This window comes from Hermetia illucens, chromosome 3, assembly GCF_905115235.1.
Source record: "Hermetia illucens chromosome 3, iHerIll2.2.curated.20191125, whole genome shotgun sequence".
NCBI lineage: Eukaryota > Metazoa > Arthropoda > Insecta > Diptera > Stratiomyidae > Hermetia > Hermetia illucens.
The window spans coordinates 53,910,349-53,982,437 of record NC_051851.1 but is presented as its reverse complement, the minus strand read 5'-3'; the positions used below and the strand labels follow the sequence as shown (position 1 = coordinate 53,982,437).

Genomic DNA, 72,089 nt, shown 5'->3' with positions numbered 1-72,089 from the left:
ACTGTGTGAATATTCCTTTCAAATCAATCGAAAATTTTCTCCTTGAAATTATCTGCAGATTTCATCTCTAATGCCTTCCACGATTTCATTATGCAAACAAATCGCAATCAACCCGATTTGCATACAAATGGACTGTCACTGAATATAATTAGTAAAATTAATGAAGGACGCTTTTATTTCACATATGTTCGGATGGAATATGCAAATCAATGTCCTCTTATGCTGCTCGTATGGTTTCCTTCGATAGGTGACTGGGAACACAGACAAAAATCTGAGTGTGAGATGTTCCCGTCCTTTCCTTTGCGTTTTTTTCTTTAATTTTTGCTGTGCATATCAAGGCGGCATTTTCCTTAAAATCAATGAAATAAAAGTGATCTTGTCGTATTTTAGATGGAAGAACAAATTCGGTTGGTCAATGTTCAATTTTATTGATACGTGCTTTATCGACGGCTACGAGTCGTCCCGCTGCTTATTCTCCTGAAATTAAGGTGGTTTATGATCTTATTTTGCTGAATTTTTCATCGGAATGTAGGCAACTATCTTTTTAGATATTTGAAAACCGGAAGGATTTTGAGTTTTTGTCAAATGGTTTATGAGTTCGACAAGGGTAAAACTGACAATTCTTAAAGTTTGCAATCTTAAATAAGCATTTTAGAGAAATATATTTTGCAAACATTATAGGTCCCCTTAATGTCATTTAGGCATGGGACATATTCGACGAGCGTCGTTTGAGTCGACAATGTTTCCAGAAGTTCGTTCAATAGTCGAAGTTGGCCAGAACGAACTCTAGAAGATAAATCGCGAGATGAAGGATAATGATATAATTAATGCTGTTGGTTTGTACAATTTCTAGTTGGAAGCTCTTTGTCCTGAAACGAAACGCCGACAATATAGTGGATATTGGAGTGAAATTATCTGATTAAGAACGAATCTGGTTGCTTGCTTGAATCGTTGGTTTTGCAAAAAGAGATGGTTACTTGTCCCGGTTTGTGTTAAATCTAAAACTGCAGCATATATGCGTTCGCTAGTAACCGTTTCAGCCATTTCACGGGTACGTTGTCGACGCCGTCGTTCACATTTCTTATTATAAAATCTACTGAAGGAAAGATATTTGTGTATAGATGTGTACAATTCTTGTATACCGACATGGAACCTCGCTTCTTAGTTGCAGCAAAACAAGGATGTGTGTCTGGCTTCCAGTTCGCTCTCGTAATGTTCCTTTTCTTAACTTCCACTTAGTTTTTCATGTTTTTATTTTTGCACGTCGATGTGTGTCGCTTATGCTGGAATACACCAAACCAAGAACGGGCAAATGACAAGTGCAGGTTACGATCAGAGTTCTCCTAATTTGCTACTTCTTGTTATCAGATTATTTCTTCCCTTTTTAGTGCCTACGCCACTTGTTACCTTTCTACCGTTCGTGTTAGTTATCTTGTTCCCATGTCCTGTAGCTTACTGTTTTGAAAAAAGTCTGATGTAAAATGATTTATGATGAATGACGATTTTCATTTTCTTTTAGATGGTCTGCAAATTTCATATCTCTTCGGTTATAAAAATAATCAATAATACATGTTCCATTTTTTGTTCAAAAATTGTTTTAGAAAAAACTGGAACTCAAAAAAAGGTGGCAGTATTCCAACGTCTTATTCAGAAATGAAAAGTTGAATCTTTGGAATGGTTATGTGTGTGTACAAAATTATATAAAATTCCGTGAATTCTGAAAAGTTCACTTTACCATGAACATATTTCAGTACAAAGTGCAGAGTCCAGCCTCCGGGAAATGCAGGAAAATGAAAAGTTTGGCTTGGTGCTTACGAGTCGAATGTTATCCAATGCTGACAAGACCAAGTTTTGCATATACAGCCGTCACTCAATGGACAACATAAGCGTTCAGTGGTCATTGTTTCATGTTGGATGTTGAAATTTGAATAATAATGACAGGTTCACGTATTTAAATCGAATAGAAAAGAACAGAGTATAATTCAACATGAATTTGGCGACACAGTGATGCCAATCGAAGAATTGTCCATTGTCCACTTTCAAAATTGGAAACCCAATGCATTGGCGGTTCGAAGCACAGAAAAAAACATTAAATATGGAGACATGATGCCACCACGTGAGTTTTCCTCCTTTGAAGATTGAAATCAACGGTATCATATTCAGCGGTTACCTGAATCTGTTTGTTTGTATGTATGTTTGATTGCTTATCTGTTTATATGCAAATAGAGCAAATACAGGATGCAGGAGAATAGTTTCAACATTTTGTTATTCATTCCTTATTTGGAGATCTGCTCTGGACTACATACATATTTCTGTTGAAGTGGATATCATGTGACTTCATATGGTACAATTCCCTTTACTTCTTCCGCTGAGCTGAAATGACACAGCCAATATTACGGAAACGATATCGTTTGTATATGTACATACTCGTATGTGTCTGCATGTATGTGCATAAATTATTTATGTTAAAGATAGAAGTTGGTAATATTTTGTAACTATGAAATGTTCATAGTATACAGACGTGCAAAGCTTCTTAATCGAGTTGAAAATTTCACCCTTAAGATAAGGAAAAAGATCACCGATATGAGTAGATTCGCTTTTGCCTTTGATTTGTTTTCTGCGAACTATCTGTCAACGGCAACTAATTACTATTTACCCTATCAAACCCGACCAGCATCGTAATGCCACCAAATGTGCAATGGGTTTGGCGAAAGTTCGGGTAAATTGAAAATGATTCTTTTCCATGTGAATAGCATATCATTATTTTTTCAATTTTAATTTTCGATTGTACTATTGGTCATCCCATCATTTTCTCATCCAAAGGAGACGATGAACGCCTAAGGCGAATTTTGGTCATCGCTGGGAGTTATTCCTTAGCAAAAAACTCAGACGAAGAAAGATGAAGGCTAATCTACCGTACCTAAAAACAGCACATACTGTGACAACCGATACTAAGGGTTGCATGTCAGATAAGGCCAAGGAGATTATATACAGGAGATTCAACTCGAAGCGTATATTCGACCACATGGGAATTGCACGGCCAAAATTCCATCCATAAGGGCTGATGCTAGTGGTTTGTGCTAATACTGTGTTGGTATGTGCCCACATGGTTGCGAGCAAATAGCTGCGAGTTCGTGGCAGCATCTGCCGTAACAATCGAAGCAAGCGAAGTGAGAAGTTCTATTAAATTAACATTTTGGCTACTCAAATGGAGAAAAAGTTTGCCGGCAGAAATGTATGTACTTGTCTACAACTAATATCCCTTCTACCTACTAATATCATGCTAATTTGTCTATGGGTTGCCACATCCCAACGGGAACCAAAGGTAGAGCTTCCTTAAACATAGATTCATTTCGGATTAATGGTAATGGATCTTAACCGCTGGGACAGGATGGAGAAACATAAATATGGCACTGACGCACCAATGCATTAACCACATGGATCACGAGCCACTGCCCGTGCCCCTTTACCATATATATTTATATAGTTTTCTTAGATGGGGCTTATAACAATGGTGGATAGATTTTGAGAACGAGACCTATTACACTTTTTGATGGTCATATTTTGAACCCTCACTCCTCTACATTTCACCCGGTATCAAATATGAGACCAGCTTCAAAAAGTATTAATTGAGCCAATTTATTTAACATCCCACATGGCCACATTCTGTGAGAAAAAATGTTGCACCCTCCATCGATATATATGGGGAGCTCCCCCCTTAAACTTAATCCAAAATGGTGCCACTTACTGTATGTAAAAGGAACAACCGATCACATGCTCTTACCAATTTTCGTGACAATCGGTCCAGCCGTTTCCGAATAAATCGGGTGTGGCAGACAGACAGATGTGGACTCAATTCTAATAAGGTTTTCTTTTACACAACAACAGTGTCCGGATGGCTGAAGTGGTTAGAGCAAAAGGCTGAGGTGTGGAAGGTCGCGGTTCAAAATCTTACTGGTTGCAGTGGAATACGTATCGTGATTTGACGTCGGATACCAGTCGACTCAGCTATGGTGAATTAGTACCTAAGTCAAATCAGGGCAATAATCTCGGGCGAGCACAATGCTGACCATATTGCCTCCTTCAATGCACGGTAGTGTACGGTCCCAAAATCGAGTGAAGCTCTCTAACACACTTTAAATCCCTGATCCAAATGGATTGTTGCGCCAACGATTATTATTATTAGATATCGGAATGGAAGTACATTCCAGGAAGGGCAGAAAAATAGGATCAGCATGGAAAAGCACTACTACTACTAACACTTTCGTTTGATAAAGCCCACATGACCATATTCTGTGAAAAAAAAAATTGTACATTTCACTTTCGCATGTACGCGAAGCCCTTCTTAAATCCAACAGAAAAAAGCGCCCTTTTCCGAGTAAATCGAACTAGACGCACCAACCAATGACACCAGGTTCTTCCTCAAATCAAACTAAATGTTTATGGACAAAGAATCGATGCCTGATGATTGGCAATGAGGCATAACCTGCTCTATAAACAGAAAAGGAAACATCACTGAATGCAGCATTTATAGGTACCGTTTGAAATATATTCTCGGCAAGGTTGGTAGGCCGGGTAGCCCCATATGACAGGGATATTCTTGGCCCATACCAAAGAGTATTTACCTCATGTAAATTAGCAACAAATCAGATGGACTATGAACATCAGTTGCACAATCTTTTTATCAACTTCAAGGGCGCTCCAACTGTTTACGGTCATGAAAGAATTCGGTACTCTAACTAAGTTAGCAATCCTGACTAGCTGCTTCTATCTGGCTTCGCACATTGGCCAAGGTCACCAATGTGCGAAGCCAGATAGAAGCAGCTGGACCACTCTGGGGAAATTTCAGCATCAACACCGATTTACAAGAAAACTGTTCCGCTCGAAACTTCCCATCTTAGAATCAGAGCTCACGTAAGTCCTCAAGCAGTCTCCGATGATTTTGTTTCTTAGCAAAGACAATTACGAAAAGAGAATCCTGCCATCCTTTTTGGTACGTGGAAAGAAAGTTCATTAACTAACGTGTATATGGAGTCACTAATGATTTCCGGAAAAACGTTTCGCTAATCATTTCCTTTATAGTGGATGGCTGTACAATTATCACAAGAGTAACGTTATTCCCTTGTGAAGAGGTGTAGATTAGAGGTGCAATCAAATAAGAAACCCGAAACTCAAAAGTCTTTGGCTTTCTCTAGTTGAGACTCCTGATGAAGACAAAAACGATGGAAGAGCTTCAACGAGAGATCGATCTCCGAGCCCTCAAACAACAAATCGCAACGACTCTGAATTAGTATCGAGTAAGGTAGCGAAATTACAGCGCGGAAGCTAACCTGTGTTTTACCGATGAAGTTTTCAAGGTGTTGTCATGAAGAAATTTATTACTGAATTCAATTTAGTGGCTAGCGGGTTTCCATATAACATCGACTTAGTGATAGTGAGTGTGATAATGATAGTGAGGTTCAACACGGTTTACAAATGTCGACAGTTATCATTGGTGTCAACCAAAGAATAATGGTCAATAGTAGGGTTACTATAAGAAGGGCTGACGACGAATTGGAAAGAATCTTGAGTACATCATTCCATAATACAGTATTTCTGCTTCGAAAGACAGTGCTCTGGGTGTAGAGTTTTTACCCACTAAAATGAACACCGATTCGCTCCATGCCACGTGGAATCAACATAGGGAGGCGGAGTCAGCTCACTCTAGCTTGATCACCTTTTTTCTTTTGCGGTGTACGCAACTGCTTTATTTTTGTCTCATCTACCTTTCGTAGTTTGGTCTGTATAAATGCGACTATGGATTGCACCCTCCTAACATGCTATCATTCTCCGAACGAAATTGTCTGGTATCAGCACCTCTTTTAGAATTTTCTCTAGGTTCTTCTTTTCTTCTCATCGTGTCGTTTCTCCAACTGCTCCTTAATGGCAGGGATGAGCCGGTATATCCACAGACCCTTGCCGGGCGCTCCTAACGCTCTTGCTATTTACTTACAGATCACCCTCTTTTGGTGTTCTTTAAGTGTGATTGGCTTCGCATTGTATATGTTCGTCTTTTTATTTGCCTAGATGTCAGTTGGCATCATTCCCGAGATACGAGTGCTGCATTATTTGAGACAGTCCTGAAGGAGGAGCACACTCTTAGCGCTGCCCTTCTATAGACTGAACTAAGTTTATAAGCATTAAATGTGATCTGCAATGCCTTTTGCTTGGAGGCTATATAAAGCAAGATCAAGTTCACCACCCTAGCCATAAGCAACATAGAAGTACGCCGTGATCTCCGCACCTGCAGAATCATTCTGGCCAGAGCCAGATTTGCAGTGCATGCCTTGTGCTAAATATACTGCCTGTATTTGACGGCTTTAAAGTGAGGACACAACCAACAATTTGAATGCGGACTCAATTTCTTTTACAGCGCTTAGTGATGGGGACCGCTTCCGATTTTCTCTAGGCAAGTATCAGACCCGAGCTATCTAGCCAACCCATAATAGCACTGATCGCTTCAGTATAAATCAGCATCCTCGATATGCTTTGGGACTACGACCAGAGCTACATCGCCAGCGCAACCGACCACCTTCACTTCCACCGAAATCGTAAGGTTAAACACAACTTATTACATAATGTCCCATAGCCGCGGCCAACTACGGAACCCTATGGGACACCCGGGGAGACAACGTACTGTTGGGGTCCGCCATCGGTGTCACACCAGAGTCTCCGTCCTGGAATCTCGATAATTTGTACATCGATTATTCGCATTTTCGTCTAATTCGTACAAATTTCTCGGTCCTCAGAGTTAATTTTCTTCATTTTGCACTCCCGATATTCGAATTATCTTGATTCTATTGTATTTACTGGTACTTCCTTTTTCATGAATTGCATCTTCGCTAAACTAGCCAATCGATGGCATCAATGGTTGATCTAGCCCCACGGAACTCATACTGTCGATCTGAAATGTCCTGGCCCTCGTCAATTGCTAGCAATCTATTGTATGGCAGATAGCCCGCTCAAGCATTTTCTTCGCAGTACCCAGGAGAGATTTGGGTCCGTACGATTGAGGCTCATCCGGAGATGAAGCAGCCTTAGGCAGAAATATCAACTTCTACCGGTTCCATGCTACAGGATATACGCCCTCGGATATGCACGCTCGGAACAAATCAGCGAACATGTCCGGTCTAGATTTTACGAAAACCATAAGGCCTCATTCTGTATGCCACCCACATCTGGGCTTTTACTGCCGCCGATTCTATCGCAGATCTTCAGCAGCTCCTTTCTAGTAATTGCTGGTATCGCCATCACATTAAGAGATCGTTTGGAGTTGTCCCTGTCCCGCTCTTGGTTAAGAAATAAACCCTGGATTATTTTTAACAAGAGGGTAGGGGACGTAATCTGCAGAGATGAACGACCTCTGGATCATCTTATCGCGATTGTTTAGGCCCTACCTTATGGATTTATAGTCCGCCTCTGAGCCGAATTCCTTCTCTCTTGCTCCGTTGGATGGCCAGCTTGAGGCTCTTTGTAGGTATGCTCTTTTCTGAACGATCCTATCTACTGCCCTCTGAGTCGCTCTTCTGGCTCGGTGGCAGGCTTATCGAAGATTGACAATTTAATTATTCCACCATTACTCGGAAATATGCATCTTCTAGGCACGGACGCGTCATATGCTTTAGCGTTGGATTTTGTCGGTATGGGGGCCTACTTCATTAAGTTCATCTAGCTACACCTTAAGTGTTTGCAGACAAGCTATGCATCACTTATTTTCGCCCACACAATGCCACCTAGCTCTAGTAACATAGCAGCTTGTCGACAAGACACCCTGCCCGACCCTAAATTCATGACCCATACTATATGGTGCACTTGTAATGGCAATCTGCTCAAATAACTCCTGACTAACCTTGCGAAGATTGAGATTAATTTGAATAAACCTGATATTCTCATTGTAGTCAGCGGTTGCTTGAATTCCGGGCATTTACCACTTCAGCAATATGCCGGCTATTCCGTCCCTCATTTACTTCGGACAATAGGTAATTTGAGGTCCCTATTGCACTCTTTGGCAATAGGACCTTTCTCCCCATACTTTCCGTATCGATCAATGACATCATGAGCATTTAAAAAACCCCGTTTAGAAGTTATGTTCTTTTAAACGGGAGACTACCCATCCAATCTTAACTTTTCCGGACGCCAACAACTTCTGTGCTGCTTCCACTGTTAATCGTATTGTGTTTGTTTGAGTTCCTTCATAGGCTTTTCACAAAGAAGGAGAAGCAGGAGTGCCAAGTACGCATGGTATCGAATCAGAAGAAATCGAGGGTAACTTACTCCAGCTTTTCATTTTCACGGACTCCTCTTTTTGGGCTTAACAATCAACGTTCAAAAATTAAAAGGGGACGAAGACGACTTATGGTTTCATACCAGAGCAGATACAACTCATCAGACGCTGCCTCACCTCTGCCCTGGAAGCAGCATGATCGAAGCAGTCCGTAGGTGTTATACGCTTCTTTTTGTAATTCGCAAAACACAATATGGCTGCGAATTATATCGAACGAAAATCCGACCACACTTCAGATTCAAACTTGTTCGGAGCTAGAACATTTTTGTTTAAGGATTGTGGAGTTCTAAGTCCGCATCCACTTGATGAGTTTTGACAATTGCTGAAAAGGTGGTTATAGCCAAAAAGTTTTTCTTATCTTCATGCCTGGGACTTCATAAAACAGTTAGAAAAACTGCCAGCTCAATATTGAACAAAGGTACAGAAAAATATAAAAATGCTATTAAAATTTGGCCAATACTTGAGAAGCTAACGTTTCAATGGCTTATTTATCGTCAAAACAATCGCTCCGCACAAACGAAAGATCTTGCATTTCTCAGGGATCATTAGCATTCTGGAACAATCTAATTAGATTGAGAGGACAATCTTGATTTTCTCTTGAAAAAGATCATTGTTAAAAACACTTCGAAATATGCAAATCTGACCAAATGCATTTCACAGACTGATCGAATGAAGATACTTTTTTCAAGATCCCGAAATTTAAATCCTCTATTTCTGCATTACCTCGCAACATACATTGCAGTCTCGCAATGTATGCATGTATGTAAAAATCGGGCAAATATACCCCTGAACGTGTCCAATTGATTTACGTTCCCGGTCTCGTTATTTATTATCGACGGTGATCTTCAAGAGGACGACATGCAGATCATCGGCTTCTTGTATTTATCTTTCATGTTACCATTTCTTTTGAGAACGTTCCGTTCTTTCAAGGAACAAAAGTAGAAGAAAACAGTGCGCCCATTTTGGACCTCATTTACGAGTTACGAGTTCGCATGTTCAAAGGATTCTTTTGCGCAATTTCCGATGTTTTTTGCCGAGAGACGGCTAGCAGCAGGAGAACTCAAGTCAAAGTGGCATTGACAAAGAACAATAGTCATGTGGACATGTTTTTCTCGTAATTTACTGATCACTACTCAAGATCGCAGAGTATACACACGATGCCAGGATATTTTTGGGTTTGATTTCCATACAGGCTAGAAAATTACCTTCACTCACGGCCTCCAAAAAACCAAGATGACGAATTTTCTACTGTTTGTTTATACAGTGTGATACCTTAGGAGATAAAGCAAGTGAAAGCAAGAACATTAGTGCTTTGAATGGATGTGCGGATATCCCTCGTCTCACCCTTAGAACTCGATTGGTATTAATTGTTGGGATGCTCATGCTGCGTGAAAATCAATATTTTTCATTGAAAAAGTGTAGCTAATTCATGACTTTCTTTCAAGTGTATAAACGAAACACCCAGTCTCAAGTATTTGGATATGCTCGCCATATATGAACGCATATTATGTAACAAGATCTCTTCAGATCGGATATAAACAACGCCTGTGTGGTCCGAAAGAATAGAGAAGTAATGTGGAGAAATTTATGATCTACAAGTGTCCATGCACTACCAACATTTCTCTTCTGTTCAAGTAATTTGAAAACTTGAATACGATTCAAGAAAATGCCGAATGTATCTTATTACATGAAACGTATCTTTGGTTGAATTGACTATCATAGATAAATGACAGATACAATGACCTGAGTGCTGAATTAAAAAATTCACACGCTTTAATGCGATCAATTTGCACTGCTATTTCTCCATGTGTTAGTTTGAATTTAGTGCATGTTATGTGTTCGACAAGTCAAACGTAATTTTCACGGGTTTGTTTTGCGTAAGGAAGATTTAAAATTTGGACCACCAATTTTAACTTCCCTCTGATAGTACTATTATAAATTTGCACTTTCTCCTTAAGGTCCTACGTAGAAGCGTACATATTTTTAAGAACAGATTGATGCAGTTGCTTCCTTTTAACCTAGGTTGTTTGTAAAGGATAAAAAAAGAAGCAAAAAGAAGAAGCATTAGTAAAACGTTATCCATGCTCTGGCTATGAAATAGAAACTGTAAAAAGTCTCCCGCGCAGGATTTTGAAAATCCCATACCAGAAGTCCCTGGGAATTGGTAAGGGGATTTGTAGCAGGAAATTCGGTGGTTAAATGTAGATTGGAATTTTAAATCTGGGCCTTTTTTGAAGGTTGTACGATAATTACCGTGGTGGTTTTTGAATGTCAAGACACACTGTACCATTGAAAATGAAATTCAACAGTTCCCCGGCCCGCATTAATACAAGGAATGTACAGGGCGAGGAAAGAAGGGAAAGTTATATTTCTCTCGTTTAGCAGAAAGATAAATAAATTGAAGTGAGCCCATCCAGGAGCGTCTAAACTTCTATGAGCTATCCAGGAATTACAATGTTTGCTTCATCTTAATATTTCTGCCTAGCGGCGAATATTAAATATTTTCCTAGGTCCAGCAATTTACTTGGCAAAGGTACTGGACACTGTCCTAGGATATTATGTATGGCGATTTCATTATTCTCCCATAAAATCCGCACGCGGTGTCGGCAAGTATCCCCATCTTCCCTAGGTGGCAACTTAGCCTGCAATGGACATTAGTATTTCCACTATGATCCTACGGCTATTTTTCATCCTCACAACATTTCCCGACGCAACAACCGGTATCCGGTATAGGTGTGACTCAGCAAGGAACTCTCGACATCCTGGTTTTGCGCTGACGTCTCAACTCGATATCCCTAAAAGCTGCCTGGCAGTTGAGGCAGGGTTTGCCACGTCTTCTTTTTCTACCATAGGATCACCCCCACCCATATGGATTAAATCACCCGTCCACCGCAACTTATTCGCCCAGATTATGTCCACAAACAGGCGGTCGTGGTATCGCTCATAAATTTGGTCTTCAAATATGCTACGGAATCGTTCATCCTCATGTAGGGGGCCGCAAATCCTTCGGAGGATTCCTCTCTCGATCACGGCTAAGGGCTTGTAATTTTTCTTGTTAAGAACTCAAGTCTCCGAGGACTACATGAAGACCGACAAGATCATTGTCTTGCACAATAAGGGCTTCGATCCCCTGGGGACAGATTCCGAGCGGAATAGTATTCGCAAGCAGGGAGTGCTGACGTTGCCATCATATATTTCGTCCTGCCTTCATGAATGCGCAACGTGAGATCTTGCGCCTGCTGGATCTGGATGAAGGTTGACTAGTCTTTAGTGTTCTTCCTATAATGTCAATATCGCTAGCCAAGGGTAGTAGTTGTAGAGTAGTTGAAGAGAATTGTGTCTCTTGCATTTACATCAGCATCGAGGATCAATTTCTCCAGGGCCATGTTTAAAAGGGCGATAGTACACTCTCTTGTTTTAGACCGTTGTTGATGTTAAATAGCCTCAAGAATGATGCTGCTGCTTTTATTTGACTTCGCACATTGATCAGGGACAGCCCAGTTTATCAATTTAGTCGGGATATCGAATTCTCTCATGGTCGTGTTCAGTTCCTCCCGGGTTATGCTATCATAATAATATAATATAAGAGCGAGATGGTTGCCACAATAACTGCAGTCATCAGAGATCCTGGAGATGAAGCATCAACAAATGATTTTCACAACCACCTGAAGAACGTTATCATTGACATGGCCACAAAGATACTTGCCACGCCGGCAAGAAAAGTCGAAACCGCTGGTTTGACGATGATACATACCAAGTAATGTTGCATTCTCAAAGAACGCGCAGAGACTCATCACGAACTCCAGCGACCGGAGAAGCGACTTTACAGATGAAAATAGGAAGTCTGAGAGAACCAACAAGTCTGTGAACTAGAAAATTACAGGCAGCAACCGCACCAGACGCGGAAGTTTTACCAACAAGTCAGCAGGATGAAGCCTTATACACCTCGATGCTCATCCTGCCGAGACAAAGAGGGAAATCTGATTTCCGACAGAATGGGCATATTAGAGCGATGGGTTGATTACTTTGATGAGCTACTGAATAACCAGAACATCGGCGAGTTGGAGGTCCCGCCAACTGAAGACGACGGACAAATACTGCCACCACCAAGTTTAGGAGAAATAGTCCGTGCAATTCATCGGTTAAAAAATTATAAGTCGCCAGGAGCCAATGGAATTACAGCCGAATTGGCTAAATATGGAGGCGACCAATTACACCAAGTGGTTCATCAACTGATGCTTAAAGTATGGGACAGCGAATCAATGCCTGACGACAGGCGAAGAGGCATTATCTGTCTCATACATCGCTCACGAAGTGTAGCAATTATAGAGGTATCACGTTGCTACGCCGTATAGCTCCATACGCCCAGAACATCATTGGCCCATACCAAAGAGGCTTCACTTCAGCCAAATCAGCAACAGATCAGATTTTGTCTCTGCGGCCAGCGATGGAAAAACTGTTGGAATATGGATATCAGTTGCACCATCTTTTCATCAATTTGAAAGCCGCCTGGACAGCATAGCCAGAGTAAAACTTTACACGGTCATGAGAGAATTCTGTATCCCAACGAAATTGATAAGATTGATTAGGCTGCCCCTGACCCAATATACGAGGCCAGATAAAAGCAGCAGTATTACTCTCAAGACCATTCGACATCAACAACGGTCTAAGACAAGGGGATGCCCTATCATGCGTCCTCTTTAACCTGGCCCAGGAGAAGGTGATTCGCAATGCCAACGTAAATGCGAGAAGCACCATCCTCTTCAAGTCCACCCAACTACTGGCCTACGCTGACGATATCGACATCATGGGAAGAAGAACCCGAGATGTACAGTCTACCTTCATCTAGATCGAGCAGGCAGCGCGAGATCTTGGGCTGCACTTTAATGAAGGCAAGACGAAGTACGTGATGGCAACGCAAAACGAAAAGAACAAACAACATTGAATGCACTGGTTAAACGAAAACAATGAAGATAGGAGACTACAACTTTGAAACCATTGAAAATTTCTCCTACCTAAGGTCGAAAATCACATGCGATAACAGCTACGACGATGAAATCCGCGCACGGTTGTTGGCAGCCAACAGAGCCTATTTCAGCTTACAAAAACCATTGATAATGATGATGATTTTATAAACATGTGGGGACCGTAAAATGTTGAATTGAAGTTGAACGGAGACTCCCTGTATAAGCTAAAAACCAACGTAAAGTACAAGGCCTTTATAAATACTTTCTAATAAAGGTTTTAATTTTGATATTGATTGGAAAGTAGGGGTGTGAAGGCTACTAAACTATATATACGCTTTAAAAGAGACGATGCTCCAACTTAAAAAAATTTAACCAAAAAATTGGAATTGCTGTGGTGCATCTACATAAAGTCTAGGAGTTAGAACACAACCCATCTGATCAAAGAAAGTTAATAATTTTGTATTCTATTTAAATATTTTATAAATTGGTAAATGGAATCCTTTTCACGTTTCACGCGGTACAAAATTGTGCATATATATTAGGTTGTTGCACATGAAATGGCCGGTTTCGCAATCAAGTGAAGGTAGTTGCGATTTTGCTGTATTAAACCACCACCAGTTGGCACTGTTGGTGTCGGATAATGAAGTATAAGTACTCCTACATTTAATCAAGGAATCATTTCAGTTTTGACCATCGTTGTGATAATAGTGAATAGAAAGGAAAAAGGATGGAAAAGAGCCAAGAACGTATACTTTTTCTGTATGAGTTCAAACTCGGTCATAAAGCAACGGAGGCGACCAATAACATTAACAGCGCATTTGGAGCTGATACGGTAAGTGAACGAACCACACGACGGTGGTTCGAAAAATTCCGGTCAGGCGACGTAAACCTTTAAAGGGAGTCACGTGGACATCCAGGACCATCGATTGACAACGACGAGGTGCGTTTGCTAATCGAAACCGACACACGTAAGTCTGTGAGAGACATTGCAGAGAAACTGGGAGTACACTTTTCGACAGTTTCCCGGCACTTGCAACAACATGGAAAGGTCAAAAGCTCGGGTTCCGCGTGCCCTTACGGAGCAAAACATGGCGCTTCGAATGGAAATTTGCAGTTCTTTACTCACTCGCAACAGAAGCGATCCCTTTTTGCACAGAATAGTGGCATGTGATGAAAAGTGGATATTATACGACAATCGTCGCCGATCAGCACAATGGCTAGATGCTGATGAGCCACCGAAGCTTATGCCGAAAACGAGCCTACATCCAACACAGGTAATGGAGATTGTTTGGTGGTTTACAGCTTGAGTTATCCACTATTCTTTTATGGCACCTGGAGAAACGATAAATGCACAGAAATACTGTGCCCAACTCGAGGAAATGCACCAAAAATTGAGTATTCAACGGCCGAGATTAGTCAACAGAGATGGTGTAATACTCCTTCACGACAATGCACGATCTCAGGTTTCCAGAACAACGGTTCAAAAGTTGAACGAATTCCAGTATGAGACTCTGCTTCATCCATCATATTCACCGGACCTTTCGCCAACCGACTACCACTTTTTTAAGCATTTGGATCATTTTTTGGCGGAAAAATAATTTAGGAACGAAAAGGCTGTCAAAATTGCCTTCGACGAATTTATCAACACCTGACAGTTGGACTTCTACGAAACTGGCACACATGCTCTTGAACCTCGCTCGGAGAAATGTTTTGAATCGGCTGGCACCTATTTTGATTAAATAAATAAATAAGCTTTATAGTCGTTTCAAATTTTTGTACCAAAACGGCCATTTCATTTGCAACAACATAATTAATGTCATAATTTAGGCCACATTGCTGAAAAGTTTCTTACGAATCTTGTTATGTTTAACAAAATTCTTGCAGGCGTAAGCCCAAGTTTGAATTCATTGCATCGTAAATGATCAAATATGTGGTATGGGAGTTGCTAATTTTTCAATTAAATGCAAAAAGCACAAATTTTTAATAGATAAACTTTTCTATAGATATCATTTACTACACATTTCATATGTAAGTAATAAATTCTACTAACCCTAGAAGAATTTCCAAGTTATACGCTTTTAGTATCTCAGTCATTCGATTGATTAGATTTATTATCATAGCTAGTGGCTGAAAAATCTAAAATTCCTATTTAACTTTTTCGTGTTTACTACTGTGATTGCTGCATCAGTTTGGGAACTTATTTCAATTCCATTAAAAAGACTTGGAGACAAAACACCACAGATAACTTTGCGAATCTTATCCTTTAGTTCACCATTCTTTAGGACAAGGACTGCTAAACAGGAAGGCCTGCATTTTCATACGCAATTTCACAGTTATGAGTGCATATTGGATTTGTGAATAACGCCAATTAAATATTCTGGAGTTTTAAAATTAAAGCAGTTTAAAATTGGATTGTAGTCTGAAACTACACACTTTGCTTTCGATTCCCGTCTCTTTATTGCATGCAATAGCACGCAATTAAATCAAATACATTCCATTATGACATCAATTATATTTGAATTGGATTTTTTCAACAATACAAAAAAGCTCCTTTCACTGTTACACTTTTTAATAATGCTATCTAGTTTTTTTCGCAACACAGTGAAAGTAAAAATAATACCAACAAATTTGTTTGTGTTTTTTGTGGTATCTCCTCTAAAATCTTCTAAATATGAGACACAATTTGAAGAGAATTAACAACAAACAAAAAGTGACTAAAAAGTGGATCTGAATATCAGATTATATTCAAGCTAAGAGTATCACACTTACGAGAGGCAGGTTGAGATGTATTCACCCAAGTCTCAATTCATTCAAGTAATAGCAGAAAGAAATTTGATACAGGTAGTTGGCCACCTTTTGTTGACGGTAAGATCACTTGATGATCGTCTTGGTCTTACGACTTCGTTGCTTCGCCGATCTGATATGATCCATGCGGGGCATTGATCACCAGCTATTACACAGGAAGATGCTCTTAGAAACTGATCTTCCCAGCTGCATGGTGGCCGGCCCTTATATTGCTTTAACGTTTCGGGGCAAGATGCTGGTAGATATGTTTTTCTAATTAGTCGCCTTGAAAGTGAGAGCGAAGAACTCATCTGGATAAGCTTCGCAATACGATCCGTTTGAAAAACGTTTTTTATTGTTTTAAGACATTTCGGGTTGACAAAGTCTCTCTTTTTTCAGGATTGAAAAATATACCCTTAAGTCCCTGATCAGGGTGTTATATGCGCTTTCATATATTTGAAGATTTTTGAATATGCTCGCACGTCTGAAAGTTTAGAATTGTAAAACTGAAAGATATGAACCTAACAAATTCGAACATACGATTACATAGGAGACAGGATCAAGAACTACTTTAAACTCTGTCGAACTTCCTATTTCCTGTCATGTATCTATTTTAAAAGCATCAGATCAATCAGCCATCATCGCAAATCCAATTTACAATCAAGTGAGTGAGTTTATAATTGAATAAAAAGTGGCCTCGATTTAGTGTTCGATACTTTTATATTTATATCGGAAGAACTTCCTTCCCAGTCACAGTAACTATTTTGGAAATATTAGGAAAGGCGATTTAATGCAACCACACTTGCAAATCAATAGTCACTAAAGCATTATATAGGCAATCTGTTGAGGTTATCAGCTTGTCACGTTTCACTCGATTTTGTTTTTAGAAAATTACTACCCTAAATAAACTGTCTAAATTTATAAGCTCTTGTTTCTTTTATTAGCCCACTCGAGCAAAATGGTTTCCCATACTGAATGTAAAAGTAGTTAAGTTCGAACAATCCTGGATCATTAAAAACAGGAAAGCGGTGTTAGTGATCCAGACAGTGTTAGGTTTGGTTCTTGAAAAATGTTGGGAAGAGTCCCAAAAACTATCGAGCAGGTGCATGGTTTAGATCAGACTGTATGAAAACCAGATGACATCTAGGGGAGATGTAAGGCGTTTGGGTGCAATACTTGTAGTTAGCAATATTCTATGAACTATAATCACCCTGTCGAGGCGATTCCGAGGAAGGGCAACATCTAATTTTTTTTTTGGGAATTGTGAGAGTCCTGAGTCCACCATCTATTTGATGAAGCAGTCTCGAGGAACTCTCTCCACCGCCTGAAGGCAGTAGGCTCATATGCATTAGCACATAGAAGCTTATCACTACTAGGATACTGGCTAAGATCGTAGATATCATTCCATACATGAATGTCCATATCCTCTAAATTACGGACTTCACAGTACACTGGACAGACATAGAGGAATGAAACCAGTCCTTTGACTATGTCCCACACAGAACACTACCTTGAATTGAGGCAAGGTCCCCGAGAGGAGAAACTCATTTACACTACTATGAGACAGACAAACCAGATAAAGAGTTATCAATAACCGACAACGTTTTCATCAAATTGGTATACTTCGCTCAAGGCTACATTCGAGAAATTGGCAAGGGTTTTGGACGAATGCACGGCGTCAGGGCGAAAGCAAATTAGTCCGGGCAGAACAAATACGTGTTTGCACGCTAAATGTTGGCACCCCCACTGGAAAGATAAAAAAATTCGTAGTAGCTCTTCGAAAAACCTGTATTGATATCTGCGTTCTACAAAAAAAAACCCGATGGTGCGGTGCAAAAAGCTGCAACTTAGAACGCGAACGCGGCAAAAATCACAAAAACTTTCTATCCTAACTTTCTATTTTGGTAGCCCACACATTCAATATGGTGCTGGCATTGCCTTCTCAGGAGGTTTCCGTGATAATTAAAGAATTCAAACGATTTGATGACCAGCTGATGAAGCTCACCACCATATGAGCTGATCACACTATTCACTTCTTCACCGCGTACCCGTCACAGACAGGTCGACCTGATGCCGAGAAAGACTTTCTTTGGCAACTTCTCGATGAAAAGACCTGTAACGTGCCTACTGATGGCTATATCATCGTTGTAGGTGACCTTAATGGCCATGTGAGCGAAAAGGCAGACGGCGACAGGTGCCTTGGTGGAAAAGGGTTTGGAGCGCGCAATGAAGGTGGCGAGCGTATAGTTGATTTTGCGGATACTCATAACTTTGTACTTGTGAATACATAGTTCATAAAATGATTGTCTCATCATATATTTTATAGTGGAAATAGTAAAACGCAAATCGCCGTTCCCTATGTGGTCATCGCATTTCAACATAGGCCGTTGATTGCTGCCTTGTAAATCAATCCGCCGACAAAACAATCTCTTTTACGAGATTACCAACTATTATGAACGCGAAAGGATCGTGGAACTAAGTTAAATACACGAAAAACTCGAGGCCACCAAGCCAGGTAACGTTCAAATGAAGGTCCGTGAAAAGAAACGCCTCTATCACAAGGTTCTCGATGATAAAACGCTTGCCAATTGGCAAATTAACAAGAATGCCAACGGGGAAACAAAGAAACCGTTCGAAGTTACCCGAGCCATTAAGTTCTTCAAGGCCATAGCTGGCTAATGAAAATCAATGCGCAAAATAGTGAAACGATTCTGTTTCGAAATTCTTGAACGCGTACGCCAGTAGGAACTAGAAAAGGAATTGGAGAAATTTCCACATTGTTGCAAACGAGAATGATCCTGACCCCATCCCTCATAAAAAATGCGCTAAATACCTATTTGTGCGACTTGAAGAACGTCTTCAATTTTAGGGGCACGTTAAAATTGCACTAGAAATGCAGCTGCTGCTGTGCCGAGAATTAATATAGTTATCGTCAGATTGATTCGCAATCATATAGGGCGATCCGCTTTGCATGTTGAGAACCCTTCCCAAAACCTAGCTATCCTACCCAAATAACGTCTAGTTTGGGAAAACTCTCACGTCAGGATTCATTCCTCCCGAAGCTTTCGTGCATATGGATAGGAACGGTTTAGTTATTGATTCTACCGGTGACCCGGTTATGTATCGGGCGAGTCGTCGACAAGAAAGTAGAATATCCCCGGCACTTGACTGCGGGGGCTCCGGGATTCAACTGGAGATACTCCGGAGCGAGAACAATTAACGTTAAGCGCGATGAAAAGGAGAAATCATGGTACTGGGCGCTTCGGGAAGCCAATTAGCGGCTGATCTGAATGAGACAAAGTCTAATGAGAAAGAAAAGACTCATTCACTTTGTGGAAATTTAGCCAAATAGTCTACATGCTTCTTTTCAATTTATAGTCCCACACTGAAAAGCCGGTCAGTTTTAATAGGCAGGTAGCCACTAGGGCGCTTTGCAGAAGTTTTTCGGTTTTGCGTCGACACGTCCACTGATTTGACATCCCTAAAATCAGTCTGGCGTCCTGGCCTACGCCACGGCTCCATTTAAGATTGTATTTGCTACGTCTTCTCACTCTACCATAGATGACCTTACAGACTTTCCGGGCCAGATCATCCTCACCCGTATGAATTAAGTCACCCGCCCACCGCAACCTATTCACCCAGATTTTATCCACAACCAGACGGTCGTTTTATCGCTATATAGGGTACGGAATCGTCCATCCTCATGTAGGGGGCCAACAATTGTTAGGGAGAATTCTTCTTCAGAACGCGACTAAAAATTTTCAACTTATGTTCCAATGTCATGCATTAGTTTGACATTATGGTGAGATGTTTCGAGCGGAACAGTTTTTGTAAGCTGAAATAGGCTCTCTTGGCTGCCAACAACTGTGCGCCAATTTCATCGTAGGTTGTAATTTAGAGCCTTAGATAGGAGAAATTATCAACGGTCTTAAAATTGTAGTTTCCTACTCTTATTATTTTTATTTGACCAACGCGATGTAATGTTGCTGGCTCTTCGTCTTCCCTTCATTACTGCGCAGCCCAAGATCTCGAGCCAATCGCCGCCTTGTTAATCTCAATGAAAGTCAGTTGCGCATCCTGGGGTGTTCTTGCTATAATGTCGATATCGTCAGCTTAGGTCAATAGTCAGGTTGGGTTGAATTGAAAAGGAACGTGCATCACGTATTAACATCAGTATCATGGATCACTTAGTCCAGGTCCAAGTTAAAACTTATATGATGGAGAATCCTCTTATCTTAGACCGTTGTTGATGTTGAATGGTCTCGAGAGTGATCCTGCTGCTTTTATCTGGCCTCGCACATTGCTTAGGCTAAGCCTAGTCAGTATTATCAATTTAGTCGGAATATCGAATTCTCTCATAATCGTGTACGGTTTTACCCTTGTCATGCTATCATAGGCCTTGAAGTTGATGAAAAGATGGAGCAACTAACGGCCATATTCTGACAATTTTACCATCAGGTGCCGCAGAGAGAAAATCAGATCTGTTGTTGATTTGCCTTGGATGAAGTCCTTTTGGTATGAACCAATGAGGTTCTGGTCATATGGCGCTTTCTGCCCTAGTAAGATAACGGAAAATATTTTATAGATGGTACTCAGCAGCCTCTATAATTGCGGAAATGCGTGAAGTCCCTTTTTTATGTATGGGACGAATAGAACCTTGTTGCCAGTATTGGTTGAATGGTTGTCCCACACTTTGAGCATCAGTTGATGAGCCGCTTGGCGTTGTTATTGCCTCGGTACTTAAGGTATAATTCCATCGGCTTCTGCCGACTTATGATTTTTAAGTCGATGAATTGCACGGACTGTTCCTTTCATGTTGGTGGTGGCAGCATTTATCCGCCGTTCTCATTGGGCGGAACTTCCAACTCACGATGTGTTGATTATTGAGTGGGTCATCAAAGTATCTAATCCATTGCTCCAATATGCTCATATGGTCGGAGGACGGATTTTTTTTCTATACCTCAACAGTGTGAGCATCGGGGTATACAAGGCTTCGTCCGACTGACTTGTTGGTAAAACATCCCCGAATGCTCGAGTCCGCAAACCTGTTGGTTCTATCAGGCTCTGTCCAAACTCGACAGACTTCATGTTACGGGAATACGGGCTCCATCTCAACTTCATTCAGATCTTCAATCAAATCTCCAAGGGTGATTTTGATACCATCTCTGAAGGGGTCGTTCCACTGTCTCAGAGAATGTACCCTTCAAAAACTCTGCAATCTCCTCTGTAGGGGAATGAAGTTTAATGAAACTTTCTAATTTCGAAAATTGCCTCGAAACTTATGACGCATATCCCTTCGCTTATGTTTTCAAAGCCAGACGAGGAAATCTACTCTGAACATAAGATGGATGAATGGTCATTCTAATATATGGTGTAATAGCTTTTCTCCTGTAAACCGAGCTCTTTTCCGTCTAATGTTATCAGCTTTATCCGACACCCAACTTGGAGTATATAGTTTGCCTCGATTTTAGGGGCGGTTGACTCGCCTCCATCCTTCTCCGTTCGCAGTTTTTCATTAAGAAAAAACTCCAAGCTGTTATCACGTGATGCTGGAGATAGCAGTTGACAGTCTTTGGTTGATGTTAGTTAAGTAGGTGTTCGGCAGGTTTAGCGCTCCATCGCGTGTGTCAATACACGTTTCATTCAGCGACCTATACCATGATCGCTTCCTGTTGGCTTGCAAGAAAAATAATGCCTTACTTAGAATCAGAGTGTGGATTGTATTGATAAAATTCCCGTTCAAATTGAAGAAGGCGATTTTTCATGCTGCCTTAAGTACATTGGTATCTCAAAAATTAACCGTTCGCTCTATATCTTAGCGAGAATTTTTAATTGAAATCCATCCTCATTCTTTCAGCAGTGCTAATCAGTACAAACGAAACAAGTTCAAATTGAGTTGTTCTGACTCTCTGGCTTGTCATCGTATAGTTTACGAAGAATTCAAGTCATTGTTGACATGCTTGTTAGTTACGTTTTATGAGTATGCGTTCTATCTGCTCTGCCAAAAGCAAAAGTTCCAATTCCATGATTCAATGTTCCCAGGTAAAGACAAAGAAGAAAATTATAATCAATTAACGCTGTTAATGTGATTCAATTCATTGAAATAACTTTAATAATTTGCCTCTATTATTTCCAGTTTCCAAAACTTGTTTTATAAAAATGCACTCACCTCACGCACAAACTCAGTTAATTACCTAATCTTTGACCCTATGCATTACGATGTCTAGTTCATGAACAAAAAACAGATTATTATTGAATAATTCACGACCAGTTTCGTATCAAATCTATTATATAATTTATTTATCTGAAATGTTGCTCATCTGTTGTAATTGAAGCAACTGGCAGTCATATTTTCGGAAATTTTTCTTTTCATGCAAGCGGAGCATAACTTGGTCATTGTTGAATAAGATGTAGTAAGTCACCATGAACTGGTATATTTGCTACCTTTAAAGTTGTGCTAAGACTTGGAGATGTGTCCAAGTTAAATGGGTCGATCTATTACGTGGGCTTTGTATCATGTCGATACTGAACTGATGGCGCTAGTTTGCCAAATGCTTCCGAAATTTGTTTATCTGGACGTTTCCATGCATAAAATAGTTTCAAAACTTTTATAAGCTTTGTCCACAGCTAAGCTTTCTTTCTTCGGTGAAGGAGGATAAGGAGATTGAAGACCTTTTTTTACTAAGGCTAAACTCAACTTCTATACGAGGATGGACGATAAACCAGCTTATATCCCCACAATCGTTTAGCTTAAGATTATGTTCCCAAAAAAAGAAAATTTACTTTTTGTAATATTCGCCGCTTTCTCAAATATTGAGGATTTCATTTTCCATTGCTCCCCCCCATTCCTGATACCTTAAAAATTAATATTGTTTAATATTTAAACAATTTGAAAATTAATTCTAAGAAATTTCTCATCTCCATCAATCCATCAACTTTCAGCATCCATAAGAATTATTTGTGTCTATTAATTTTTAGCCTAAGTGTAATTCCGAGCTATTTCTAGCGATTAAATTATTTAAAATAATAAAAACTTGTTTGCCTGTTCGCTAGTGTTAATTTTTATTTTGCAAATATCGATATTTCGGGAATCACTTGTTCCCTTCATTAGTGCTAACAACCTTAAAAGTTTCCTCCACACTCCTCCACGGAAATTGTTTATAATTTGGCTTCTCAGAGCGGTTTAGCGGTTAATTGCTCTTCCTTATTGCATTAGTAGGTGCTACTTGACGTGGCGTTATTCTCTTATTCGCTGGTGCATCTGTTTCATTGTCACCGCCCCTAATGCAGCATTTGATCCCACCACCATTGAACGTTAACTTTCAAGGTTTTTCCATAAACTTTAAAATTTTCATCATCATCATCAACGGCGCAACAACCGGTATCCGGTCTAGGCCTGCCTTAATAAGGAACTCCAGACATCCCGGTTTTGCGCCGAGGTCCACCAATTCGATATCCCTAAAAGCTGTCTGGCGTCCTGGCCCACGCCATCGCTCCATCTTAGGCAGGGTCTGCCTCGTCTTCTTTTCCTACCATAGATATTGCCCTTATAGACTTTCCGGGTGGGATCATCTGCATCCATACGGATTAAGTGACCCGCCCACCGTAACCTATTGAGCCGGATTTTATCCACAACCGGACGGTCATGGTATCGCTCATAGATTTCGTCATTGTGTAGGCTACGGAATCGTCCATCCTCATGTAGGGGGCCAAAAATTCTTCGGAGGATTCTTCTCTCGAACGCGGCCAAGAGTTCGCAATTTTTCTTGCTAAGAACCCAAGTTTCCGAGGAATACATGAGGACTGGCAAGATCATAGTCTTGTACAGTAAGAGCTTTGACCCTATGGTGAGACGTTTCGAGCGGAACAGTCTTTGTAAGCTGAAGTAGGCTCTGTTGGCTGACAACAACCGTGCGCGGATTTCATCATCGTAGTTGTTATCGGTTGTGATTTTCGACCCTAGATAGGAGAAATTGTCAACGGTCTCAAAGTTGTATTCCCCTATCCTTATTCTTGTTCGTGATTGTGTTTGACCAGTGCGGTTTGATGTTGTTGGTTGATTCGTCTTCGGTGCTGACGTTGCCACCATGTATTTTGTCTTGCCTTCATTGATGTGCAGCCCAAGATCTCGCGCCGCCTGCTCGATCTGGATGAAGGCAGTTTGAACGTCTCGGGTGGTTCTTCCCATGATGTCGATATCGTCAGCATAGGCCAGTAGTTGGGTGGACTTGAAGAGGATCGTACCTCTTGCATTCACCTCAGCATCACGGATCACCTTCTCGAGGGCCAGGTTAAAGAGGACGCATGATAGCGCATCCCCTTGTCGTAGACCGTTGTTGATGTCGAATGGTCTTGAGAGTGATCCTGCTGCTTTTATCTGGCCTCGCACATTGGTCAGGGTCAGCCTAGTCAGTCTTATTAATTTCGTCGGGATACCGAATTCCCTCATGGCCGTGTACAGTTTTACCCTGGCTATGCTATCATAGGCGGCTTTAAAGTCGATGAACAGATGGTGCAACTGTTGTCCATATTCCAACAGTTTTTCCATCGCCTGCCGCAGAGAGAAAATCTGATCTGTTGCTGATTTGCCTGGAGTGAAGCCTCTTTGGTATGGGCCAATGATGTTCTGGGCGTATGGGGCTATCCGGCCTAGCAAGATAGTGGAGAATATCTTATAGATGGTACTCAGCAACGTGATACCTCTATAATTGCTGCACTGTGTGATATCTCCCTTTTTATGTATGAGACAGATTATGCCTCGCTGCCAGTCGTCAGGCATTGATTCGCTGTCCCATACCTTGAGCACAAGTTGATGAACCACTTGGTGTAACTGGTCGCCTCCATATTTAACCAATTCGGCTGTAATTCCATCGGCTCCTGGCGACTTATGATTTTTTAGCCGATGAATTGCACGGACTGTTTCTCCTAAACTTGGTGGTGGCAGTATTTGTCCGTCGTCTTCAGTTGGCGGGACCTCCAACTCGCCGATGTTCTGGTTGTTCAGTAGCTCATCAAAGTACTCAACCCATCGCTCTAATATGCCCATTCTGTCGGAAATCAGATTTCCCTCTTTGTCTCGGCAGGATGAGCATCGAGGTGTATAAGGCTTCATCCTGCTGACTTGTTGGTAAAACTTCCGCGCCTGGTGCGGTTGCTCCCTGTACTTTTCTAGTTCACAGACTTGTTGGTTCTCCCAGGCTTCCTTTTTCCGTCTGTGAAGTCGCTTCTCCGCTCGACGGAGTTCGTGATAAGTCTCTGCGCGTGCCCGCGTTCTTTGAGAATGCAACATTACTCGGTATGCGGCATTCTTCCGTTCCGTTGCTAGCTTACATTCATCGTCAAACCAGCCGTTCCGACTCCTTTTGCGGCTGGGGCCAAGTATATTTGTGGCCGTATCCATGATAACGTTCTTCAGGTGGTTGTGAAGATCATTAGTTGATGCTTCATCTCCAGGTCCTCTATTGACTGCGGTTATTGCGTCATCCATTTCCCTCTTATAGGTGTCGCGGAGGGTTGTGTTGTGGATGGCTTCAGTGTTCACTCTCACCTGATTGTCAGCGGGGATTCTAGGTGGTATTGTTATTCGAGCTCGGAGCACCATGCCAACGAGATAGTGATCCGAGTCTATATTGGCCCCCCTATATGTTCTGACATTCATCAAGGCTGAGAGGTGGCGGCGTTCGATCAACACGTGGTCAATTTGGTTGAAAGTGGTCCCGTCTGGAGAGGCCCACGTATGTTTGTGGACCGCTTTCCGCGCAAACCAGGTACTTCCAACAACCATTTCGTGTGACCCTGCTAATTGAATAGTCCGCAGTCCGTTATCATTTGTTTTTTCGTGTAAGCTATGGGAGCCAACGTATCGCCTGAATACGGGCTCCTTCCCTACTTGGCTGTTAAAATCCCCAAGTATGATTTTGATATCATATCTGGGACAGGCTTCGAGGGTTCTTTCTACTGCCTCGTAGAAGGTATCCTTCTCCGACTCTGCAGTCTCCTCTGTAGGGGCGTGAACGTTTATGAGGCTTATATTTCTAAACTTGCCTCGCAAGCGCAGAGTGCATAGCCGTTCGCTTATACTTTCAAAGCCGATAACAGCAGGTTTCATTTTTTGGCTGACTAAGAAACCTACTCCGAGCACATGGTTTACTGGATGGCCGCTATAATATATGGTGTAGTGGCTCTTCTCCAGGAAACCGGTCCCTGTCCATCGCATCTCTTGCAACGCTGTTACATCAGCCCTATATTGGGACAGGGTATCGGCTAGCTGCTTATCAGCTTCATCTCTGTACAGGGAGCGCACGTTCCATGAGAAAATGCGCAAATCGTTGTTCCTTTGTCGTTGCCGGGTCCGTCGTTTTAATATCCATCCTATCCGAGGCTCCTGTTGTGGCTTCGTAACGGTTGTTTTCCGTGTAGGGTTGTCAGCCCTACCCAACCCCCAACCTGGAGGACCAGTTGGTACAATTTGTCCCGTTTTTAGGCGCGGGAGACTCGCCTTCATCCTTCTCCGTCTGCAGCTTTTCGTCAAGAAAGAGCTCCCAGCGGTCACCACGTGGAGGTGGAGATAGGGTTTGGTAGTAGAGCTGTTGGTGTTGGTTCAGCAGGCATTTCCCAGGTTTTATGCTCCATCGTGGGTACCAATCCACGTTTCGCCCCGGGACCTATACTACCCTTTGACCCTTTCGGCAGGTAAAAATGATGTCCGCATTTCCAGGTGCGTCCTAGCAATATGGCAATGAGGTGATTCATCCAAACTAACTCTGTGGAGGCTTTTTCTGTTGGTAGAATCAAGCTCTATATTATGGCCTACATTGCTGCATTTCGTGGTACTAGGATGAACAAATACTGAAAATTATAGTAATGCACTATTATTAACTTTGTTTGAACGGATATCGGTATGGAAGGTATTTCGGAGCCTAGCCACCATGTAGTGGAGCCTCTTGATTTTATTCAGATTTTTCGGTTAAGCAGTTTCTGAGAATGGCCCCCTTAAATAAATGATCACTTTCGACCCTCCGAACTCCCCCCATTTCCATCAAATATCAAAACTAAGACCAGCTTCGAAAATCACTAACCAAGACATTTCATTCAAATTTACACCCCCTTTTTGCATGTATGGGGACCTCCCCTTAAATTGGACGTAACAGGATGTAACTCACTGTATGCGTGAGCGTTCACAGTTCCCACCTTTCCACCAAATTTGGTGTCAATCGCTATTACAGTCTCCGAGAAAAATGCGTGTGACGGATAGACAGACAGACAGGCAGTAAACCGATTTTAATAAGGTTTTGTTTTGCACAAAACCTTATTGTCAAAAAAACGAAAGATTTAAGACAGTAACTCTTTATACATTTGCGAAGTAGCAAAAATCATGTATACCTATATTTTGAGAATGATGGGGTCCTAAGTCCGCATCAACTTAATGCTGGACCGGACCAAATGGGGAGCAACTTGCTCCCTCTTTCCTGGTCCACGGACCCCTCGCTTAGGGCTTGCACCCAAAATTCACAGAAATGTCAAGCGATGACGGGTTTACGGTTTCTTACCAGGGCAGAGGCAAATCGTCAGACGCTGCCTCACCTCTGCCCTGGGAGCAGCGTGACCGTAGCGGCTCGCAGATGTTAAATGATCGTTTATATAATGCGTAGAATACGACATGACTACGAATTATATTGAGCGCAAATCTGCTTTATTGACTAGAGCTGGCCAGAGCTGAAAATATTTTGAGAATGATGGGGTCCTAAGTCCGCATCAACTTAATGCTGGACCGCTTTTCGCGAACTAAGGTATTGAATTTGTTTCAATTTAGAAGAATTATGAGTAAAATTTACACACCACAACGCAATTATAAATAAAATTAACAAACTTAGATGATTGTTGCACAACAAACTGGGTCATTGGCGATATTGTGCGTGTATTAGTATCCACGATGGAGCATAAAACCTGCGAAACCCCTACTGAACTAACAGCAACAGCTTTACTACCAAACCATATCTCTATCCCTACGTGGTGACCCCTGCGAGTTCACTCTTAACGAAAAGCTGCAGACGGAGAAGGACGAAGGCGAATCTCCCGCGTCTAAAAACCCTACACGGAAAACAACTTGTTACGAAGCCACAAACGGAGCCTCGAACTGGACTGACAACACAACGACGAACCTCGCAACGAAAATCGAACAACGATTTGCGAATTTTTTCATGGAACGTCTGTACAGAGAAAGCCGATACTATGCATCAATACATTGTCGATGTAACAGCGTTGCAGGAGATGCATAGGGCAAGGATCGGTTTTCTGGCGAAGAGCTACTAAACCATATATTATAATGGTCATTCAGTAAACCACACGCTCTGAGCAGCTTTCTTAGTCAGCCAAAAAATTAAACCTTCCATTATAGTTATATTGAAAACATAAGCAAACGGCTAGGCACACTGCGTTTGCGAGGCTAATTTAGAAATATGAGCCTCATTAACGTTCACGCCCCTACAAGAGAGACTGCAGAGTCAGAGAAGGATACCTTCTACCTTATCTAGTACGATTATCAAAATCATACTTGGGGATTTTACCAGCCAAGTAGGGTCGGGACCAGTATTCAGGCGTTACGTTGGCTCCATAGCTTACATAAGGATACCGGCCTGCAGATTATTCGACTAGCAGTGTCATACGAAATAGTTGTTGGTTTGTTGTTGGTTCGAAGATAAATGTAACGTAGTAACGGAACGAAAGAATGCTGCATACCGAGTAATGTTGCATTCTCAAAGAACGCGGGCACGCGCGGAGGCTAATTAGGAACTCTGACGAGCGAAGAAGCGACTTCACAGACGGAAAAAGGAAGCCTGGGAAAACCAACAAGTATGTGAACTGGAAAAGTACAGGGAGCAACCGTACCTGGCGCCCAAGTTGTACCAACATGTCAGCAGGAAGAAGCGCTATTCACCACTATGCTCATCCTACCGAGACCGAATCAATGCCTGATGATTGGCAACGAGGCATTATCTGTCCCATACATAAAAAGGGAGATATCACACAGTGCAGCAATTATAGAGGTATCACGTTGCTGAGTACCAAGTATAAGATATTCTCCGCTTTCTTAGTAGGTCGGATAGCCCCATACGCCCAGAACATCATTAGCCCATATCAAAGAGGATTCACTCCAGGCAAATCAGTAACAGATCAGATTCTCTCTTTTGCGGCAACCGATGGGAAAACTGCTGGAATATGGCCATTCTTTGATCGGCTTTAAAGCCGCTTATGATAGAATAGCGAGGATAAAATTGAACACGGCCATGAGAGAATTCGGTACCCCGACTAAATTCAAAAAACTGATTAGGCTGACTGACCCTGACCAATGTGCGAGCCCAGACAAAACAGCAGGATCACTTAACATTAACAATGGTCTAAGACAAGGAAATGCTCTATCAAGCGTCCTCTTTAATCTGGTCCTGGAAAAAAATCAGTTATGCTGAGGTAAATGCGAGAGGCACGGTTCTTTTTAAGTCCACCCAACTACTGGCCTATGTAGACGATATTTACATCATGGAAAGAACGACTCGAGACGTGCAAGCTGTCTTCATCCAGATCGAGCAGACAGCGATTGGCGTGAGATCTTGGGTTACACATCAATGAAGGCAAGCCAAAATATACGTCTGCATCAAAAACCAACCAACCAACAAGTTTAAATCGCACTGGTCAAACGAGAATAAAAAGATAGGAGACTATAACTTTGAGACCGTTGAACACTTCTCCTATCTAGGATCGAAAATCACAACCGATAACAGCTACGATGATGAAAACAGCGCTAGATTGTTGACAGCTTATTTCAGTTTACAAAAACTGTTCTGCTGGAAACGTGTCACCATTGGGTCAAAGCTCTTCCTATACAAGACAATGACTTTGCCAGCTTTCATGAAATGCTCGGAGGCTGGTGTTTTTAGCAAGAGAAATTGTGAATTCTTAGTCAATTTTGAGAGAAACCCCACAATGTTATTTACATAGCATGCTGGTTCCAAGTCCTCAACCCAGCTAAATGAGGAGGGTTTGAAGCAATGTACTCTGCACTATCCTCAGTAAAGAAAAAATTAAACTCGGAGATCAGGGATAGAGGTAAATAAAGTATAACTGAAGTTATTCTATTATGCTGAACCCTGCCTGATTTTTTTGGCGACGGTTCCCGCGATGGGCTGACCAAGAAAATGCACCCAATGTCGTAAAAAAGAATATGACCGTTTTGAATCACAAACCTCGCAGAAATGCTACAGCGTTCACCTCAATCAACGTTGCCGAGAAACGGACAAGGGTTCTTGACCCATGAACGATGTAAGGACGGAAGTAAATTAGCTTGAGGAAATAAAATACGTGTCTGCACGCTAAATATTGCCTCCCTCAATGGAAAGAGTGAGCAATTGCCAAGAGTCCTTCAGAAAAGGCGCATTGAAATCTGCACTATGATTGAAACCTAATTGGCATTGCCATTTCAGAGGGTTTGCGTGACGCCATTAGAGAAGCCGAACGATTTTACGACCGGTTGATGAAGCTGACGATTATATTAGCCGATCGCACTACTTACTTCTTCACCGCATGCGCACCACAGACAAATCGACCTGATACCGAGAAAGATGCCTTCTCGATGCAAAGACCTGTAACGTGCCTGTTGATGACTATAGATATCACCATTGCAGGCGACCTTAACTGTCATGCCGCTGAAACGGCAGATGGCAACAAGTTCAATGGGGGAAAAGAGTTTGGAGCGCGCAGTGAGAGTACAGATGATTTTGCGGTCACCCATGACCTTCTACTTGTGAATACATGGTGCATCAAACGATTGTTTTATCGTCCAACATTTTACAGCGGGAACAATAAGACGCCGAAATTTGACCATTGTCACTGATTGCAAAGCTGTTCCTTATGAGACCATTCCACTTCAACATCGGCTGTTGATTGCTGCCTTGTGCATCAATCCACCGATAAAATAGCGATGAGAAGTAAGGAGAAATGGCCTCACTTACGTGATTATCAACCAATAGCAACCCTTGGGGTTACGAAGCCACGAAAGCGGTTCATCAACCGAGATGTTACGTTGGACTGGTGGTGTACTACGCCTTAAATTTATTCGAAATGAGGATATCCGCGATCGATATGGGGTTGCAATGATCATGGAAAAATTGCCAGAGATGCGTCTTCAATGGTATGGTTACGTAATTCGCACTAAAGAGAATTCACTTATCAAGACCAAAAGCCGGCCGAACCAACGGTGACTTGATATACTGAATAAGGATTTGAAAGCTTCGCGACTGCATCCAGAACAAGCATTCGATAGAACAAAATGACACAAGCGATCACGACGAGCTGACCTTTTGAACGGGACAAGGGTTAAAGAAAAAGCAGAAGTCGATTTCGAAAGAAGAATCTTCCAAAGAAATGTTGGCTACCTACAATTGAATGGACGATTTCGTAGCTTATATAAAATTTATCAGCAATATCACGACCCTGTCTCAGATTGAGCGATGGCGCAGGCTAGGTCGCCGGATAGCTTTTAGGGATATCGAATTGTGCCGACCTCTTTGCAAAATCGGGATGTGAAATGCAGATCTAGGCTGGATACCGGTTGTTGCGCCGTTAATGAGGGCAATCATAATTGATGAGTTCAAGTAGCATTACATTGTAATCAAAGGCCATTATGTCATTCGCAGATATACAATTGTTGCTCTTTAACAGTTGGCGGTTAGAGAATTAAGAGCCCTGTAGTCGGTGCAAATAAAAGAAGCATTACATATCAACAAAAATTAATTGGTGGGATTTTAGATGAACATTCGGACATCAAAAAATTTGTTGGATACCGCGAATGCTCACACTACAAATGGAGAGATGTCACGATTTTTGTAGTAGATTCAAAGTGATTTAGATGAAATTTGCAAAGCTCATTCACGCAGGAGATAAATAGGGGAGAATCATAACCAAGGAAACTGAAAGTGGGAAATTCAGAGTCGAAAATAAAAATATTAAAAAGGAAAGGCTTCTAATTTAACTATAGAATTTTATTTATGTTGAGGTAGCAAACACGTGTTTCGGACACAACATGTGTCCTTCTTCAGTGCTTATTTTGTAATGATTTGTTTTACTTAACTCAAAGCCTTATATACCCCCCCCAATTCCCCACCTTCCGGAATGAATACTATAAAACCACCGCAGGCATGGCAATGGGTAATCCACTTTCCCCTCTGCTAAGCGAAATGTTTATGGCAGGTCTAGAGGAACTAATGGGATAACGTGGGATAATGCCTACTTTTTGGGTTAGTTATGTTGATGATGTACTAGCCATCGTGGACACATCGCTGTTGAATGGATTACTAGAAAAAATCAATTGACACTGAACGAATGGGAGAAATAACATTCCTGGACATCAAAATCATTAGAAACGGGGTAGACCTCCAGTTCAATATATTCAGGAAGCCTACAACCACCCAACACGTCATCCCTAGCAGCTCTTTCCATTCATACCAGCACAAATTCGCGGTCTTCCATAGCATTCTATGAAACATCCCCCTAACCAGATCGAGATATATCAAAGAACTGGTTTATATAAAAGACACCGCGAGAAAAAACGGTTATAGCACCGACAATATAGACGCCATAATAAGGAAGAAATAGGCTATCAAAAATAGGAAACAATTGACGTCTTTGCCAAGCACCAATGATAAGACAACAGTGAGATCGAGCATTATATACACCTCGTTTTGGCCTAGGATTAGTAATGCGCTTAAAGGATTTAAAATAGAGGCTGCCCCAACAGGTAGACATGTACAACTTAAAACGCGATTTAGGAAGTTGAAGGATCCAAAATCCAAGGAGGAAGAGAGCGGGATCTATAAAATCACTTGTCCGGAATGCACCAGTATATATATAGGGCAGATTAAGCGATTGGTAAAAACACGATTCGAGGAACATACTAAAGGAGCGGAACTAGCGACTAAAAACCCACTACGGCACGTTAAGTCTGTAGTCGTCAAATATATAGTAGACAGTGGCTATAACATTTCATGGGACAACGTGGATATCATACAAAAATACATAAATAAAATTCTATATAAAATAATAAAAAACTTGTTGTTTCTTTTTCGTTGGTGTGTATATTTATTCTTGCAAATACCGATATTTCGGGAACCACTTGTTCCCTTCATCAGTGCTAACAAGTTTGAACTTGAACAAGTTTGAACTTGTTAACACTGATGAAGGGAACAAGTGTTTCCCGAAATATCGGTATTTGCGAGAATAAATATACGCACCAACGAAAAAGAAACAACAAATTTTTTATTATTTTAGATAATTAATCGTTGGAAATACCTCATAATTTCACTCAGATAAAATTCTATAGTTAAATTGGAAACCTTTCCTTTTTAATATTTTCATTTTTAAAAAAGAACTATAGTAAACTAAGGAACTATTTTTATAAAATTTATCAGACTCGAAGATTATGGCAAGCATTTTCTGGAGGAAAGGGAATTATATTTATTGATTGCTTTCTTAAAGGGACTAAAATGCACAGTTACTTCTCTGCTCATTTTCTTGCATCAGGCAGGCGGTCGTAAAGATGAGACATGGTGAGTTGGCGTTCTGCAAAAAAATTTCCCCCTTCACGTTGCTCGGGTTGCGAGGGATGCCTTAAAAGCTATGGGATTCACAAAAATTAACTACCCGCCTTGCAATCGGGACCAGGATTTTTTCGAATTTGAAAAAAGAACAACGGGGACGAACACTTTCGGCCGATAGTGAGATGAAGGCTAACATAGAATACTATTATGAAGAGAAATCTAAAAAAATATTTTTTCAAATTACAATAAAAAATAAAAATATAAAATTATATTTTTCATTTTTTAAACACCATGAACTTATCAGCCACCCTTCGTATAATTTTTCTGATCCTCAAGGTAAATTTTCTAAATTGAAGTTTACATTTCTGCAGCAACATTCAAAATGCTACGTAGTCCAATTCTTTTTCTGGTTATTCCATCGGTGCGATACTACTTTTAAACCTTTTTTATTTACAATTTATTTACCTTCTTGAGATTTTCAACTTTCAAGATTCCATGTTCGATTCCTCCTATTTTTTTCATATCGGAAGCATGGATTTTCAAATACCTGGATATGTATAAATTAACTGGTTGGAATTTTAAATAGCGACCAATCATCTATTTTGCATATGCTGGTCTTACTTTACGTTATACTTTCACGTTTGTAATAAAATAAAAACTGCAAAAACTGCTTCATCTAATCGCTCAGCGGCTCAACCTTAGTTCCATTTGTTTTTGAGTGCCGAATTTGTGTTCGTAAAATATCTGTTTTCGCATATCTGATCAAATTAAACATTATAAGACGGCTGGAATGAGATTTTTCTGCATTATGGATAAACGTGTATTATAATCACGTGAGATTTCTACGTTTTTAGACAAAAGATGGCTCAGTTTAACTTTCAATAAGAAGAGAATAATTCTCATGATGAAAAGGAAATACCAAGTTGTATTTAATAGATTCTATTTTTAAACCAGATCCATTAAATAGCACCAAAGGTTAAATCAATTTTTCACCAAGGCCACATAGCCGCGAAAATTGGCACCGATTTGGTACGTTTTATTGTTTATGGTACTTTTATATTTACCAAAATGCTGAAACAACTGCGGTCAAGCTCTCCCAAGCGTCGTCATCTAAGAGAGTAATCCAACCAGATAATACATACAGTCCATAGAGGAAAACCAGAAGCAAACGAAAGTATGTACGAGTATGTATAATAGTTTTCGGGAAATATGTAAACATGTTGCTTCCGAATTGTTTTTAACATTTGATGGCTCAGGTTTTTTGGCAGGAAAGAATATTTTGGTGGAGAATGTAAAATTATAATTTATATCAGACAATGATTCATGGAAACTTTTTTGGGGATGATTCCTAATAGGAACTTGGAGTTCGAGATACCGTTTTATTAAAAACTTGTATTTCTTGAATATTATATTCACTATAAGCAACTTTTACAACATTAAATATAGTGAATTGTTTATTATAATATGGATTGGAGATTGGTTTACTTTCACAGTTTTCAGCAGAATTACAGTGCACATAATAAAATCGATCTGCAAGAAGCAAAGTAACGGCACTGTTACTGAATGAATTGAATATAATACGCTTCCAGCAATGAAACAAAATTAACCGGATTTCGGGAAATAAATCAATTAAGAGTTAATAACCCCGAATTTCCTCAGATTTCGACTATTATCTTAACAATAGTCTAGTCTATCTCGTTGTATTTACTGAATCATTTCTAATTTTAAAGAGATAAATTCAGTCGCACAACTGTACGAAAAGTATTTATTTTGGTAAGCAAATACCTTCCACCTTACTTGAGTGCCGGGCGAACAATGAACTTTACTAAATAGGTGGTTTGCAGATAAACAATACTAAGGTTGCTCGCTTCGTGCACCCAAACAAGTAGAAGATAGATAGACAACACTCAACAACATCTAGAGACGGGAATCCGAGTGTAACCGGAGCACTTTTACTCTTTTACTATCGGAACTAGAATTATGCAATATAACTGGTGTGTCGTGTTTGCGAAGTGCAAGATCGCGGATAATCCCATTCACTAGGCATGCATTTTACTCTCAATGCCAACGTCTTCAAATTAACTATTAGACTGACTTAATGATAAATATGGTGCGGGATCTCCATAGGGGAATTCACGCCCATTGCGTCAATGACTTGGGTAACCTGCACGAGAGAGAGGAATTTTGTTGGTTTTCCAATCACTGAACCAGATGTCTTATATCGACTGTGTTCGCAAGCGGTGAATTAACAGCCGACAAATGAAATATAGTAGCACCAGGTTTTTATTGTTATCAAATTTGACCCCATTTGGTTTCTTATTAACAAAATGGGAAATACATAATGCACTTTATTTCGATTTTCGTTGCAAAAGTCTTGGAATAATTTTTTTAATATTAAAGATTACTTCCTATAGTTGACGAAAATTTCAAAATTGTGGTAGCTTTCCTAAATTTATTCAAATTTATAAATCTGAAGTTTAAACTCAAATCTAGTGATTTAATGATGGATCCATCCAGTTCACTCAAGAAATGGAAGCATTGAAGAGTTCTTCGAAAACATGATAGCCCCATTAATGTGACAAATATTTTCCAGTAGCTTAGATCTTCCGTCATTTGAAATTCCATACTAGCCTACAGAGCAAGAGAGGTTCGTCTATTCTGCGATTTGAAGAATTTAAATTTCGCCAGTAAAAACTTATGCAGCTGTCGTTACTATTCCATCGCGTAAAAAACGGTAGAATTTCTCACTCTTAATTGGCTCGTAATATTTTTTGCTAAGTATGTATAGTTAGTTTTTAATAGTAAATGGCTTTGATCTACGAGTTTTCGAGTCAGGTTATGTTAAACAAGTCGGGAAACCGGAAGCTTGACACTTCAGGTATGAAAGGTTTTGTGTATTTCTTTTGTAAAGCCATTTGTCTCATTAGAACCTAGCACGTAATATATGCATGTATTATATGAGAATATCCACTTTCGCGTGATATTCTTAAGTCAAAGTCTTAAATTTGCACAGAAACGGCAACTTTGACCTGTTATAACTTTGTTAGGAATAGTGTGATTTCCACCAATTTGGACAGGATCATGTTCTTTACTATAGCCTACATTGGAAATGAGCAGATGTTTAAATTTCCGCAACTTCGTCAGCCTCCATTATTCGATCTCTTTCATTGTAATTAGCGAAATGAGCTTCAAAAATATCCACACATAGGTTTTTAAACCCACTTTTCTATTGTGTGAATTGATTTGATTCGCTCTAGTGCTCACAGAAGATAGATTTTACGAGGAATATTATCTCTCTGCGAATCACAATCATCAACGGCGGTATCCGGTCTAGACCTGCCCTAGTAAGGAGCTCCAGACATTCCGGATTGGCGAGGAGATCCACTAACTCGATACCCCTAAAATCTGTCTGGCGTCACCGTCGTTTCATCAGAGGTAGGGTCTGCAACCTTCTACTTTTCGTGATTGATTTCGTCGTTATATAGGCTACGGAATCATCCATCTTCATGTGGGCAGGAGAGTGAAAGAAAGTTCCTAATTTCTATCGCTTTAAGATAATTATAGCATATACCTCCTTAAAAAGTTATGGCACCTCAAAGTTGGACTATTTCTATATCACAGCAAAAATGTTAAATGTTCAATGATACCCACGAAAGAGAAGGAAGGGAAGAGGTAACGGAAGTTTCCTTCTCTTCCGGTCTAGGCCTGCCTTAATAAGAAACTCCAGACATCCCGGTTTTGAGCCGAGGTCCAGCAATTTGATATCCCTAAAAGCTGTCTGGCGTCCTGAACTACGCCATCGCTCAATCTCAGATAGAGTCTTCCTCGTCTTCTTTTCCTCCCATAGATATTGCCCTTATAGACTTTCCGGACGGGATCATCCTCATCCATACGGATTAAGTGACCCACCCATCGTAACCTAATGAGCCGAATTTTATCCACAACCTGACGGTCATAGTATCGCTCATAGATTTCGTCGTTATATAGGCTACGGAATTGTTCATCCTCATGTAGGGGGCCAAAAATTCTTTGGAGGATTCTTCACTCGAACGCGGCGAACAGTTCGCAATTTTTTTTACTAAGAACCTAAGTCTCCGAGGAATACATGAGGACTGGCAAGATCATAGTCTTGTACAGTAAGACGTTTCGAGCGAAAAAGTTTTTGTAAGTTGTAAGCCTCGGTCAAACCCGATTTAAAAGGTTATCGCGCCTCAAACGGGGGCTTTTTTGACATAAACATTCCAGTCCCGACCCGAGAGGGTTATGCAGAGGAGAGGAAAAGCCCCTTCCGGGAAAGGACGGCTTGGGAAGGGTATGTGGAAAGGAGGTCCTCCTATTTAACCTTTTTCGAAAACTTATGGCGGTCACTACCATTGAAAGTTTACGGCGCTACAAAGTGTGACAGTTTTCATATGATAAATAAAGTTCATAGATAAGGCAATTATCGCGCGGTTTGGGGGAGAAGTTGGCGAGAGGGCCGCCACTTATCCGGTCCGAACCATTACCACATAGCTTATTGGCGAATGAATCTGTTCAATCCCATCCAAACAAAACTCTAAAATGTGGCTCATCATAGTAAATCCCGCAATAGAAATTAAGAACAAGGCGATGAAAAATAGATTACGCAATTAGTTGGAGAGACTATTCGTCTCGTTGCCTAGCAACTACATAAAATGAAAATTTGAGGATTTCAACGGTAAAGTCGGCAAGAGAAAACTATTTGGGAACGATTGGACACTATAAGTATCTCAATGATAAAGCCAATCACCGATTGACCTTGCACTTAGTTGAAATATGTTCATAGCGCCACTCCTTGGACGATAAAATTAATATTCTGGTGTCAAGTGGCAAAGGCATCCAAATGTGCCTGTCGCAGGTGGATTTACGAGGACCCTGAAGAATAAGCTGGCTTTCCGCGTAGAAAACGAAGTCCTCAAGTAATATTGACGAAGGAAGAAAGGAATGTCGGAATGAAGAGGCAAATTATAAAAACCTGCAACGGTGTAAAGTGTAAGAAAAGGAAATATTATGACATCCTTCACAGGATTCGTATCTCGCCTGATAAAGCAGAGCTCCTTATCCTTTTCTGCGTTAATATTCCACCAGAAATTGGACTTGTGTTTGCCTCGAAATATTATAAGTCATAATTAATTGTCGTTTCCCGTCTGCATCTCTATGCGGAATGGCAATTCTTTTTTTTTTAGTGGCCTACAAAGTAAATATTCTTTCTTCTTTGACGGAAAAAGATAAATGAATCGACATGCAGAAAGTTCAAGCCCTTCTATCTACAGCAGCCGTAACCTCACCGAGTCCTCTCCCATTTTTATGAAGCTAGCAATCTTCAATTATCGATACATTACTCTTCTCCTACTTTTTCTTCTCTCTTCCAACTGAATGCAGTTATCCCTCGTATTGACCGTCTTATAGCTAAAGAACCGCGTCGGCTTATTGAAATGTGTTTCCACTGCTATAAATACTACCCATAAGACAAACTATAACGCTTTGCTAATTTTGTAGCCAAATATCTATAATCTCTGCACGCTGTTTGAACAGATTTCTCAAAGATCTTTGATTTCATTTTTTTTTAAATGGATTCCCTAAAAACGCTTTTATCTCCTAGTATACACCTATAGAAACGAAGTACAATATATTACATCTATATAGGCCCTCGAGCTACATAAATGGGCGCGTGATGCTGATCTTGATAGTGTGCGTATATTACGAGCTTCTAAGAGGCATTTTGCTAAATGCAATTTTCTCGAAGCTAGGTTGTTTTAGAATGGTTGATATGATTGCGAACTATCTATTTGAACGATTTGGTTCAAGTTTTGAGAGATTGTTGCACATGTATAGTTATGGCCGGTACAAGAATTATATATTATATATTTTTTCAACGCCTTACTTCGAAATTTGAAGGCTACTCGTCTCTCGGTGTATTTCTCGAAATTGAATGGTGGAAAAAAATCATTGCGCATGTTCGACTTTCTTCTTGCGCGAGAAAAATTCCATGCAATCGCTCTGGTATTACTGCTGTATATGTGATGCAGTGCATTAATGTGCGGCCACATGGTTGCGAGCCACATAGCTGCAAGCATGTGGGATTGCACAGCTGTTTGTGGCTTGCCACACGGAATAGGGAAACGCACACAAGAAAACCATCTAGGCACCATAGGCTCACCCACCTACGAATAAATGAACCATAAGGCCCATGGGTCAGTTAGCTACTTCCTCCCCACCTCGCGAATACTCAATTACATTCCGTGCCCCCTGAACACCTGGTTTGTTTCTCCTGTGTTTAGTCATTTTGGGGTACCCCTTCTGATAGTGACTCCGCCCAACTCTAATTTTTAAACTCCCTCGTTCAAAGCATTCTTCAGAATTGTTTTTTGATCCGGCCCTATTGCCGTAGCTATAATTATTTAGCCCTTGCAAAATTTAGGAAAAATTTCCGCCGTGTTGTCTACTCTACCCATCTCTGGAAAAAGGGTATGGAGGATTTGTGATCTTGTTTATCTCAAACTGCTGAGCTGAGAATTCAATAGGACTAAATTCAACAGGACACAGAGTCGCAGGTATGAACACTAGCTCTAGTTTTCAGGCCCTCTAGTCTTAGCGAAAGTGATTATTTTCTCCTTTCAGCTAGTATTTTGTCTTAATACGCGTATACCGATATTTTGGGTATCAATTGTGTCACTTTTCAGTGCTATACGTTTGTAGTCTTTCACAAGAGACCCCATCAAAGAACTCTTGCAACTTATTTCATTCGGTCTTCATATCGAATACATGTATGCGTCGCTATCGGACTCTGGGAATCAGAGTATTGGACAGGGGGGCTTTAGGGACTTGTCACCAAATAAGTTTTAGGCATCTAAACACAATACGAAGGCTCGGCTTCACCAGAAACCTTGCGGAGGTTGAAATGCGATCCGACTCCGTGAGGGAAATATGATTGTTTTGACTGAAAGCCAAGCCGCCATCAAAGCTTCAGTCAACGGCGATACCCTCTTAATTGGTAAATCAGTGCAGGCACAAACTGACCAGTGTAACCTGTTCGCTGAAAGCGTCTCTCCTTTAGGTTTTCGGACTGCGGAATTTAAATTGGAAAGAACCAACCGACGAATTGGCTAGGAGAAATTTCGCTGTGGTGGAAGAAGCGGCCTCTGCTCGCACTACTTTCCAGTTGCTGACTTCAGGTGATGCTCGCCTACTACCTGCGCTAAATCGAGGAAGGTCTGGCCTTCCAATAACAGGACTAGGACAGGTTATGAGAGTGATACCTCGGTGGACGAGGACAGCTTATGAGAGTCACACAAGCGAGGGGTCACGGTAATGTGCAGCGCGCAATGGCTAATAGGTTACCAAGCCGCTAGCTTTAGGCTTCCTTATTATAAGCCGCCAAAATTATATGATAAATTGAAGGGCAATATCCTCATTCACTTCCATTGTGATTCCTCAGCTCTAGATAGAGCTACACAATGACAGATGAACGCGAAGGAAAGCAACTCAAAATCCGGGAGATTTGTATTTCCTTGTTCCCCTATAATAGAAAAATAATTAGCAAATTAAGGAGAAAAATTAGAATTTTTATTTAATTATATTCAATTGTCAGTAAATGCGCAAGCCCATTTCGAGTGGGCATATGCAGACAATTCCTTTTCTTTCAAATCTAATATTGAGGGACAGATAAATCTAGGCTTTGGCAACATCTTTTATTTTTCAGTAGCTGTATAAAATCCACCTTCATAATATCATTTCAGTTATACAAAAGTTGTCAAAAGTTTGTTAAACAATACGTCTTTGAATCTTATGCAAAAAACCCATCGCTTTCAAAACTATATCGTATACTGTAACCATGAGAAAACCGGCATAAATCTTTGATGCTAAGTGACTGAACTTGGCGATGTAATGCGCTGGTATGCTGGTCACCTGGCTGGACCGTAGTGGGTTGCTTCGTGCCTTTCTTTTCGGCAATGCTTTCATTTCCCCATCTTTCACTTTGCTCTCATGTTGCCATGCCGCTCCGGTTTCTTTATTGCAGCTAGTCTAAAAGCAACCGTAATATTAACTCTTATTTGGCGTCATAGTGAATGAGTTTCGGACATTTCCTCCAGCTCTTTTTTTCTGTGAGATTGTCACGAGAGTGGTAGTGGCGTTGGGGATATGTTTTTTTTTTCTCTTCCGTTTCTTCTGATGGTTATGAACGTCGATTATGATTTTGATATAAATAAAGCCATCAGCTGAACAGAGAAGCATCGCAGTCTAGCTTCAATCGTTGTTTCGATTATATCAAAACATCGTTTCTCATCTTAGAGGAGTTCAAGTACTTCGACAAACGAACCAAAGCAAATCGTACTAAGTCGTTAGTTTCCTTTTAACAAATTTGCATTTTCAACTAAGCCTGAACAAAATGAATGCCATCGTAAGTACAAAACAGTCAACCAACAAACCTGCAATGTGGATATAACAAATATTCTTTTCTCAACAGAATGTTGCTCTCGTCGTTTTGTGCGCCGCCTACGTTTCTGCCGGAGATGTAGAGACCACACACTCAGAAGTTTCTAGACCAGTACCCATTCCAGTTTACGAAAAAATCGGAGTACCAATTCCACATCCAGTCCCAGTTCCAGTACCAAATTACGTGAAAATTGCAATTCCACACCCAGTTCCCGTTCACGTTAACGTCGAGCAACCCGTTCACATTCCAATCTACAAGGTCGTTCCAGAAGTCATCGAGAAGAAGATCCCTTACCACGTCGAAAAACCATACCCAGTTGAAGTTGAAAAACCATACCCAGTTGAAGTTGTGAAGAAGATTGAAATCCCAGTCCCAAAACCATACCCAGTCCCATACACCATCTACAAACATGTCTTGCAAAAGGAACACCACCACGGATGGCATTAGATTTTGTCCACTAGTTGAAGATCGACAAACCTCACCTGTTTGTTAAAAGGTTCTACAATCTTTTGTTGTTAAAACTCTTTGTTGCCTAATTTTAGGATTCTCTGTAGATAATTATGTTAAATTAAAAAATCACAATTGAAAAAATAACTGACTTCTCTATTCGCCAGTTTTTCTCCCATTTTATTTAGAGGAATTTAGATACTTTCATTTTAAATTCATTTGAATTAGAAAAAGCGGACCTCAATCATTACCAATCATTTCACTTGTTAATTTGCCCATCGGATCCGATGGTAGTCTTAGGAGATGATGAATGGTACTTAATATTAATTAGCAATTTTTTGTCGACAGTAAGCAGTCACGTAAACATCTACAGCACCGATTTATATAACGCTGGAAATAGTGGCTGATAGTCGTTATATCATTTACACACATAAGCTATTATGATATAACGGTTACTACACCGAATCTGGAAAAGACCATGATATGCATCAATTGTCGAATAATGTTGAATGTTAGATTTTTTGCTTTCATGTGTTTCAAATTGTGCGGGGTTCAGTTACATAAACTGATTTCGCTCCCAAACAAAAGAATAATTTAGTTTATTGCGGAAGGTGAATCGGTACCCACCCACTAACATGTCAATTTATTATACGCAATCAAATATTGCTTGCAAAATCGTAACTTCTTTGACGAGTGGTTTTCGGTATTTGCCAAAGCGTGGTTAAAGTCAATAATCAATTTAATGGTGTCTTTTAGATCTGGCCCTACAGAAGCCACGTTATCAGTCAACACGACTAAAGTTGACATTTTACACTATTAATTAGCAGATGAAATCTGAAATTGAAAACTGGCCGATCAATTGGTTGATGGATTAAAAGATGTCCCAACTCTACACTAGTTAGCTATGAATGCTGCTGGGAAAAGATCTCCATACATATAAACTAGAGAAAATGATCTCCCAGATCTCAGTGACATCTTTTTGTGTAGTAATCGGCGGTCAAAGGGTAGTATAGGTCCCAGGGCGAAAAGTGGATTGGTATCCATGATGGAGCATAAAACCTGGGAAACGTCTGCTGAACCAACACCAACAGCTCTACTACCCTATCTCCACTTCCACGTGGTGATCGCTGGAAGTTCTTTCTTCATGAAAAACTGCAGGCGGAGAAGGATGAAGCCGAGTCTCTCGCGTCTAAAAACGGGACAAAATGTACCAACTGGTCCTCACAACTTGTTACAAAGCCACGAAAGGAGCCTAGGCCAGGATGGATTTCAAAACGACGAACCCGGCAACGACAACGGATTAACGATTTGCGCATTTTCTCATGGAACGTGCGCTCCCTGTACAGACCGAATGCTGCTGAGCAGCTAGTCGATACCCTATCCCAATATAAGGCTGATGTAATAGCTTTGCAAGAGATGCGATGGACAGGGACCGGTCTCCCGGAGAAAAGTCGCTACACCATATATTATAATGGCCATCCAGTAAACCATGTGCTCGGAGCAGGTTTCTTAGTCAGCCAAAAAATGAAACCTGATGTTATAGGCTTTGACAATATAAGCGAAAGGCTATGCACTCTGCGTTTGCGAGGCAAGTTTACAGAGAGTTTACAGAGCAGACTGCAGAGTCGGAGAAGGATACCTTCTACGAGGCAATTGAACGGACCCTCAAAGCTTGTCCCAAGTATGATATCACAATCATACTTGGAGATTTCAACAGTCAAGTAGGGACGGAGCTCGTATTCAGGCGATAGGTCGGCTTCCATAGCTTACATAGGGATACCAATGATAACGGACTGCGGATTATTCAGTTAGCAGTATCGCACGAAATGGTTGTTAGAAGTACCCGTTTTGCGCGGAAAGCGGTCCACGGACATATGTGGGCCTCTCCAGACGGGACCACTTTCAACCAAATTGACCACGTGTTGATCGAACGGCACCACTTCACAGCCTTGATGAATGTCAGAATATATAGGGGGGCCAATATAGACTCGGATCACTATCTCGTTGGCATGGTGCTCCGAGCTCGAATAACAACACCACCCAGAATCCCTTCTGACAATCAGGTGAGAGTTAACAATGAAATCATCCCCAACACAGTCCTCCGCGACACCTATAAGAGGGAAATGGATGCCGCAATAACCATAGTCAACAGAGATCCTGGATATGAAGTATCAACAAATGATCTTCACAATCACCTGAAGAACGGTATCATTGATACGGCCATAAAGATACTTGGCCCCAGCCGCAAAAAGAGCCGGAACGCTGGTTTGACGATGAATGTAAGCTAGCAACGAAACGGAAGAATGCCGCATACCGAATAAGGTTGCATTCTCAAAGAACGCAGGCACGCCCGGAGGCTTATCACGAACTCCGTCGAGCGGGGAAGCGACTTCACAGACGGAAAAGGAAGCCTGGGAGAACCAACAAGTCTGTGAACTAGAAAAGTATAGGGAGCAACCGCACCAGGCCCGGAAGTTTTACCAACAAGTCAGCAGGATGAATTCTCATACACCACTCGGGAAGTACAGGGGACAACTGCACCTGGTGCCCAGTTTTTGCAAATAAGTAGGATGAAACCTTTTACACATCGATGCTCATCCTGCCGAGACGAAGAGGGAAATCTAATTTCTGGCCATATGAGAACTTTGAAGCGATTGGCTAGATACTTTGATGAACTGCTCAACAAACAAAACACGACAAGTGCTGACACCACTAACCATGACAGACAAATGCTGTCACCATCAACCATGCAAGAAGCAGTCTGTGCAATTCATAAGCAGAAGATTACAGTCGAACTGGTTAAATATGGAGGCGACCAACAACATCAAGTGGTTCATCATCTGATGTTTATGGAGTGGGGCAGCGAATTAATGCCTGACGGCTGGCAACGAAGCATTATCTGTCCCTTACATGGAAAGGGGGATATAAAGCAGTGCAGAAATTATAGAGGTACGGCGTTGTTGAGTATCATCTATAAAATATTCCCCTTTATCAGTTAAACTATCTTTTCATTGGCTTCAAGGCCGTCTATGATAGCATAGTCACGATGAAACCGTACACGGCTATGAGAGAATTCGGTATCCCGACGAAATTGATAAGACTATCTAAACTGAGCCTAACCAATTTGGGAAGCCAGATAAAAGTAACAGGATCACTCTCGAGGCCACTCAACATCGACAATCTTCTAAGACATACATCCTCTTTAACGTTGCCTTGGGAAAACCGGTCTTGGGAAGCCCAAGATATATAATCCGGTTGAATAAGTTTTACTGAGCGGGCCACGTAATCCGTATAGGTAAGGATAACTCTACCCGGAAAGGTTATAAGGGCAACATACTTGGTAGAGAAATAAGACGTGATGCGTAGCGATGGTGGTGGATATCGAATTAGTGGTCCTCGGCGTAAAACCAGGATGTCTGGAGTTCCTTACTAAAGCGTCTCTAAAGGTTCTTGCGCCGTTGATAATGATGACTTGCCCTTACGAAAAGCTTGTTTTCAGCTTCTTATAACAACATTAGTTGCTGCCATTGATACCTAAATTATTAGTGCCTGTTCTTCTCAATCACTCATATTCGTACTCCTGGAGCATGCGATTCTAGGTCGGGAAATCGTTGCATTTTGTCCTAGAAAAGTCCAGTTCTATTTCTTAGGGAGATCCTTGGCCCAGAACAGAGCTACGTCCGATGTCGTGTTTATGGCACTGGTAAAACCTAGGCAACTACTTCTCGATTTGTAAGTTAGCTTAATGATTTGTAAGGAGCTCGAAAGCGCAATGAAAACAGCAATCATGTTTCAAAGAGGTGGTAGTGGGGTTTCCCGTGCTACATTTTGATGAATTTTATATGCAAGCGTTACCTGTGGAAACCTTGGGTAGGATGATGCCAATCTTCCGGAGGGAGGATCATGGAAGTATATTTAGCTGTGAAAGCGGTGGCGCTTAGGTGTCATGAGTAAACAGTGAAGTAGATATGATATTTGGCGCAGCTGATGATGCAAATGTGAAAATTTAATTATATGTATTAATTGAATTAAATATGATGATGAAAAGGCCGTAAATTTAATTTAAATTGGTCACAGTGAGTCGATAATAATGATAATGAAAACCGTATGAATATATTTGAGTGAATAAGTATAATAATATATACGAGGAGAGACTTTTCAGAGCACTAATCGTGATCTTCTGAAAACAACATTCCAGTTGTTTACATAATGTGTAAACTCAGCGGACCAAGGTATGTATGATATGCTAGAACTGTATGTACGGGGTAGTATGTTAAATGGATACAGGAAATAACAAATGGGGTTTTCGATCGTACTATATTTTGCAAATGAGCAGATTTATTCCATGGAGCAGCAAAATTGAACCGGCACCTCCCGCGATGCCTGCCAGGTAGTGCTAAATCGGTAGCAATGAGTGTAAGACGCTACATTCTTGTCTAACAGTCAAGGGTCAGCAACTCTTCCTGAATTTGAATTAAATAAAACCTACCATGCAAATAGATACTGGATTAATCTCTTGGATCCTTCAATGGATGACCTTTGTTCAGATCTCGAGCATTAAACACCCTCCACCAACAAGTTGTGCGTACGTAACTTAATATTAAAGATCCGGGAACTGAAATACAATCTTTAAAAATCCTTGGTAGTCCTACTTCCTATGAGAAAGGGAAAGCTTGGTGTGCATTCATTGTGGATGAAGCCTTCAAGCCAACTAACTAACTAAGGATGCCTTCTACAATCGTCATATGGCTTACTATCTCACAACGATAGTGCAAAATAGTTTGGCTGATTTATTTTTAACACAGGAAGGTCCAAAGAAGGGCGATGAGCTGGTGATAATGCTATTCTATGTACTTGGCCCTTGAGCACACAGTCTGGAAAATCCCGCTTGATATTAAAGGTATACTGCACCTTAAGTTCAGGCAAATGGTAGCGCACGCCAATGGCATTGTCCTTCATTTCATACTATAGACGGACATGGAAAATAAGAGAAAATCCGCAGGAAGCAGAAACAACCGCACTTCCCGACGAGAACACTACGAGTACCAAACGGATCGCGGACAGCCCATTGCAGAGCGAACTTGAAAAAAACGAAAGGAGGAAGGGACATCTGAAGGAGACATCAGTCAGGTACTCTCCAGGGCTCAAAATAAGAAGGCGAAGAGGAATAAGAGACAACAACACGTCGCGCCATCCGAAAACCTCTTGCAAGATTAGACCCGAAGATAACGGAGCAGAAGTGTCTTCCATTCGTAAAACGAAGGGTGGTGGAGTACGAGTCGAACTAGACCCGAAGAGGCTTAATGCTTTGGAGGACGCTATCTTAGGCACAGATGGGCGGATCCTGGTCGGGGGTGACTTCAATGCTAGGGCACTTGAATGGAGCATGCCTCACACAGACTCCAGAGGGAAACGAATTCTGGAAATGGCGGCGAGAACAGGACAGGTAGTTCTAAACACCGGATCCACTCCAACGTTCCGGAGCCCGGGTTGCGAGGGAAGCATACCAGACGTAACCTTCGCGTCGGAATCACTGGTGTCGCTGGTGGACGGATGGCGAGCTCTGGAAGACTTCTCGGCAAGGGACAACCAATACATTGCTTTCGAAGTGATGGATACAAACTCTCAGTGTGCGCAACCCCCGCGATCTTTCTGTGCATGGGACGTCGCGAAAGTGAACACCGGGAAGTTTGTCGAAACTCTGGGAACAGGTGGGGCCACGCTGGATGGTACTCCTGGGGGCGGTGGCGCCGCAGCTGACACTGTCGTAAATTCAATTGAATGGGGACCCGTGAGGCTTGGTTAGAAGCTGGTAGCCCTGTTCACTTATGGCCGAGCAGATGGACCGCATTGTAAGGGCACCCCGTATGGGATGATGACGTCGACGCGGAGAGCGCAGAGGACTGTCCACTTTTCTCTATGAAAGTGTTGGAATACGCAGTCCTCTCTATGAGAAGCAAGTAGGCGCCAGGACCCGATGGTGTTCCAGCAGAGGCATACAAACTGGTATTCCAACACCGGCCAGACCTACTGCTCGGCGCATTCAACGCTTGCCTGAAAGAGGGCACTTTCCCTGCTCGTTGGAAGGTGGCAAGGCTTGCGCTGATCCATAAAGGGAAAGGCGACCCCGAGTTGCCGTCTTCATACTGCCCAATATGTATGCTTGAGACTGCTGGAAAAGTGCTCAAAAAGCTCAGAAGTAGACTCGCTGAAGCGATACGCGCTGTTAGAGATTTATCTCCCCCGAAGAGCGGAGGCACATAGCCGCCGAACTCGAAGGGTGGTGCTCCTCGTAACGCTTGACGTCAGAAACCCCTTTAATTCCGTAAGATGGAAAGACATTCCAGGCCCACTAGACAATACTTTCAACGTGCTGAACTATCTCTTACGGATATTGAGGGACTATCTGAGGAACCGCTCCCTGCTCTATGAAACACTAGAGGGTCAAAGGAGGATGGACGTCACGTCGGGGGTAGCACAGCTATCCATCCTAGGGCTGGACCTCTGGAACGCTACCTATGATAGTCTACTTAAACTCGACATGCCAGAATAGTCGCACCTGGTCGGGGTATGCAGATGATGTTACAGCGCTTGTTGCTGGACGCACTGCCGAACAGGCGCAAAGCAGACTCGTGATGGTGATCGCGGGAGTGATCCCCGTTGCCCTTCTTGCTAAGGAGCGTCAAGCCATATACAAGCGCAATGGAGATGAGCCAAGGGAGGTGGTTGCTCGTGAAGAACAGCGACGCACTCTAGATGAATGGCAGCTCTCGTGGGAAAATGAAACTAGAGGTCGATGGACTGCGCGGCTCATCGGCAACTTAGGTACGTGGCTGAATCGGAAGCATGGTGAGACTGACTATTTCCGCACACAATTTTTAAGTGGGCATGGAAGTTTTCAGTCTTACCTGCACAAGATTGGAAAGGCGCGATCTTCGATCGGATGGCAGGGGGTTCCTTGAGCTGACAGTTTCCTTCCTCCTCTCCCCTCCCGTTGGTGAAAGAAATTCCCTGATTTGAAGGCTCCGCAAGGCGAGAGAGTTCGGGGACTAGCCCGAAGTAACAAACGGTTCCAGGCTAGCTCTCTGACGATGGGGAGGTGTTCAGTTGGTAGTACGACGACGTACCGAAACGGGGGTCCAACACTGTGTGTGTAAATGCATTCACCTACCCTAATAAAAAAAAATATCCTTCTTTGGTGCAAAAGAAAGATTCGTGAAGCTTCACGATGCAGGGGTGGAGAGCGGATTAAAGGTTAGTAAATAGAAATGAAATCAGGCCCAAACTAGAAAACAGATGTCATCTAGACAAACTATCATAATTGATGAATGCAAACTGGATAATCGCACTGGTGGCAGAGGGATTTGTTGTCGGGGCTGGATGTCGGACACCAGTCGACTTAGCTGTGAATGAGTGCCGAAGCCTAATCCGGATAAAAATATCGGGCGAGCGCAATGCTGACCACATTGCCTCCGATAGTGTACAGTTACGGTTTTGAATAAGGTGCTCTGATCCAATATAGATTGTTGCGCCAACGATTATAATAATGGTTACGAAATTTGGACTTTGACTCAGGCTACTGTAAAATTGTTAAAAGCAATGGCTTAGAACATTTCGAGAGGATAACAGATACAGTACACAGCTGTAACCACGTTCAACGGAAAGTGTAGGAAACTATGGGGGAACTCAGACGTATGAGTTATGAGTAACTTGCGGAGGCGGTCATTGAGCCGAGGTAATATTTTTGAGAAGCCAAAATCCGTAGCGGGCTGCAGCGCTACGAACAAGAGCAAGGACGGATAAATAACGTCCTTCCTTGCTAGCTGTTTGTATTGTTAGCCAATTGTATATCCAGCTACTCCAAAGATCTGGGACTGGAATTTACCCCCTGGGTGTTCGTCAACCAACTACCTCACACCTAAACTCAACTTCTGAGATCACCAGAAATTATTTTATAGTTTTGATCTTCAGCATCCAACAACAAGCTGCTTAGTAATTTCTTGTGCTATTGTTACAGATGTATGTAGATATGAATAACGCGAATTCTTGTCATAACAAAACCAGGATCTAGGGAAGTCATAGTTTTTTAAATGGCCTGCCTTCCCCATAGCACTGTAGCGCCGTTGCCCTGTGTAGCCGTGATCCAAATGTAATTAAAGTCTCCTGCTCTCTTTTGGGAAATGCAGTAATAATCGAAAAGTTTTCAGGATTTGTTTCAAATAATCACAATCAAATTAGTTGGAATAGAATTAATCAGTTTATAAAACAAGAGTAATCTGTTCAAATCGTAATTTTAACTATTGCTTGAAATTTACTTTCTCCTAGTCCATCATTAGTCGGTAGGCAGTGGTAATAGCCAAAACTATTATATATAAATTACATAAAGCATTGGACCTATGCAGATAGTCATAAACCGTCCTAAAAGACGATGCTTGCACACCTGCTAAATGAAATTGCTTTAGATGCCGTAAAACGGCTGCCAATTAAACTACCAATGTAATGTATTGGTAGCCTACATTTTTTACAACTAGGGTACAAATAGATTCCGAACCCTAACTAATATAAACATTTTAACTGGGACGACACAGTATCAACTACCAATGGAATTTAATTTTATAGCATACAGTGTTAAGAACTTGTTAATTATTTTATTACTATTTATTGCAAGTCAAGTTACACATGATGGAAAGATGCCGATAAGCACTCATAAATTCTGACATTTCCACCTGAGGGAGCATGATTATTAGCCTCGGTTTGTCGTAATCTGAACACCGAATTTAAGATCTTTTGTGAATATCAAATTTACGATGGTTCATTTGATGAAATCTATAAAAAGGAAGACCTAGACATTAAAGTATCCGTATTTTTTATGTTGAAGTTATATTATTCGTTATGTTTTCCATGAGCTTGAATTATCATTGTCAATTAATAATACATGCACTTTTAGTTATTTATATGTCTATGTATTCCCTTTCATTAACAGAATAGTATAAAAGCATCCAAATCAAGGAAAGTGGCACTCTGTTCATATTTCTAAAAATTGTCAAAAGCAGAAAGGGATTTCAAAGTTAACTCATCAAGGTTACTCCCAGTACTTTAGAGTGTAATTCGCTTTGCAATATAGACATCCCAGTTTTTTAATTGGAAATGAGCAAGAATAAAAGGATCCAGGTAAAGAAGAAAGCTCAGCCGAGCAAACAGCGGAGCTGATCAGGGCTACAAGGCAATTTAGGTATTTAGGGAAATCCCTAGGAAGCAAGTTTTAGCTAGTGAACCCTTCTACACACGGCCAACTTTCTGTACCGCAAAAGTCTACACTAAAGCGAGAGGCAACAATACGAAGAACATCCACCGCCAGCGTCAATTCGCGAATGAAATAGCAAGAAAAGAGTTGGCAGTACGTGTACTAATGAAGAGGTGTTCAAATTTGTCATGCTACGAAAAAAAGCCCTTACTAAAATTGTTAGTATCTATCTAGAAACCAAACCTTTGCCTTCTAATTTTATAAACAAAACAGAAATTCAAGAAATCGTTGGACAAAATTTAAATGATCCGTCCGTTATGACAAGCCTTAAAGAGAAGGCTATAAAACGTTATTGAGGAATACGAAGGCATTAGGACCTTTATTTCCATTGAGGACTAAGCCTCGTATCAAAGTCACCGCATCAAGCGCCCCACTAACATTTTAGTCTCAGGTGATAGTCAATCGATCATCCTGAGTGGCCTGAGTCGAGTCCTTGCAAGCCAGGCTTTTTCTGCCTTTGGGGTTTCCATCCTGCGTTGGCATCCTTATGCCATTATATTGGAGGCTGTCTTCTCTTATTTTAAGTTTTGGGGATTAGATTAGAGGAAGGGAGTGGAAGTTCTCAAATCAAGGATTTTAAGTCGAGTTCATAGGATTTTAATTTAGTAGACAAGAGAATCCAAGCACAACAGGAGGGAAACATATGAAAAAAATCGGAAATAAATATAGGGAAGAATAAAGAAGAACAAGTCGGGAAACCGGAAGCTGGACGCTTCAGGTACGAAAGGTTTTGTGTATTTCTTAGTCCGTAGCACGTAATATATCCATATACATTCATAGTCTTCAATTTTCAAAGAAAGAAGAAATTTGAGGTATTATAACTTTGTTAGTAATAGTGCGATTTCCACCAAACTTGGTAAGATCATGCTCCATATTATAGCCTACATCACTGCAAAATTTCATGGCACTAGGATGAACTTAAGGGGGGTTTCTAACCAATTACAAAAAATTATAGTAATATACTATTATTAACTTTATTTAAACAGATATCGGCATGGAAGGTATTTCGGAGCCCAGGCACCATATAGTGGCAGCCTCCTGATTTTTTTCAGATTTTTGGGTTTGGTAGTTTCTGAGAATGGCCCTCTTAAAGAAGTGATCACTTTCAACTCCCCGCGCTCCCCACCCTTCCAAAGAATGTCAAAACTAAGATCAGCTTTGAAAAGTACTAATCGAGACCTTTAATTTGATACCCCACATGACTATATTTGATGAAAAAAAAATGTACACCCCCCTTTTGCATGTATGGGGACCCCCCCTTAAATTCCACGTAAGAGGCTGTAACTCACTGTATGCGTGAGCGTTCACAGTTCCCACCTTTCTACCAAATTTGGTGTCAATCGCTGTAAGCGTTTCCGAGAAAAATGCGTGTGACGGACAAACAGACAGACAGACAGACAGACGGACAGGCAGACAGACAGACAGACGGTAAACCGATTTTAATAAGGTTTTGTGTTTACACAAAACCTTAAAAAAGAGGAAGAAAGCAAAGATAAATTCTAATTAAAAACCAACCAAATTAGAACTTCCATTTCGATTTCAGTGTTATATATGCAATTACGGTTGTAAAACAAGGACGCATCGGGTTGGAAAAGAATTGAATCATATCGTGGGAAAACTCATTCCCTGGTTCCTAGAATAGTTTCCGGGAAATATTTTTTTGGGGAGATGGGTTGTTTATGGACCTGGAATTCAATCAAATGTTACAGATGTGCAGCAATATTACGATTTACTAGCTGTGGCAGATTATACAATAACTATCCTTGTGATGATTGATACTATTACAAACCAAGAACTTGGTTTCCCGCTACTATGCTTGATGGTTGCGAGTATGTCGCGAGTATTAAGCTCGGTATTGGGTCAGCTACCGACACTGCTTTCTATCAAATTCAAACAAGGTTGTATTTGCTGTTGTCAGACCACTGAATACCACTGAATACTTTCGAACGGACTTTTCAGCGAATTGGTGATGACATTGCGTTGTTTTCAATCTGGCCGCTACCGCAAAGGATCGTTTCACTTTATGTATAATAAAACTTAGTGGATTATTTTATACCTTTAAAGACAAGGTGGACTGGATTCATTCAAACCACTACTTTGGTTTTGTACGATGCCAGCTCTTTCACGAAGTGGCAGCAGGTAGTGTAACGATGCCAACTCAACTTTCCTCAACAACATGATATGTATTGTCAAATATTTACTTCATTTCGGAAAAGTACTGAAAAGTATATATTTAACTAAAAAGTACTGAAAAATAAGAAAAAGCATTGAAGTACTGATGAACTTCAAAAGCTTCTTAATTTGGTACTAAAACGTCAACACTGGTTGAATTATATTATCCACCAGAAAATTACTCTTAACTGCTGAGAAAAATAAATAAGCGAAGCGGCACAAGCCAAGAAAACAGTGACACTGACATCCCATGGAGGACATTGCTAAACTGAGTGTTTTCTACATTTAAGGCTCTAGAGGATCTCTTCCTAAAATGGCAATCCAACCTATTTCCTAATAATCAATATATATAGTTAAATGTGATGATTGATTCTCTGAAAGCAAGTATTTCAAAAACTCACTAGAAAGCGGGTATAATAGCAACTGCACCGAATATAATACTATCTGAAATGACTGCAACACCGACACTGTCCTATGATATTGAGGAAAACGTCAGCGGTGGCAACAGTTAAAAACATTTGACAATAGGCGGATATTGATAGTTTTCGTTTATATCAAATGTAGATCCCTAACTAAAGTATTGGGCCATGTCTTTGAAGCCTCCAGTTAAAATTCAAATACTTTATTTTGGGAGATAGGACGACTTCAACTCAAGACATACCTCCCTGGGGCGAAACGACAGTTAATCAGAATGAGGAAACCTTGCCTAAATATATCCACGACCCTTACACACCAACCTGCCTTGAGATTACCTTGCGGAATTTAGCCATAAAACCTGCAAGTTAATTCTTCATTGACTACTTCCTGCTATTTGGTAAACCAGGCAAAACTTTCTGATGAAATTATGCAAGACGCTATGCCGCCATGTATGTCCAACCAATTGAAATTATTATGTCCTTCTTGCCAGCTACAAAAGTATGTAATAACAATAATAAGACCTTTCATTAAGCAATAATGGGGGAATTCATCCGGAAGTCACATAAATAGGTTAACGAAAAAGTAAATCTCGCAACTTGGTTCTCACATGGAATCGAACCAATAGTCACAAATTTCATTTTCCCAAAACAACCCAGCTTCTAAGGCCTTGAACTCGAGAATCTTTTTGAATTTATAACAACTTGCAGCTCTTAGCTCTTAATCTGAATGGTAGGAAGGCAGTTGGGCTTAACAAGATTCCTAACTTCGTCATGAGGAACCATCCCACAGCTTCAATCTAGTTTCTCCTTGCAGCTTTTAATAACTGCCTAAACAATGAGTATTCCCCTTCTACCTGCAAAGTAGCCAAAATAATTGCCATTAGGAAAAAGTTGTCTTTCATGGAGCAGAAAAATTTACGCCTATTTTTCTTCTATCAAACTTAGGAAATTTTTTAAGATTCTATGGACTCTAAAAATATTATTTCTAACCATCACCTTGGATTCCTAATTAAACATGGAAACCGCACGCTATCTCAACGACATTTTGAAAATCCGACTTAACGACAACTATAAAGAAAAGTTTGAACGTCCGATAAGTTCATTTGTAAGCATGGAAAATGAAATTTCCAATCTACTACAGTAACCTCGGAAGCATCGCAAGGATCCTGTTATTCGCCGTCTCCATTCCACCAAGGTAGTTCAAACCATCGAAAAATATTTGGTAAATCACTGTAAAATTTCCGCTAGAGTATTAAAATTCATCATCATCAACGTCGCAACAACCGATATCCGGTCTAGGCCTGCTTTGATAAGGAACTGCGGACATCCCGGTTTTCCGCCGAGATCCACCAATTCGATATCCTTAAAAGCTGTCTGGCGTCCTGGTCTACGCCATCGTTTCATCTCAGGCAGGGTCTGCTCGTCTTCTTTTTGTACCACAGATATTACCCTTATCGACTTTTCGGGCAAAAACGAAAGTCGGCAATTTTCTAGAAACTTTGGTGGTCAAAGGGTAGTATAGGTCCTAGGGCGAAACGTGGATTGGTACCCACGATGGAGCATAAAACCTGGGAAATGCCTGCTGAACCAACACCAACAGCTCTACTACCAAACCCTATCTCCACCTCCACGTGGTGACCGCTGGGAGCTCTTTCTTAACGAAAAGCTGCAGACGGAGGAGGATGAAGTCGAGTCTCCCACGCCAAAAAACGGGACAAATTGTACCAACTGGTCCTCCAGGTTGGGAGTTGGGTAGGGCTGACAGCTCTACACGGAAAACAACTTGTTACGAAGCCACAACAGGAGCCTCGGATAGGACGGATTTTAAAACGACGGACCCGGCAACGAACACGGAATCACGATTTGCGCATTTTCTCATGGAACGTGCGCTCCCTGTACAGAGATGAAGCTGACGAGCACCTAGCCGATACCCTGTCCCCAATATAGGGCTGATATAACAGCGTTGCAAGAGATGCGATGGACAGGGACCGGTTTCCTGGAGAAGGGCCACTACACCATATATTATAGCGGTCATCCAGTAAATTATGTGCTCGGAGTAGGTTTCTTAGTCAGCCAAAAAATGAAACCTGCTGTTATCGGCTTTGAAAACATAAGCGAACGGCTATGCACTCTGCGCTTGCGAGGCAAGTTTAGAAATATAAGGCTCATAAACGTCCACGCCCCTACAGAGGAGACTGCAGAGTCGGAGAAGGATACCTTCTACGAGGCAGTAGAACGAACCCTCGAAGCCTGTCCCAGATATGATATGAAAATCATACTTGGGGATTTTAACAGCCAAGTAGGGAAGGAGCCCGTATTCAGGCGATACGTTGGCTCCCATAGTTTACACGAAAAAACAAATGATAACGGACTGCGGACTATTCAATTAGCAGGGTCACACGAAATGGTTGTTGGAAGTACCTGGTTTGCGCGGAAAGCGGTCCACAAACACACGTGGGCCTCTCCAGACGGGACCACTTTCAACCAAATTGACCACGAGTTGATCGAACGCCGCCACCTCTCAGACTTGATGAATGTCAGAACATATAAGGGGCCAATATAGACTCGGATCACTATCTCGTTGGCATGGTGTTCCGAGCTCGAATAACAATACCACCTAGGATCCCCTCTGACAATCAGGTGAGAGTGAACACTGAAGCCATCCATAACACAACCCTCCGCGGCACCTATAAGAGGGAAATGGATGCCGCAAGAACCGCAGTCAAAAGAGGACCTGGAGATGAAGCATCAACTAATGATCTTCACAATCACCTGAAGAACGTTATCATGGATACGGCCACAAACATACTTGGCCCCAGCCGCAAAAGGAGTCGGAACGGCTGCTTTGACGATGAATGTAAGCTAGCTACGGAACGGAAGAATGCCGCATACCGAGTAATGTTGCATTCTCAAAGAACGCGGGCACGCGCAGCGACTTATCACGAACTCCGTCTAGTGGAGAAAGGAAAAAGGAAGCCTGGGAGAACCAACAAGTCTATGAACTAGAAAAGTACAGGGAGCAACCGCACCAGCCGCGGGAGTTTTACCAACAAGTCAGCAGGATGAAGCCTTATACACCTCGATGCTCATCCTGCCGAGACAAAGAGGGAAATCTGATTTCCGACAGAATGGGCATATTAGAGCGATGGGTTGAGTACTTTGATGAGCTACTGAACAACCAGAACATCGGCGAGTTGGAGATCCCGCCAACTGGAGACGGCGGACAAATACTGCCATCACCAAGTTTAGGAGAAACAGTCCGTACAATTCATCGGCTAAAAAATCATAAGTCGCCAGGAGCCAATGGAATTACAGCCGAATTGGTTAAATATGGAGGCGACCAGTTACACCAAGTGGTTCATCAACTTGTGCTCAAGGTATGGGACAGCGAATCAATCCCTGACGAGTGACAACGAGGCATTATCTGTCTCATACATAAAAAGGGAGATATCACACAGTGCAGCAATTATAGAGGTATTACGTTGCTAAGTACCATCTATAAGATATTCTCCACTGTCTTGCTAGGCCGGATAGCCCCATATGCCCAGAACATCATTGGCCCATACTGAAGAGGCTTCACTCCAGGCAAATCAGCAACAGATCAGATTTTCTCTCTGCGGCAAGCGATGGAAAAACTGTTGGAATATGGACATCAGTTGCACCATCTGTTCATCGACTTTAAAGCCGCCTATGATAGCATAGCCAGGGTAAAACTGTAGACGGCCATGAGAGAAGTCGGTATCCCTACGAAATTAATAAGACTGACTAGGCCGACCCTGACCAATGTGCGAGGCCAGATAAAAGCAGCAGGATCACGCTCAACACCATTCGACATCAACAACGGTCTACGACAAGGGGATGCGCTATCATGCGTCCTCTTCAACCTGGCCCTCGCGAAAGTGATCCGTGATGCCGAGGTAAATGCAAGAGATACAATCCTCTTCAAGTCCACCCAACTACTGGCCTCATGGGAAGAACGACCCGAGATGTACAAACTGCCTTCATCCAGATCGAGCAGGCGGCGCGAGATCTTGGGCTGCACATCAATGAAGGCAAGACAAAATATATGGTGGCAACGTCAGCACCGAAGACGAATCAACCAACAACATCAAACCGCACTGGTCAAACACAAACACGAAGAAGAATAAGGATAGGAGAATACAACTTTGAGACCGTTGACAATTTCTCCTATCTAGGGTCGAAAATCACAACCGATAACAACTACGATGATGAAAACCGCGCCCGGTTGTTGTCAGCCAACAGAGCCTATTTCAGTTTATAAAGACTGTTCCGCTCGAAACGTCACCATAGGGTAAAAGCTCTTACTGTACAAGACTATGATCTTGCCAGTCCTCATGTATTCCTCGAAAACTTGGGTTCTTAGCAAGAATAATTGCGAACTCTTAGCCGCGTTCGAGAGAAGAATCCTCCGAAGAATTTTTGGCCCCCTACATGAGGATCGACGATTCCGTAGCCTACACAATGACGAAATCTATGAGCGATACCATGACCGTCCGGTTGTGGATAAAATCCGGCTCAATAGGTTACGGTGGGCGGGTGACTTAATCCGTATGGATGAGGATGATCCCACCCGGAAAGTCTATAAGGCAAAAGAGAAAAAGAAGACGAGGCAGACCCTGCCTAAAATGGAGCGATGGCATGGATCAGGACGCCAGGCAGCTTTTAGGGATATCGAATTGGTGGACCTCGGCTCAAAACCGGGATGTCTGGAGTTCCTTATTAAAGCAGGCCTAGACCGGATACCGGTTGTTGCGCCGTTGATGATGATGATGATATTACCCTTGTAGGCTTTTCGGGCAAAAACGAAAGTCTGCAATTTTCTAGAAACTTTTCCACTAGATCTATCTACTAGTAAGCTAAAAGCTTCAAGCTTAAGTTTGGGAATGCCACAATGAGCAGATGAAAGTAGACTAAATATTTAGGAGTTAAACTAAATCAATTCTTCAATTACAGACACCGCAGTGAGCTGGCTAACAGTAAGGCACACGGTGCATAAAATAGTGTTATATTCTCTCAAAGTACAACCCCACATGCAATCGGATATTTTCATTAATTTCCTTCCAGTGCCATCTGTCTCCTGGAAGAAAGGCTTCAGGCTGCCCAAAAGAAACCGTCTTGGGGTTGCCATGGACGTTCGAACTGAACCGGTGCTCCCCACACTCGAGGACCTTAAAGGGACCTTTATATGGTCGCTGCTGAGGCGTCCGACTAGCAACAGTCCTCGCCAGAACTTGGGGGTAGACTTCAAGCCCCTTAGGGGTGTGGGTCGCTGGCTGCACGTGACAAGATGGTGGAGATGGCTTCAATTTGGGAACAGCCTCCCGTAGCAGGTGTAAGAATCTGGTCTCTCCCGGCTAGTCTCTCTTGTCGAGGACCAGATCAGCAGCGCTGACAGTACACAATTCGTGGGACGGTTGTGCAGAGGTGAAGCAGAACGAAAGGCAGGACGGTTCGTCGAATTTCTAGTACCACATTGGACTACGGATGTTACGTGGTTATCCGCTGGAGTTTGATTCCCAGAAGCTATCCAAACTCTGAGAAGAGAGTGGATTGGAATTGCATTTTCAGGTCTGTGATGATTACGGCGGGAATATCAAAGCGCGGAATCCACCCTCGGTCTTCACAGGTTTTTCCTCAAGCCTTCGTGTAAACCGATCAATGATCGTGAGGCAATACTTGTAACCGTACGTGCCTTGCAAGGGCCCTTCAATATCAAGGTGTATGGTGCGGAAACATTTTGTTGACTTAGGGAATACATTTACTTCCTTCCTAGCATTCCTAGTGACCTTACACTTGCAATGCACCTTCTGGCCCAGGCATCATGTCTTTGTTCATGAACATGCTATGAAATATTTGCTGGAGGCTAGCCGGTTCGTTGTCCGAATGCCTGGGTGCGCAAGCTCGTGCGCCAAGGGAAACACTTCCCTAGAGAAATGGGTTTGGATCGTTTTTCGGAAATCTCAGAGCAGATAGAGGAAGGTGAACCGAAGATGGGGAATTCCTTTAATTTGTGTTTGGAGTCCGACTGCAGGCTCTGAAGAACTACATCATCCTTCTAGTCCACAGCCATTGCCGCAAAATTTACTGCGGCTAGGGGCGCTTTTGCTTTAAGGTAAAAGTTAGAGGTTTATGATCCATGGACACCTTCAAAGAAAAAACCGGCGCTGCAATTCCGTTGAGCGGGATTCAATTGTTTTAAGAAGAAATCCAACATTCAGGATGCACCTTCGAGAAGATTGAAGAGTCGGTAGTGCTGATGTGATGCTGGACATCATGCTTAACTTAAATTCGGTAGCAATATTGCGATATTTTTGGAGGAGTGCGCTAATGCGTGGGTCGGTAACGTCCATAAAAATGATGAAAAGAGTGTTGTTTGCGCAGGTTGAAATTTTCCCTGATGACCTAAGACGAGTTGTGGAGTCTATCAGAGACCTATGCTACATATCCACCAGCAGCTGATAGTAACACAGAAAGTCTGCGCCTAAAATTAGGAGACTGATGTCAACTAAAATACAGCGTCACGAAAAAGTTCTGCGGAAGTCAGATAGATAGATAGATAGATAGATGTTGTGTGTGTGTGTATGGTGGGGGAGAAGCTACAGCTTCTGAGCACTCAGGCCGTGTTGGACCACTGTACTCGCCTCCCCCGTCTAACGGAATATTCCGGATTCGTTAACGTATCGCAGGATTTCCGTTAGTGGATGTAAAGCTACCCGTCGCAATTGGAGAATATCGGCACCAAAGATCTGATGGCTGATGCGTCCATAGGCGGGGCATTCACATAGGAAATGCTCCGTGGATTCCGCTTCTTCATTACAGGAGGGACACGTATCATCTTCGGTAATTGCTATTCTGAACATATGCCCAGCTAGTGAATTATGGCCTGTCAGAATGCCCACAATACACCTGCAAGTCCCCCTGCTTTTCGACAGGATAAACTTTGCGGTACGCGTGTTCGGTTCTGGCAGGAAAAGTTTGGTGTGTCGAGCAGCATTTAGGCTCTACCACCTGTCATTATGGGAAACTTGTTCCCAGTTTTTGAAAACAGATTTAGCCAATTCTACTGATACTCCAATTGCTGGCTCCGGACCCCTCTTTCGCTAAAGCGTCCGAGATTTCATTTCCCTCTATGCCACAGTGACCAGGTACCCAGAGTAGTTCCACCGTATTGAATCTAGACATAGAGTTCAAACGGTTTCTGCATTCCTGAACGATTTTTGAGGTGATCAAAGGACTGCTCAATGCCCTCAGTGCAGCTTGACTGTCACTGCAGATTGCGATGCGCCTGCCCTTCAACCGCTCGTCAATCAGCCAGTTTGCCACCCTTAGGATCGCATAAACTTCGGCTTGAAAAACCGTTGCATATTGTCCCAAAGGAAAAGCCCACTTCTCGTTTTTATTCGAGAGGTAGACTCCGGCTCCAGAACCCTCTTCTGTTTTTGAGCCATCGGTGTAGAAGACTTCCGTATATCCCGCCATGCATTCCTCTGGGTCTTCCCAGTCCTCTCTACGCTTCAGGGTTACTTCATATCTTCTACCAAACAGATGTATGGGGCACGAGAATCGGAAGGCATTGTAAGAACTGGATTCAGTCCTCCCAGTAACTCTTCCAATGCTCTGTGCCCCCCACATCATGCACATGGCACGAGTGATACCCAGACAAACAGTTCTTTGCAGTGCGGCTAGTTTACGGTGAAAACATTTCTCTCTCACCTTAACCCACCACACTACGGATGCATAATCGAACATCGGCCTAATGATGACAACGTATATCCACATTACCAGATGAGGCCTGAGTCCCCATGTCGAGGCAAAGGTCCGTCTGCACAGCCCATAAGCTGTGAGAGCTTGTTTCATCTTTACCTCTACATGTTTGTTCCAAAGAAGTTTCTTATCTAGAGTGATGTAGATGTTAGTTATGATGGGCGTCGACCTTGCTGCTGCTAATTTCGACTGCTGACGGAAAAGTTTTTTGAGTCTGGAGGGGGAGGACTGAGACTTTCGCACCCATGTCTATCAGATAATTGGGCCTACCATGGGGGTCGTACGGTATAAGGCGCGTGTGGCTGCGCTTCAGGTAGAAGTCGCTGCGTTCCCTAGCGAACTCTGTTTTTTCGATTCGCGAGAAAAGTGCATAGGTTTGTACATTTAGTTCCCTGATATGCAAATCTACGATAAAACCAGCACACGCCAGAGTTTGATGTGGCTACCCGAACGGCTATTTCGGCGTGGTCACATTGACTGTTAGCGCGATCATTTGCCTTCATTGGAGAACCGCCGTCGAAAAAGCTTGTATGACCTGCGTGCCTTCCGGCAGTCGCCAAAGCCACAAGGACTTCATTAGCTCGAATCGAAGCTTGTCCCAACCGAGCTGCTTCATCTCCTGAAGTAGGTGACCGGAGGTGTGTCCGTCAAGCGTCAGATCTGTCACCAAGTAATTCAACTTGGCTACCCTACTTACTGATAGCCAACTGAGGAGCTGATCTTTCAGCCGGGCGTACGGGCCCTCGCTCGCAAAACAATGGCACCCGTACGGCCATGTCAGTGACTGAGGGACTTGCCTCTATTCTATCGGCTAGACATGCTGAGCGGAAGCGAACAACCCACAAAGATTAACAACGCGCAACGGTTCTACGCCGTTTTGTGCGGCATTCTTTTCTAAATGTTTACATTTTTTTTTCTCGAGTTAACAACAAATTTAAATTGAATTTCATCAACAAAAAAAAACTGGCTGGTTCATTCGCTTAACGATCATGAAAAAAAAATACTCCAAATTATTCATTCTTCGGCTTTAGGAGCCTTGTGTGGATGGTTTGTTTAATTAACCCGTTCTCTCGGGGACCTTGATGTGCCAGCTTTGCCAACGATCCTCGGATCTTCAGAGGTTATTAGACGACCGATGGGGTGATAAGCACCGAAAGAGCTTCGTGTCGAATGCTGATGCTGCAGTTTCAAAAGCACTAAATATTGGTTCTGGATAGGCTTGAGGTGCATTGACTGTTGTAGTCGTTTCTTGAGATGTTGGTTTGCATATGTTCAATTACCGAAAAGTGAATCTGTAAGATCAGCTACAGTGGTGGTTGTTGTCGAAGTAGTTGTGGTAGCAGCGGTAGTTGCAGAAGAGTGAAGTCCTACCATTGGTTGAGACGTTGTTTGAGTCCAAATGCCCAATGCCCCTGTAGGAGCTTCAGTTGGAGTTATTTAAAGCCAAATATCATTGTTCCAGAAAACGTAGATATTCTCGTTTGTAATGATTTTATTGGACCGGAAAGTTTACTCATCATTAATTGGATTAATCTTAAAGGTACTTCCAACGACGAACCAACACATGCGCAGTACGCTGTTCTTAGAACTCTTAGACAAATATAGAAGAGTATTGTTTTTAATTGATTTTTTTTTTAATTTCGGGGTCACCAATGTTATGTTCTCTTAACGTACAAACTCACACACAACCACCGTCAAGCGTAAATTTCAGGTCTACTTTTGTGAATTAATTGCAAAGCAACCATTGAGGAAGAAATTTAATGATTTTTTTCAGTTAATTTGTACACATTTCGACTTTTTAAAAATATTCCTTGAAACGTCCTTTCGTCTTTGACGAAATGTCATGGGAGATTTTGAACCACTTGAATGGTCATCTTATCTATCCGAAATAAAAAGAATATATTTCTTATTAATAAGTGTTCCATTGGTTCTGATTTCCGTTCGGGATTTTGGCTATTTTCAAATTTTAAAAAATGTTCATCATTTTATAAAAAAGTTGTAATTTGCATTTTCTTAACACTGTAATGTAAAAATGGAACAAGTCAAAATTTTAAAAAACCGGGAGGTAATAGTGAAATGTTTACTGAACAACTGACAAAAAATTGATTAAATTCGATAAATATTTCTGGTAGAAGTGATAACCCAAAAAGGGCAACTTTGGGGAAAACGCATTTAAAGACAAGGTATGGCATAAAATATGAATGAAGAAACTTACGTTTCTATCTGCAATGCCAGCGCCGTAGAGTTCTTTTTCCTCATTAAGAAAATGTTCTCGGTTGACCAGATTTTCCTCTTTCGGTTGGAATCCGGACCCTTTTTGCAGCGTCACTGACCCTACGCTCGGAGTGGCCGATGCTTTTCTCGTCTCCCAAACTGATTCCCAACACGTCCATGATTTGCGAAATGGAGAAAAATTCTTCGATGAAGATCATTACTGCTAACTGCTGGGTAGCAATTTCAACCACCCATTTGCACGAGTCCAAAATTCAAATATAGCCTCTGAGGGATTCGTTGCTGTTTGTTCACCCAAGCATCACCAATAAAATATCAGAAAACAGATTTTCGTATTTTGATTTCATCAATTGTACAATCTGGGATCGGTGGGAATTCTATCATGTTGAAAACTTGTGAAAGTTCGCTGGTTCTCGGCCTGACGCTGTTTGATGAGCGTAGTGGTTGGACACCACTAAGCGGAAGGTCACGGCTCAAATCTGGCACCAGTGCAGAGGGCCTCATTTTTGTGATTGAATGTCGATTCAATGTTGTCGGTAACAAACTCGAGCAAGTGCAAAGCTCATTACGTTGCCTCTGAAATGAAGTGCTCCAGCCCGATAGCATAGTTCATTATTGAATACAGACCAACTTATACACCTATCTCCGAAAAAGGTGTTTTTCTGCTGCCACGCTAGAGAGCGCTGTGGTCATCTTAAAGAAAACAAGTCGGAGTACCGGAAGCTCGCGTTTCGGGTATAAAGGTTTTGTGTTCATCTTATGTAAGAGACGCACATTTTTCTGTCCATATATAGCTACAAATCCAACATAATCCTTCATATTTTTCCAAACTACGAGACATACGTACATATTAGAGCCATAGATATCACGCTCACCCTAAACAAACAAACTGCCTGTTACCTACTGTACACATATGTGCACGTATCTAAATTTATAGTACCCATATTTCCGATTTACGTCTTATATCTAACTGAATTAGGCACTACCCTCAAAGTTCATTAGCACGCATATATTATATACCTACATACACACATGTCTGGTTGACAAATAACTAAAAAATAAAACAAAATAATTGTCTGCGACCCAATTCGTAAGAACTCATTTCGTTGCGGTATTGAATTGATATGTCATGATGACGTCATGCAGGTTATAGAGTGCACGAAATTCACAAAAAATTGTAAAGTTTCACCCCCTATAACTTTGTTAATAATAGTTGGATTTTCTTCAAACTTGACCAAACTGTGCATTATATTCTTCATTACACGCATGCCAAATTTTGTACTTCTGGGATGAACATAAGGGGGGGTGCCGGGTAAATTTCTAAAATATGGAAATATACTATTATTAACTTTATTTGTGCAGATATTGGAACCGGATATATTTTGAGGCCTAGATTTTGTAGAGATGCACCACTGTGATTTTTTTCAGATTTTTCGGTTGGATAGGTTCTGAGAACGAGACCTGTTACACTTTTTGTGGACCATATTTTGAACCCTCACTCCCCTATGTTTCACCCAATGTCAAATATTGAACCAGATTCTACTAATTGAGACCTTTCATTTGATACCCTACATGGCTACATTCTGTGAAAAAAAAATTTGCACCCTCCATTCACATGTACGGGGAGCCCCCCCTTAAACTTAACACAAGATGGCGCCACTCACTGCATGTAAAGGGATCACCAGATTACATACTCTCACCAATTTTCGTGACAATCGGTCTAGCCGTTTCCGAATAAATCGGGTGTGACAGACAGACAGACAGACAGACAGACAGACAGACAGACGGACAGACGGACAGACAGACACCGTCTCGATTCTAATAAGGTTTTGTTTCACACAAAACCTTAAAAAGTAAACGGCATTTTAGGATTATTAAAAACTATTGAAAGGTAAATTTTTGGTGCCTTTTTAAATTTTTTTTTTGTGAATTTCGGTGTTTTTTCAAGGCTTCTTTAATAAATAAAAAAAATATCGAATGAATCGCAATTATCCTAGCTTGCGGAGCGTAGAAATATGTTCTGAATAAGTCATGCAAATTTTAAATTTCGTTGGATAGGTTTGGGCTATGGTGGCAGCAGATTTTCAACATGCAGTTTCGAGAATGACGCATTTAAAAAGTAGAATGCGATTTTTAACCATAAAAGCTTAACTGACCATTAATCTGCTATACCTAGTCCGCAAACTTTAGGTTTCTTGAAGAAACACAAGTAAAGCCTTGGCTTCAAATCTTATGATTTTAGCAAAGTCATTCGTCGTTCGGATAAATACGCGCTTTATAACGGCGATCGGCATAAATTTGGCATGTGACATTTTATCTGTTTAACACTGTGATTTCCGAACGACTCCGAATATAAAAAAATCACTTTGCCCATATCTGAGTGTAATTTCGCAGTATTTGTAGCGATTAATTATTTGAAATAATAAAAACTTGTTTTTTCCTATTCGCTAGTGTTGATTTATATTTTTCAAATACGATATTTCGGGAACCACTTGTTGTCGTCATCAGTCTTGTTAGCATTGATGAAGGGAACAAGTGGTTCCCGAAATATCGTATTTGCAAAATATAAATCAACACCAGCGAATAGGAAAAAATAAGTTTGTATTATTTGCCCACATATTCTGCACTATATCTAGATACAAACGATGCAAAAAAAAAAATAAAATCGATTCCTCGGATCCGATACACGGGATGACCCCTTAATGACTTTTGCATTAACTTACTAACAGATACAAAAACATAATTACAATTTGTTAAAACAACAACAAAATCGTTTGACTTTTTTACAATTATAACTTAAGAAGTACGAACTGTACTCCAGATATATGCTTTTCCTGGCTCTCTTTTCTCTACTGGCTTGGAAAAACAATTTTCGCTGTCAAAAAGGGGAATCAAATCCACAAAGAAAGCTATGGACTGGTCTCTCCTGCACTTAGAAGAGGGCGAAGTGCGGAAGTATACCAACTAGCTAATGGTAAACTTTTGGGAGACCATGTTCTCAACCTTAATGAAAGCTTTTTCGGAAAAACGGAAGACCATCCAAGCCTCCAATATTAGACGAATATGCGAGCAAATGCCAAATAATGAACACTGATCTAAAATGATCAACCTTTTCTGATTTCGGTATTCCTGGTCATAGAGATTGAAACGGAGGCAATGTAAGCGCTTATTGTAAGTCAATGTAAAACTAAAATAAGTTAGAATTAAATATCGATGTATAACTTTAAGTTTGAATTACCTAAGTAATTTTAATCTTTCTCGCGTTTGTAATGCGACGTAGTTTTTCTAATTGGTAAGTTTTTTAACAATGATCACGTTACAATTGAGATATAAAACAATTATGCAAATATAATGTCAAATAAATAGAAGGTCAGGAAGGCAAACAATTGTAGTGATCACCCACCCCCAATTAAGGAGGATAAGGCTAAATATAGGCTAGTCTAAAATTCACTGTTTATGAGTAGGCAACTATGAAGAAATCAAATCAAATCTAATTTGCATTCGGTTTTCCATCAGCTTGATAATCACATATATGTATGTAGCATGCATGCAATCTGTATATATTAAGAGAAAAACGATGCCTTTCAAACTACAACTGGTCTTCACTTTTCTTCGGGAAACTTCATTTCCTACATCAGGCTGTTCGTAGCGGCAAGTGGCATAATATCGACCAATTTATGGTTATAATTATTTTCTTAATTATCATACCTAGGTGATAGTAACCCAAACTGGTCGATAGACTACACCAACGCGTCGCCATACAATCTAGACGCAAACTACATAATCGAAATGAAAGATCTATAACCCAGACTTCCGCTTCTTTGCTCTAATGATCATGCATCGGATAACACCGCATCTACGGATCTCATTCTTGCAATCCTACGGATCTTTTATGTTGCCTCGATTGACTTAAGGGCGTATAATTAGACTGTCTCAATTGATACATATTTTTAATCTTCTATGAAAACGATCGACTGGCAACTAGCTGGTAGGTGTTGTTTATTATTTCAACCGAACTTAAGTGGTGGCGCCAACATCAATATTTGTGTTTAATTCCTTTGGAGCCCTCGAACAATTCAAATTTACAAGAACTCGGAGAAGTTCTTCACCAAAGGAATTACGCGGTGTGATGTTAATTTGCCTAGACGGACTCGTACTACTTTTCCCTCATTGATGCCCTCGAGCCGCCACAAATCGTTTTCTTTCCTAATTCGAAAATTCAAAATACTTTTCACTGGTTTGCGGGGCAATATCGTTTAAGTGACGCCAGATATAAACAAGGAGTCGTGAATTATTGCTTTGTAAATACAGACACTATGGAAGCAGTATTATTACTTGCAGTCGACCCCAAGTCGAATTGATTGTCTGCACTTGGCTGAAACGATCAGAATTAAGAAAATTCGGATTTGTGTTTTCAAAATCGAATTCCATGTCGTCGTATTATGTAAATAACTACGCAAATTATAGTGAGGTATCATAATAAACATACATGGCATTCGCATCAAAATATTTGTGCGATGAATGCAAGACTTGAAATATTTTGGTGCGAATTGGAATGGAATTTTGGAACATTCAAACATCTAGGTTGGCGTATCTAAACTTTTAACTTATGAGTGTTTGACAAGAAGGTGAAAATCGACGAACAACAATTGTGAATTTCGAAATACATGCATACGTATAACCATTTTCTAATCAAGCTCTAGAAGCTTAGAAAAACATACACGTATGTATGTTTACAGTTTTTCAATTATCTCCAATAATTTTCTTGATCAATCTCAAAAATTACAAAAAAATACATTTTTCATAATTTATTTTAAGTCTCCAATTAGATTTGCAACATAATATTTGCCCCTAAAACTGCTAATTCCAATTGTAACAAGGCTTTTACTATGTCTGAATTGGGTGAGATGGATCCTCCTTCGACTGTTATTATTAAGGTTTCGGTAACTTTTTTGCATTAGTCTCCAAATATGTTCTTGATAGTCAATTAACTGCAATGAAAACTATTAAAATATTTTTTTACAGAATTCGATTAATGGTGTTTCTTCCGAGTTATTGAATCCTAGAATATTATCGAATTTTGCCTATTCCCTCGGCGTTCGAGTAGACTGCATCCAAACAGTCTCTCCATTATTATTTTTCTTTCTGCTTTTCTATTTTCAGTAAAGTGGTGCTTCGACTCCCAGGATCATCAAAATATTTACAATCAGCTGCAAGCTTTTTCCAAATCGTCGCTAGTGCCCTGCTTCCCTTGCAAAGGCAATTATGAACCTCCTTTAGTCAGGGCGTACGTTACACTATATTTATCGCATTCTTTCGCGAGTGCGGCGCGTGCACACCCGCTAGTACCCAACACCCAAAACTTCAGCTCCTTACGTTCGTCGATTCACCTCTTCGTTTCTGGAGTCAATCAAGTCTTGTGACGTCCTTTTAAGACGCGCCTGACAACTTCATTTGCACCAGAGATAAATAATTTTTGATAGCAGCCGAGTTGTTTAGAGGTAGGCAGTAACAGCACACAAACGAAAGTAAGCGACCATCAGATGATAGCCCTTTCCCGGACCTACATTGCTAGTCAAATTCAAAAGATAACAACTCCTTAATCTATTGTTGCGATCTGGTCAGTGAGATGTTTCTAGCCAGTCGAAATTCACCTCAACTTATGCTCGGCTCGAACAATGTGCAATAGATCGTCATCGGTGAATGCAGGCTTCTACAAACTGCGATCACCAAGCAAGCACGTTGTCAGAGTTTCCGCTGGTATTCAGATTACCCGTCATAATGTCAGGATATTATCATAGTAAGTTTCTTCTGAGGATTGTGTACTTGTTCATAAGAATTCTTCTCCTCTATTATATTGTAAATCTCCGTTGGAACCTAACGCTACAGAACGGTGATGTTCACTAACCTGGATGGGAACCTCGCAGTTAAGATTTCGTCAGATCATGAGAGCGATACCGGATTCGCTTCACAGTGCCACAATAGGGAGAGGAGTATTCTCCAGACTCGAATCATCGCATGCTTAAGCCCAGAAAGTCCAGTTGAAGAGAGTGGGGCCCCCATGCCGTTGTCGGTTAGCGTGCGTACATTCTAGGGATAAATTATAAACTATTTTCTGCAAAGAAAAGTGTGTAGGCATGAGGTAGTCCTTATCCGGAGTTTCTGACGTTTCAAAATTTTGCAAGTTGTTAGCCCACGAAGTTTTATACCTTTTAATCGCGTTTTACTACCAACAAGGAATACTCTAAGTACAATTAAGTTTGGGTTATCGTTGAATAGTTATTGTTTGAATTGAATGGTTATTGTTTACGAGGTTTTTCGTCCTACCGGTCGTCTTCTAAGTACTTGTATAATTCGTCATTTCATTTATCAATACCAGTGATATTATTTTGATTTTTCCTTTTATAAAATCCTTTTTAAATATATCCACCAGTATCTGACTTTCGGATCTTTAACCATCGAACGATTTTCATTTCAGTCTTGCGAAATTTTGTTTTTGTTATTTTTGTGTTGGATCTCCGTGTTATAGACCAACTCGCGCCTTAGTGCTTTCTTCTTCTATTTTTAACTTTCTGGAGTTAAGCGATGGCGGCTTTACGGTTTCTTACCAGGGCAGAGGCAAATCATCAGACGCTGCCTCACCTCTGCCCTGGGAGCAGCGTGACCGTAGCGGCTCGCAGATGTAAGAAACCGTAAAGCCGCTATCGCTTCACTTTTTTGAGAAGTTTGGGTGCAAGCCCTAAGCGAGGGGTCCGTGGACCAGGAAAGAGGGAGTAAGTTGCTTCCCATTTTGTCCGGTCCAGCATTAAGTTGATGCGGACTTAGGACCCCATCATTCCTAAAACGAATATTTCTGGAGTTGTTTTTTGTCACATTAAACTTGAGAAAGTGCACAATCACTTTTGCCATCCAACACAAATGAGATTCGATGAATACTATCATTTCCGATAATATAATCGTTCGTTAATATGAATAATTTCTTTTTAAACTGGTTTGCTCACCTTGATTGCTTTTATGGTGGATAAAGTACCTCCACCTTGGCTTGATTGTCTCCAGAATAATCATAAGCCGCATATTCCGTTTTGTTGCCACTGATGATTTTCATTGTCAGTCGAATATTGAGCCCATTATAAAATATTGTGCAATGGTATCTTCTGGCATATGTCGTTTCAAAAGAACATTTTTTCCTCTCTCTATGAATGTCAAAGATCAATATATAATAGACTTCCAGTAGTACTTGCCACATTAGTTGTCTAGGCGATTTTCCCAAGTCAATGAAGGCGAAAATCCGTTTTTAATATTTTGTTGTTGTTTTAAAACTTCTTTCATTACATTTATATCGAATGCAGAACCTTTCAGGAATATTGTGTGAAAACTTGAGATGACTCCCAGCGAAACTAAGGAAGATACGGCGGTTTAAGCAACCACGCCTCATAGATGACATAGCGCGGACTCGTTTCGAATGGCCCAAAATTGCAGCTGCTAATGCATTGCATTCCTTCAAAGAGACGTATAGTGCTCCTCCTACGGACGTTTTGGATGCCATCAAGCCTATCTATAAAGATCTGAGCGATGTGCCTGAGGGTTGACACAGAACGACAATGAGAGTTTGAACC

General features: G+C 41.3%; 1 protein-coding gene across 1 annotated transcript; it reads left to right on the top strand.

The window, feature by feature from the left end:
- The first annotated feature begins 41,895 nt into the window (after positions 1 to 41,895).
- Positions 41,896 to 42,723, top strand: LOC119651612 (mantle protein-like). The gene is made up of 2 exons (XM_038055266.1): positions 41,896 to 42,081; positions 42,148 to 42,723. Exons 1-2 carry the CDS (start codon positions 42,070 to 42,072, stop codon positions 42,562 to 42,564), a joined length of 429 nt encoding a protein of 142 aa, XP_037911194.1. The 5' UTR covers positions 41,896 to 42,069; the 3' UTR covers positions 42,565 to 42,723.
- Positions 42,724 to 72,089: the final 29,366 nt, after the last annotated feature.